This window comes from Trematomus bernacchii, unplaced genomic scaffold, assembly GCF_902827165.1.
Source record: "Trematomus bernacchii unplaced genomic scaffold, fTreBer1.1, whole genome shotgun sequence".
Classification (NCBI taxonomy): domain Eukaryota; kingdom Metazoa; phylum Chordata; class Actinopteri; order Perciformes; family Nototheniidae; genus Trematomus; species Trematomus bernacchii.
In genome coordinates this window covers 21,974,687-22,028,262 of record NW_022988043.1, presented here as the reverse complement: position 1 = coordinate 22,028,262, position 53,576 = coordinate 21,974,687, and the positions used below count along the sequence as shown (strand labels likewise).

At 40.7% G+C, this 53,576-nt stretch overlaps 1 long non-coding RNA gene across 2 annotated transcripts; it reads left to right on the top strand.

The window, feature by feature from the left end:
* The first annotated feature begins 43,043 nt into the window (after positions 1-43,043).
* On the top strand, positions 43,044-51,593 carry LOC117473001. Of its 2 annotated transcripts, none has more exons than XR_004554978.1 (3): positions 43,044-43,101; positions 44,874-44,959; positions 46,233-51,593. It is a non-coding gene; the product is annotated as an uncharacterized LOC117473001 (long non-coding RNA). The 2 variants fall into 2 exon arrangements; XR_004554977.1 differs by lacking the exon at positions 43,044-43,101 and adding an exon at positions 44,398-44,490.
* Positions 51,594-53,576: the final 1,983 nt, after the last annotated feature.

The window sequence follows — 53,576 nt, the reverse complement described above, 5'->3', positions numbered from 1 at the left end:
TGGTAGGCCTTGCCTGGATGACCACATGTCATTTTCTTGAACAGGTTAACATCACATTTGCACATATAATTGAATTAAAATCATTAAACAATTGTAAACCATAACAATGTACGTAACATTGTTGATTGTCAATGAGTATATTAATTGACCATGTGCTATTATACATAAAATATTGTAAAAATGTAGAGGACAATCACCACAGTGTGTTCAAAATGTCTGCCAAAGAGGAACATGGCATCATGTGATGCTGGTGACATGGTATTGGGACAAACAATTTTTGAGTTAAAGGGGGAAGTTCTGTTAGTAACATAGTTGACAGAACTTTTGCGGACATTCATATATTAAGATATTTAAATTATTTAAAGGGGGAAATCAATTAAAAATATGTTATTATTCTTTAGTATTTAGACTTTTGAAATAAATGAATCATTTTTTAAATTTACTTTAATGGTTTTTATTCATTATTTTGAATCCAAGACACCCTCAACTGAAAAACGGACATAGCAAAAACTGACAATTTAAGAACATCATGACACATTTCAAGCTAAATAAAGCATAGGATGCACATAATGTTTGTGTGATATTATAACATGCTTTCCAATAATAGGAAAATAGTTAGAATAATTATAATTATCATCAATGGACATCAATGGACATGGAATGTACCCTAAATTGTAGAATCACTCAGCAGTTACATACACCAAACCTTCCAGTTATATTCCTATCAATATTATGAAGGCTTTTACAGAAGGGTTTGGTCATATATAATTCATAGCCTGAATTATATAACATTTTATACCTAAAAACATGGTGAAAATTGATATTTTAGGGCTGTTGACAGTATTTTCTGATTTATGGAGTGATACAAAGAGATATCCAAAATCCCTTCTGTAAAAGCCTTAGATACTAATATGACTACAAAATGAAACAATAATTTTGATCCTGGCTTTATCCAAAGTTCAGATTTCGGTTCCTGAAATGTGTTAAAATATGCGCATATTTCATGAGATAATGGTTCATTTGGATATTTAAACATGCTATTTCAGAAAACTTGTAATACATATAATATAAAAAACAATTGCCTTATTGTAAGTAATTAACTGGAGAAATATTTAGCTGATATCTTTAAGTTAAAAATACCCTATTCACCTGGGGTGTCTCGCCTTAATTAGATGTTTGATAAGTGCAGATCACATAGTAAAACACGTACACAGATACATTATTTTGTATTTTTATTAAATTCGACAATGTCAATTTCACTTTCCACTATGTCCACCGTTGTTTTTCACAACCAATGGCAGAACTTTATTGAGGCCTGTAATTAGTCAACTACAGGTCTCTTGAGTCAGTCTTTTTCTTCCAAAAAGCTTGTGACAAGATGTTATTGCTCTTGGGGCATTAAAAACAAGATTTTAACTTTAGTTTTTTATATAATATCTGCATTTTCTATTGTGAAAAACTAAGTCTTAGTTATTTAATATATAGCGCCATCTCCTGGTTAAACCCTGAAATTGGAGAATAGTGGGAGGGCCTAACATTCCTGAATACTGGTCTTTGGCAGGCAACTGGCTGGCAACTGGCTGGCAGTCGGCAGGAAGCTGTATGCTGGGGTCCAAAATAAGAGGCTCCATCTGTAGCAGCAAAACTAGGGGCTGAATCTAATCAGCCCCAACTATAAGCTTTATCAAAAAGGAAGGTCTTAAGCGCACTCTTAAAAACGGATAGGGTGTCTGCCGCCCGAACACAAACTGGAAGCTGATTCCACAAAAGTGGAGCTTGATAAGAAAAGGCTTTGGCTCCCATTGTACTTTTAGAGACTCGAGGAACAACCAACAACCCTGCATTCTGCGAACGCAATGCCCTATAACACATTTCAGGAAAGGAAAAACACCAAAAAGCATTAAAGGGTCCCTTTTACTCATTCTGTTATTACCATTTATGACTTATCAAGCAAACATAATCTTAAGATACATGGGTAGTTGTGGCTATCTACCAATCAGTGGTTCCATCCACAGCCCCTGCAGTCAATATGTGAAAGTGTCCTTTGGAGAGCCCTTAACATCAAATTGCTCCTATAGGCAAGTCCACGGTATAGAAGTGGATATATGTTTCTTTGGATGAAATCATCAGCTAAATCAAATGCAATGCAATTATTTCATCAGATTTTGATTCAGATTAATCTCAAACTGTCTACTTTTAAGCAGTCCAAAAACTCCTGAGACTTAACTAGACAAGAAATGTACCACCAGGCCTGGCGATAATAACATTTTTATCTGCTCGATGTTCCTCAAGTCTTTCTGTTATTCAGTGTCTTCTTTATAGGCTGGTTTCTACAAACACTTATCTTGTGCGTGAAAATTAACCTTAACTTGAAAAATACTTAATTAAATTGAAGCGTATTATTTGATCAAATCAAATCAAATCAAGTTTTATTTATGAAGCACATTTAAAAGCGATTTTTGGTTAAGCCAAAGTGCTGTACATGTAATAAAAACACATTACTACAATCACAATAAAAGACAATAAATTACAACAGATATGTATAAAAAATAAAAATAAAACACAAGGAAAAGTCAGGAGTCATACTCCGCTCTAACTAGAAGGCCAGAGAGAAGAAGTGTGTTTTTAGTGTAGATTTAAAAACCCCCAGGGTCTGGGCCGACCTCACATGGAGGGGCAGAGTGTTCCAGAGCCTAGGGCCAGCTGCTGCGAAGGCTCGGTGCCCTGATCTCTATGGTCTCTATGGTCCTCCCAGGTTCCGTGATAATGTCATAATACAGACTTGATATCTTTATCATGTTATCAACTATGATTCGATATGAAATAGTAAGTGTCAAAAAATGCTTTATTCATTATATTTGTAATTAATGCAGATGTGAATATGAATATTAAAGGTCCCATGTCATGGCCATTTCTACTGATCATAATTCCATTGTTGAGGTATACTAGAATATATTTACATTGTTCAATGTTCCAAACTCATTGGTTTCTCATACATCATCTCTGTATAGTATGTGTATTCACTCTCTGTCCTACACGGCTTGTTGGAGCTCCTGCCCCCCCCTCCCTATGAGCCCACTGTGCTCTGATTGGTCAGCTCGCCCACTCTGTTTTGATGAGTCCACCACCGTTACAGCGGAACATCAGTGATTATGTGTTACAATCAGGGTTGGGAGGGTTACTTTGTAAATGTAATCAGTTACTGATTACTGATTACGGCTCTGAAAGTAATCCGAATACAGTTACAGTTACGTGTCTTAACGTAATCAGATTACTTTTAGATTACTTTTGGATTACTTTCTTTTTCCATCACAGATGGGTATGTTTTGGTGTACAGGAGACACAAAAAGCAAAAGGAAACTGAACGTTTTTTTACTGTTTTAATGGCTTATCAAGAGCACAACTGAAACATAACATCTGAAACGATGTAACAATACACTTTTTGGGGATGCAGCTTGGGATGTGAGGAGTGAGGGACACGGCTTAGAACGGGCGTGTCGCCTTCTGTCCTGCCAGTGTTGGCAGGACATGAATTAAAATGTCGAACTCGGACTTCATTTTAAGGACATTTCGGCCAGGGGTGTAGAGCTATATTTGTTTAACCACCGGATTGGCAAAACTTAACTCAGCCTCTGAGAAGAGGAGCGCGCAGTGCCTTTCACGCACCGCCTTCACTGTGCTTACCTTCAGAAAGAATCATTAGAAAGGCTAAAGAGCGACCGCAGGCTGATGTGTTTTAACCACACACACCTCTACCAGAGTTGGGTAATAATATTACTTTTGTCGGTAACGGAGTAGTGTAACGCGTTACTTTTATAATTCAGTAATCACACTACAGTTACTAACATTGCCCCGACACGCGTTACTTCGTTACTTTTTTAAAATCAGTCATAATCACTCACACTGACAGACAAGAGGGGTTTCCGCCGCAGGTTTATATGTACGTAATCTGCGCGACTTGCACGTCCACATCTCCGCGTGCAGTGCTGCATAAACATGGCTGAGTCAGCGATAACTTTCGAGGGGTGGAGGTATGCCCATTATTTTGAGTTCGTCCGAAGAATAGACAGGAATGTGACGGTGAGGTGCAAACTGTGTCCAGGCCAGAAGCTGTTATACACTGCTGTAAACACCACGTCAAACCTCAACAAACACCTGCAAAGAACACATGCTAAGGTGAAGCTAATAGCTAAGGACCCCCGAACCCAGAGTGAGGATGTTGTGAGTGCGCCGCCGCAAGAATTTGGAGGACCGGTAACCAAAGCAGAGATGGACAGGCTTGTAGCATCCTTCATAGTAGAGGTAATGTTGCCCATTTGCACAGTGGAATCACCATCACATCATTCAGAGATATACTGCGCAAAATACAGATAGCAGGAGACAGAGGACAGCCATGGTCAGAGCTATCTGGATCAGTCTTATGCGACAATGGAAACTGAACTAAAGAGAACATTTGAAACTTTAGCAGTCTGCGTGATCTGCCTGCAGGGAGGGGCTGGCCGGCCCTGCGAGTAAAGTAACGAGTAAAGTAACGAGTAAAGTAACGAGTAAAGTAACGAGTAAAGTAACGAGTTACTTTATGTAGAGAGTAACGAAGTAGTGTAATATATTACTTTTTTTTAAAGTAATATGTAATATGTAATATATTACTTTTTTTTAGTAACGACCTCATCTCTGACCTCTACACACACACACACACACGATTTAAACGCAGACTTTTGTTCCTCCATGTTTCGTTGTTATTGTTTCACTGAGCGGACCCGCACATTTTTTTCAAACGCTCCCTTTTTTGGTCCATCTGCGGCGGTAATAGGTTTTTTGCGCTGTGATGATTCGGCTGTACCTTTAGTAATGAATATTAAATGTTGTGAGGAAATCTTTCCACCAATAATTCCAATAAGTAATCCAAAATGTATTCACTTCAGGTTTACGAAAGTAACTGTAATCAGATTACTTGTTTTTCAAATCAACCCAACCCTGGTTACAATTGCGTTTGTTAGCAACCAGAAAATGACACCAGTAATGATAAACAGATGAGAATGATGCGTGGGGTCTGGGTGCCGTGTTGGCGGGACGTTGCGGGGCTCGCTGCTCCGCCCTTTGAGGCTCGAGGAGCGGACAGTGTGAGCTGGATTACTGGTGTCGTTTCCTGGTTGCTGCGTGAGGTCAGCGAGCCTCGGCTGAGAAAAGATAAGGCTGAGTGAGTGTGTGCGGAAATCCGCAGAGCCGCGGCTGAGTGAGTGTGTGTGTGTGTGAGGAGCTCCGCGGATTGGTCCAAAAAAATGGAAAAATAAAAATCTCCAACGAGGCGTTCTGGGGCAGCACAGACAGGTCTTTTCTGTGTTAGAGTTTTACTCGCTACAGGGTGTACTTTGAGGGTTTGTGACTTTGCAGACCGTTTACATGAAGAAAAAGCTACATAACACACAAGGGGACGGGTAATAACCAGAAAAGCGGGACCTTTAAAAAGGAATGAAACCAGCAGTCATCAAGTATAATGCTAAAAAGTCTCTGGTTCCACTGTCTGATACTTTTCTGCTTTTTAAATTCTAAATCTCTTGAATTGATTTATTTTGACCGTATGACAAAAAAAATAAAGACATTTAAAAATGTGTTTATGTTTTTGAACTAATGTTAGGAGTTTGCTCCTACTTTCTGTCATTTTATGGATTAATCAAAGATATAAAAAAGAACAAGTCAATATAAACTGACTTTGCAACTTACAAATGTTCAAAACAGTGATCATCAAGTGTCCGAGGAAGAAACACATTTATCTACATTTTATTTACAACATTTATATATTACTGATGACTGTCTGCAGGGAGGTGGGGGGCTCTGGATCAGTCACGGCTGAGTTCCCTGCGGACGGACAGAGCATTTATTAAAAGAGTACATCATGATTATTGATGCATACACGTGTTCGTCACAGCTGGTAAAGGTGAATCTAATGTTTATTACTTTATATACTGCTGCTGGATGTCTCAACCAATAATTATAACTTAATGTTTTTTTATTAGTTGATTTATATTAGGTTTTAGATAATATTCTCAATCTGTAAAATAACTACAGCTTTCAGACCAAGAAGTATTGGCTTCTAAAAGTAAATGTATCACATTTTGCGTACATAAAAGGAAAATATTAAAGGTAGGGTAGGTAAGAATGGAGAAACCAGCTTGAGTGCGCTAGAATTTGACAGTACGCAGCCGAAAAAGATCTGCCCCTTCCTTCAGACTTCCTTACAGAGCCCCTCCTCCAACACACACGAACGCGCACATGACCAATGAGGGCACAAGATAAGTTTGTGCACAGATGGAAGGCTGACAGGCAGGTAGGCCATCCAGTTATTTTAGCTGGGCCGGTGAAAATAATTGGTCTAGCTTTTTACAGCGCCACGGCTTCCACAGATGACATTTTTTTATGTATTTATTGTCAAAGCATTTAATGTATTCATTGCTATCGGGATGTTAAGAGCATTCCATGGAATATAACAAAAAGTGTTTCTGAAGTGAATGACCTACCCCACCTTTAAGCCAAAGTTCAAGTACCTCAAGATTGTACTTAAAGGGGACCTATCATGCAAAATGCACTTTTGTACGTCTTTTATACATGAATATGTGTCCCCGGTGTTCCAGGGAACTCACCAAGTGTCAGAAAACACAACCCTCTCTATTTTCCTCCATACCCAAATCTCTAAAAAAGGGGCTGCAACGGATCCAACCTGGTCTCACCAGAATGCGTGACTCCACCACGACTCCATAACACCGCAGTGCGTGGTGGAGTCACGAACTTTGCTACATTTACGTGTCTGCACCACGCAAACAACCCCAATGTAAAGTGAATGAGGCTCCTTTGTCGTGGTGCACACACGCATTTCTACAACGTCCAGCATTGAGCTTTTATTCTATAAAACGCTGGGAGTCCCAGCAGCTTCTACTGAAGCCTTCCGAGTAAATCGTCAGAACGCCGACACCTCCTCATCACTCCACCGCTCCCATGTTTTTTTTTGTGTTGCCATAAGTTATTCTCTCTCCGTTGGTGCACGGGGCTAATGCTAATGATGCTAATGCCAGCAAATACAATGGCGGCTTCAAAAGACTTTTCCGAGTTTTACGGGGCGTGGTTTGCAATTCGCCCAGCCAATCAGAAATTGGTACTTTTTTCTCCCCAGGATAGTACCACCTCTCTAGCAGGGACTGAAAAGGGACTAAATTCTCTTTTTGGTGTGAACGCAACATTCCAGGCACTATCGGAACTAAACGGGAAAAGTACGGGTAAAAGTACTCCGGTGTGAAAGCGCCTAATGGTGCTCTAGAGCAGGGGTTCCCAAACTTTTCAGCCCGCGACCCCCAAAATAACTGTGCCAGAGACTGGCGGCCCCCCGCCACGTGAACTGTCAACGGGGGGTTGTTAGTGAATTGTCAACGGGGGGAGACATTCTAAAGATGGCCAGTCCGCCCCTGAAAAATGTCTATGCACACGTTATTATTAATAATAGTAATACAAATAACAGTGTTTCCCATACATCAACATACAAACCCCACAGATCCTCAACTCCGGTGTGTCTCACTCATTAAGGTGCTATTTTGATTCCATAACATGTTTTCTTTCAGGCTTTTGGAAGGAAAATGTGCAAAATACACATTTAGGTGTTTATTTGACTATAGTTAGTCTATTTGCGTCTGTAGATTTCTCATAAATTCACCAAAAGTTAGCATTCTAAGTCTAACGTAACATAAAGTACCGCGACCGCTGTTTGCACCATGTAATCAGAGGTATCGTTCGAAAGCTGCGTCTCTCCTGCACAATCTCATCGGATCCAAATATGGTAATTTCCTTTGTATCAGCAACCAATCGTGAAAGTACAAAGGGGTCTTAAACCAAAAAACTAAATCTCATTGGCTGGTGTCAATTTCTGAAATGTGATTCGTTCAGATGCGTCACGTTGTGTGCTAAAACACTTCTTGGTTTAGCTTTCGCTGGAAATGTAAATCTCAAAATGGCAAAAGAACAGCGAAAAAATGTTTCACAGAGAAGACAACAAGTGTCACTTGCACGAAGCAATGTTAGACAAAAAACAAATGATCCCGAACACGAAATACCTTCACGGAGTGCCTCGAGGCGCAAGCTGTCATCCAAAGAACAGGAGGGTTTAGGTAGTGCCTCACAGCAATCTTTAAAGGTCATTTTCTCAAAATTAGTTTTTTCTCATATTCTGAGTGAGAAATATCCACTTCAGTAGCACTTACATACACCAAACCTTCCAGTTTTATTCCTATCAATATTCTGAAGGTTTTTACTGAAGGGTTTGTTTATATATCATTCATAGCCTGATATTTTATAACATTTGATACCTAAAAACATGGCAAAAATTGATATTTTAGAGCTGTTTATGGAGTGATAAAAAGAGATATCCAAAATCCCTTCTGTAAAAACTTTAGATTCTAATATGACTACAAAATGAAACAAGAATTTCGAACCTGAGTTTATCCAATGTTCAGAATTGTGTTCCTGAAATGTATATAATATGCACATATTTAATGAGATTATGGCTAATTTGCATGGATATGTGCGGTGACCCTACAAATAGAATCAAATGATGTGGGAAACACTGGATAATAATAAAAATAATAATTTTTTTATTTGAATTTTTAATAATTTAAATTTTTAAATTTTGAATCATCTTGCGACCCCCCCTTGGGGTCTCGCGACCCCCACTTTGGGAACCCCTGCTCTAGAGCAGTGGTTCTCAACTGGTCAGGCCTTGGGACCCACTTTGTCAATAAATCGCGACCCAACATTTTGAACCACTCAAATCTCAAAAAATCATGCTGTGATATATATATATATATATATATATATATATACCCTTTTCAGCATACAATATGAATTAAAGTGAAGTAAAGTGCATATATCCCTTATATCCCTTCACAGAACTAAAGTATGCTTTTAAATAAGGTTTAAGGAGATGATGGAATCAAAGCTGAACTGTATAACATAAAAAGGCACACATGCTGAAAACCAAACCCCAGGAGGGGGTCTGGGGGGATTCTCCCCCAGGAAATTTTTAGAAATACTAACATATAAACTACGCATTCTGGTACTCTCTGAGAAGAAAATAAATAAATGTATTACTCACCGACATATTAATAATATTTGATGCCATTGTTTGTTTTTCACTTTGTTCTGACAGCTGAACCTGCTGCTCCACACATAGAGAAGAGTAAAGAGGAGATAGTCTGTGTGAATTACTTTAAATTGTGGGTAAGGGTGAATAGCCCCCATTGTTCTGTGACCTGTCAATCATCAAACCGGTGGTCATATTTCATTGTGTTCATTTTTATCGGAAGTTGTACCCATGGATGTATAAAGAATAGTTCTACTGCAAAGTTATTCTCCGTGGGGACTTCCGGCAACAATCTTGATTCTGATTGGCCAGAAGACTCGAAAAACCATCAGCAAAGATGTTTTATTGAGAAGATGATCACTACGTGACAGACGTTTTCAAAACCGTTTATGGTCTCCGGTACTTCCAGTCCAACGCCACTGCATGCACAGCGTTAAAAAATCGGGCCTTCAAAATAAAAGTTTGACTTTTTTCAATTTATTTTTCTTCGCTCACACATCCGCGACCCACTCGAAACGGGTCCGCGACCCACCAGTTGAGAACCACTGCTCTAGAGGAGATTCAGGTGATAAGGTGGGGTTACCTTGGTTGGTGATTGGCTAATGGTTACACAAGCCAAAAAATCGTTATGACATCATCAAGTGGCCAAAATCTGATCAGCTCATTTTCAGACAGGTTTTTATATAAATGGATCAGGACAAAAAGTGAGCGAATATTTTTTCCTGAAACTCTCAGAATCTCTTTACACAGAGGGGACACATATTTATGTAAAAGACAGAAAAAGTATATTTAGCAAAATAGGTGACCTTAAAATTTGTCTTTGTTTTGGATTGTTGCAATAATAATTGTGGTGACTTTTGCCACTCAATATCCCAGAGGGTTGGCTAAACTGGGTAATCTAGTTGGATGCGTGTAATCTCCTTTTGCAACGACATTATTTGCTTTCAATACCATTTATTTTCCAACAAAAAAGCAGCGTGTGCACGGCTACACGGTCAACAAAAACGTTTTCTCATCCATTATATGCTGGTGCACCATTACGCCATCTAGTGTTCAAAATATAAAAAATAACATTGTAATGGGTGCAACATTATAACTATTTTAAGTATTCATATTTATCCACTCCCATGTTGAAAAGAGTATTGAACTTTTGTAAAATATATGTTTAAGCTACATTTGTGATTAAACACTAATAATCAAATGATGTTAATTACATATTTGACTTGATTGACTGCCCTAGTTTTTATATCTTATAATCACCTGCAGCCAGTGGCGGACTGGCCATCGGGACGTTCGGGACGAATCCCGATGGGCCGGTACTGAAGTGGGCCGGTCGGACAATGTGGGCCGGTCGAATAAGTCACTAGCACCCCCCGTTGACTATTTACTAGCGGTATTTACTAGCGGTATTTACTAGCGGTACTGTGGTGGGCCCGTCGGATAAGTCACTAGCACCCCCCGTTGACTATTTACTAGCGGTATTTACTAGCGGTACCGAAGTGGGCCGGTCGATAGTCCCGGGATAATTTTTAGTCCCAGTCCGCCCCTGCCTGCAGCTTACATAAAAGCTACCTGTAGGAAAATAATGCTTGTAATGCATACTGTCTGCGTGTCTGTCCGTGCAGCATGGCAACATACAGCATATTTAAATCTATTTAAAATTGTCCCATTTCAGAATCGAATATATGAAATTACTAGATCATGATTGCTGATTCATAATGTGTTCATCACAGCTGGTAAAGGTGGAGCTCATTTTCATTTCTACAGCGAATCGGAGGTGAGGCTTAAGGAAAACGCATGTGAGCTTGTCTATGGGCCCCATTGGATCCGTCTATTTTTGTTCTGCTAGGGTCAGGCCATTTTAGCTCCATTCCTAACTCTCATAGAAATAAAAAGGGCCTCGCCTCCGACACTTTATCCTGTTCTCCTTAGGTAACCATGCTGAGCCCCCGTATGTAGGCCCCCAGCTATACCAGGTGAGCAATCCGGTATCCAGAGTTCTGGGTTTGAATGAACAGGAAGTGCGCTGTGTTCACATCACTGATCCACAAGTCATAAAGTAAGAGACACAACCCAGCACAGAGAGATTCAAGTACCTGACGTCAGGGGGATCAGAGGCCGGGGGTCTCTCCTGCACAGGTCTGCTCAGGAGTGGAGCCTTCATTTGGGGGGGCGCTTCTCTGGAGGATCTCCAGCAGACTCTCATACTGAGCCGTGGATGACTTCCCCTAAGAGGACAGACAGCAGCATAAGGAAAGATTTCATTGGATTTCAATACTTCTTATTGAGTTGTAGCAGACATTACATTACATTACGGGTCAGAACTGTGTTTGTACCTTCATAATCTGCCTGAGAACGATGATCGCCTCCTGGCTGATGCCCTCCAGCCTCCTCCTCCGCCTGCTGGCCCCCAGTATTTCGGCCCTCAGTTGTTCTGGGTCTTCTGTTTCCTGCTGAATCGATGTCTGATTACATCTATTAATGAAGGCAGGGATGTGAGCTAAAATTTGACTTTTTATTTTAAATGTTGAAGATTTTGGCATAACCCAGATCTTACATGACAATACAAGGGAATCTTAGGGTTGAAAGTAGAAAAAGAGTAAACTTTCACCTGAGAAGCTTTTCCTCAGCCAGAAAGCTCTCGCTGGCTGTGCTAAGTTGCTTCAGCTCCACCTTCAGCGACTGGCACATCTTCATCAGCGGCTCCACCTCCTTCTGAATAGAATATGTTGATGCATTGTTATTCGATTTGAAAAAGGAGGACAAGGTAAAAAGAGGTGCTTGGCCTGGAAAGCCCCGAATGTTTTTTCTGTAGCCCCGGACAATTCTCCCTCAATAATATAATACATCAACCGTGCTTTACCATGACACTAGAGAGGACGGCAGAATTGTAATTTCCCGTGTTCAGTGAATGCAACAGAGGCAAGACACCAGACCAACCAGAGAGTTGAATGGAAATAAACATGTCTTATTGGCTGACAGGTACCTATCCTGTGAGCTGTGACAATGTTTAAAATAAACTGTCAGTCGGACTCAGAGTTTTTGAAGATGGACATAAGAATATTTTTTCTTAAAAAAGATGACAATTCTCAAGTGGTGGCTCACACAACAACCCCAGAGCCACAGGTAAACAAGGTATGTAAATGTCAGTAAACTTCCAAGTTATGCGAACATGTAAGCAAAGCATAAATTACAGCTACGTTGACGTTACTTTGAATCACGGGGGTAAGCTACACCGTTAGCAAGTAGCTATAGCTAGCCAGAGATATTAAAGTGGACCTATCATGCTATATTTGAACAATATATTGTAGGGCCATACCTATATAAAGTATATAAACATAGTTTTTTTTTCAAAATACCAAACAGATCATGCATTTTAGCCATGCCTCATTTCGCTCTTTCCAGCCCTGTTTTTGCAGGGGCTGATTCTGTGACGTAGCTTTAAAGGTCCCATGTCATGCTTTTCCGGTTATTACCCGTCCCCTTGTGTGTTATAAAGGTTTTTATGCATGTAAACGGTTTGCAGAGTCAAAAACCCTCAAAGTACACCCTGTAGGGAGTAAAACTCTAACACAGACAAGACCTCCCCAAAACACCTCGTTGGAGATTTCTCATGTTCTTCCTGGGCATCGTGACGTCTGGATACCCAGTAGCCACGCCCAGAGCTATGACACGATACGGTCATGCGGTACCCGGAACCAAATGGACCAATCCGTGGAGCCGTTACGTTAAGCCCCCGCTGATTGGTCCAAATTGACCAATCCACGGACTTCCTCACACACACACACACTCAGTGCAGGCAGCTCTGCTGATTTCTCCTCCCTGGTTGCAGGCTGATAACAGACAGTTGGGATTGCGGCGAAATTCTCTCTGCAGACCCATTCTCACAGCGTTTATCAACCTTTTTCTTACTCAATATCAAGCCACACTTATTGTTTTTACTTCGGCTGTGAGTTTGTGTGTGCTCAGGATGAGTTTGGCTGTGTTTCGCTATGTATCCTAAACAAGGAAACAACACCTCCACGGAGCTCAGCGCGATTCACAACGTCCCGACCAATCAGAGCACACTGTGCTCACAGGGAGGGTGGGGGCTGGAGCTATTGGAGCTACAACGAGCCGTTAAAGGCAGAGAGTGAAATTCAGTGAATACACGTAGTTTACAGAGATGCTGTATGAGAAACCAATGTGAGTTTGGAAAATTGCACAATATAAATCTATTCTAGTAGACCTCAACAATGGAATTATGATCAGTGGAAATGGCCATGACATGGGACCTTTAATGCAAATGAGCTGCAGCTGACCACGCCCCCCTGCAGGAGAGGGGAGCGTGCTTTGAGATCAGCTATTGGGCTGTCAGAAGAGGGGGAGAAAAAGAGATCTCCGTCCTCCGTGTTTTATTCTTATATGATTATATAGAGTCATTATTCATTTGTTTTAAAGCTCAATAAATAACGTTCCTAGGCTCCTTCAGCTTCATAAACAGACGCAAATAGCTTTCAACTGATTGCAATGTATTCCCATCTGCGGCGGGATTTGACGCTCATGGAAGCACGGCATTCGTTTGTGTCGGAGGCTGTTAAAGGCAATGTGACCGTCCATTCCCATTGGATAACGGAGAATTGTACACCCCTTACTGTCGATTGATTTGACAGTGATATCTCCACTACTCATCAACTCAAAAACACCAGATTATCCTTGTTAATTAAACGACATTGATAGGTTTTAGTGTGTGTACAATGCTTTTGTCACGTTTTCCCCTTCAATTCTGAGAAACAAGTAGTTTTCTATGAGTTTTGGATGGCCGAAGACATTACATTACCCACAATCCTCTGTAGCAACCATAGACTGTATATTGCAACAGGCAACAGCTTCAGTTCATGTTAATTTACAAACTCTTCAACTACAACCGTAGTTATATTTAAAAACATGTTAGAAGGCCTCACGAAATACTTTAATGTAAATTCAAATGTAAATGTGAAGGAATGTGTGTATATTAACTGTGGGTTTTTCTCTGGAAGTTTTTCCTTGTACGATGTGAGGGTCAAAGGACAGATGATGCAGTTTTTCTCATACTGATATTCCGCTATGCACGCTGGGATTTGGTGTTTATGCGATGTGAAATCCGAAAACATTTAAAAAAATTAAATAATACATTATTCCGAGTGTGCTTGCTTTTCTCTTTGAAAGTCATCACATAACGGCATTGTAATACACGTTTCGGCTGCATTAAATATGACATATCTGCCGTAGTTAACTCTATTTATAGAGCCCTGATGAGAACACTTCTAAACAAACAGGAACTGCCGCCAAAACTGAAAACTTGACGTGGATCTTAAATATATAAGCAATTAAACAACATCTTACATTTCTTTTCACACAATACGTCTCCTTGCAGTATCAACACTAATTCGGCTGACTTTTATATTTGATCCAATTGGTAGATAGGCTGTATTTACGCCATAACGGTGCACAGCTGATAGAAAGGGACACCTACTGGTTAAAGGACGTTATTGCATTTTATAATTTTATTATTAGATATTAATAGGAGGATGTGCAAAACAGACAAACTAATAAGGCTTTATTTAAACATTAAAGAATACTTTAGGTTAAGGTCTTCTTTTGAATAAGAAAAAAGCTTTGGGTGTTGAGAGATGTATCCATAGATCTCTTAATTTTGCTCTCAAAGTGCTCCAGATTGATGCTTTTAACTTCAATATTTAAAAACAAATCTTCCCTCCTCCCCTAGAGGAGGTGAAGTCCGCCCCACTTATAAAAAATAGCAATTTACCCCTGCTTACACCTATATGCCCTGAGCTGATTATCGAGCCTTCATTGTAAGAGTCGCGGGTGTACTGTGTATGTGCGTGTGGGGAGTGTTGCAGTAGAAAATTCCACTGTAGCGCCGCGGCCGCCGTCACTGTGGGCTAATGCCCCGAATGTTTCCAGGTCCAGGCGACGCCCCTGTGTAGTACGCACAAACAGATGATTTGTTGATTCAAATATCAGCTTTACAAGCTTTACAAACCGTGAGTCGTAATAGCGGGAAATTAGTTAGCACTTACAGATCTGTTCGTCCTAAAGGCAACTTTTTTTAAATCCTTTTTCGGTTAGATGCATGAAGTAAGGTCAGTGGTTAACTCAAAGCTTTAAAGATGTTCAAGTTGTCATAAAATACTTAAGTAAAAACCCAACTCCTACATTTCTGAAGCTTCTATTTGTCTTAAAAATTACGGCTGCTAACAAGTGGCTAAGTGAGAGTACTTAACATCATCAGGCCAAACATTGGCCGCCTTTAGCTTAGCGTTGGTGATGCGCAGTCATGCGACTGTTATGTAGTTCCTGGTGTTAAAAGTAAAGACAGGCTCTGACTCTTAGCATTTTACTCCGTTAAAAAAACTAAAAAGTGGTGTTAATGTGTAAAGTCTATTCCGTAACAGAACGTGTTAGGGCCCGTGTTCACATAGCGCCCGTTTCTTTGAGCGGAGACAGCTGTGCTCTAACCTTCCTGTAGTTGAGGTTCTTCTGGTTGACCACGTCATTAATCTTTCTCATAACGTCTGTCTCAAGGCAAAGATGGTCCACTTCTTTTCGCGTTTTGAAATTCTCCTTCCACACAAGATCGCACCTTTTCTGAATGGCGTTGACCTTGTCCCGCAGCTTACTGTGCTCAGCCCTCTCCTTCTGGACGATATTTGCGACCTCAGCATCAACGTCAGAATCTACTCTTCTCCACGCCTCCAGCTCCCTCCTGTCGTTGCAGAAAAAACCTTTAGTGTCTCATTGAGAAAAATGTCCGTGAGAGTTCCTCTGCTCCATTTAATGCTAACTGTCAACAGTCCTACTTTTCTGTGTCCAACTGACAGACAGTACTTTGTGTGAATGAATCATGCCATTGATGTATAACTTGAAGGACATAGTGGTTAAATTGAACCTGATGGATCGAAAAATGTACACATTTGTCCACAACATTTTTAACCTGTGTTTTGAAGTAACTTTACCTTTTCTTCTTGTCCCCTACTTCGACCTTCAGGTTGCTAATTCCAGCTTCCTGTTCTTTCCTCTGAATCTCTAGCTGCTTCTTCAGGGAATCTGACTCGGACACTATCTCTGACACCTCCTGCACCAGCTGCTTCTCCAGCACCTCCAGGTCCTCATGCTTGTCGAAGTCTGCCCCTGAAGGGAGAAGAGGGGAGTGAAGAACGAGAGGACGATGAACAATGGTTGTCATAACTTCACAGGTTAGGGTTGCAAGCTTGGAACTGCATAAATTGGGTATGACTGAAAATGAGATGATCAAATTAGCCCATTTGTATTCTTGTGTAATGAATGTAATCCTCTAGTTATTTTATAGTATTGAGAGCTTTTTCACTGCATACAATGACCTGATCTCTAGTATAATTGCATACTCATTGTTTGTTTGTTTGTAGCCTTTATTTATCCAGGTTAAAAATCCCATTGAGATCAACGATCTCTTTTACAAGGGAGACCTGCGGTACATTGAGTTACACATATAAAAACAAACAGAAAACAAAAAGGACATCACAACATAATTACAGGGGTATACATTAGCATCTATTTACATTTACAGGTATCCAATAACATTTCATCCAGCCGTGCTTTAAAACGATGCAAGGGAATCAAAATGCTGAGTTTCAATATTTTTTGCATAGTGTTCCAAGCTAGAGGAGCAGCGCACATAAAAGCTTTAGCACCTAAAACAGTCCTAGCGCTTGGCACATGTAATAAAAACACATCCTGTGATCTCAGGCAATAGCTACTTGCCACTCTCCGTGAGATCAAGGAGCAGATATAAGAAGGTAGTTTACCCAGCATGGCTTTGTAGATGAACATGTACCAATGACTGAGCCTCCGAACAGTAAGTGAAGGCAGACCTGCCTTGGCATACAGGGCAGGGTTAATTAACCTTAACAGCATCTAACTAGTGTTTGAGGGCATTCAGGGGATATTGAGCTTGTTGACAGTAAGGAGGTTTCTGACCAGTGTCTTTTCAAATGCCAAAGAATGCATCAGGAGTAACCAAGCTGACGGGACCACAGAGAGGGGTGCAGTTATCGGCAGTCCGCCATAAATTAAAATGCAATATGGGAAAATATAATATGGATTTTGGGGGGGGACAATGCTTTAGTCAGTGTTGGTATTGTTGACATGTAAAGCTACAGTAGCTAACTTCGTCAAACAATGATCCAGTCATTCATGTAATGACTTGCTTTAATTCGACTTTAGTCAAATGCAGGGACTAAAACCCTCTGTAGCGTGTGGGTCCATCACCCCTAGTTGATTAGTATAGTATATCTTTTTAAAAGATATTTAGGGGCAACCAGTGCCTTTATTGAAGTGACAGTGTTGAAAGGAGGAGACAGATAACACACAGCAAATGGTCACAGGCCTTCACCTTGACTCTTACATCATTTAAATTCATGGCATTATGAATTAAGTATTGCCACCACAATATTTGATAAGGGGCCTGTGATCGATATGAGGCAATATCAAGCTAAATCTACTTTTTCTTGTCTTTTATACATAAATATGTGTCCCTTCTGTGTGAAGAGATTCTGAAAGTTGCAGGAAAAAAGATTCACTCACTTTTTGTCCTGATCCATTTATATAAAAACCTGTCTGAAAATGAGCTGATCAGATTTTGGCCACTTTGTGATGACATAATGTTTTTTGGGGTTGTGTAACCATTAGCCAATCACCAACCAAGGTAACCCTTTAGTATCTGAGACCTGCTATAATATATTGATGTAAAACAGTATACATGTCTACGTTTTGCACGTCAAAATCTTTTTCTGAAGACACATTCCCTCACCCAGCACCTCTGTGGAGAGTTCCTGGACCTGCTCTTGCATCTCCTGCAGCTCCTGCTGGTGCTTCAGCTTCAGGACCTCCAGATTCACCTCTGCACCCCCCCGCTGACGCTGCACCCGCTGCGCCTTCTCCTCCAGCTCTTTCTCTCCTGCAGCTATGCATCGTTCCACATGCTCAGCGATGTCTTTCGTGTCCTCCTCCATCATGCCGTGGAGACAGTCCAGTCTCTTTTTCTCGTTCTGCAGCTCTTCAAAGTGAAGCTTGCGTCTTATAAAATAAGATTAAAATACAAATCAGTTAAAATATAAATTAAAAAGGTGGGTCTTGAGTTTGCTATGAACACTCTCTGCTGCCTTCAGGTTCTCTTGGAGGCTGTTCCACAGTCGTGGGCAGTAATAATAAATAGACGCCTCACCGTGGGTCTTTGTTTTCACTTTGGGTATGAATAAAAGGCCGGTACCAGAAGACCTGAGGGCTCAAAGGTTAAAAGCAAATCCGATAAAGGACCACTAAGAGCTTTTAAAACCAATACAAGTATTTTAAAATAATTCTGTAGCTCACAGGGAGCCAATCTGCCAATCTGGATCGATGTATGAAAAGATAAGATATACTTTTTTTGTGACAGCATGTAAAAAAGACGTTGCTCATGAATTATAATGACATAAAAATACTATAAAAATACATATACAAACAATAGAAGGATATATATCTATAAAGTATATTTAGAGTTCATTATATATAATACAATCAAACAATATAAAGTTAAGTTAAGTTTTAAACTTAATATTATTACTTCTAACTAACCTAATACAGTTATGTGAAATCATTTAATTAAAGATAACGTTTCAGTTTTTTCTGTGTACATCAAAATATGATTTACAGAAGACCTACAAAAACACCAACATAGTGTTTGATGGTTTTGAATAAAGCTGAAAACACAAGTTGATTAATTCATATGGATTCAATTATGGATATACTGTTTTGATCATCTTTTCAGTACATTTCTAAGCAGTTTTTTTTCATATTCGCTGCACACACGGGTGAATATAATAAAGACCATAAACACATTATAACATTAAGCTAACTCAGTCGTACCTCTTCAACTCTTCCTCCATATGTTTAACTTGTTTCTGCAAAAGCATATTCTGTCCCTCCTCAGAACTAATTCTATCCGCCATAGTTATATTTTTCTCCTTCTTTTATATTTTCTGCCTTTGGTAACAACCGCTTTTTAATCCTTCTTTCAAGTCGTTTTTTTTTTAAAGAGAATTCAAAGAAAAATAAACAATGAGAAACTAACATCACACTGTTGCTAGGAAATGCCGCATTCTGCTCGGAAACTGCTTAGAAGGTTGTACTCTTTTCAAAAATAAACTTACCATCCTAGCATTTCAAAAGTAATTCAACATAATATTAAGAATAATTCCCATTGTCGCAAGTCTTCGGAGACTCCTCTGAAAGTTTTACTCTTTTCAAAAGTAAAGTACGGAAAATCACAAATATGCAGACATAACTCAAATTGGTTTTGAGTGAGTTTCTTGCAACAAAATGACATTTTCTTCTCGCCCTGACTAAATACAAATATAGATTTTCTCTTAGTGTTATCTCAAGCCTCAAGCAGTAAGTGAGATACAAAGTTACATTTTTTATTTTAGCCATGTACTCATGGCAGACAGTTGTCTCGTTGCAGCAGGCTAAACAGCAAGGTTCTTTTTAGTCCACATGGCGCTAATCTTTAGCAAAATGAAATCATTGGACAGTAAGTAAAGTGTTAAACTGGGGCAATCATCATCATTTTATCTGTGGGTTATTTCTAACTGTTGGGTTGTTTTTATCCTATTTGATTAACTATTCCTGTGTTTTGTCATTTAGATCTTAATAAAGCAACTGTGATAAAACAGGGGGGAGACAGATTATATCTGCTTTCATGAAACTAATTTCGCGTTCACGATCAGTTGTATCAGTGAACGGTCGAATGTTGTGTCACGGTAAATGTTGCGGCTACAAGGTATTATGGGGCAGCATTTTCTCCTGTCCTTTCGTAAAGGAAGGTCCAGTGTTTCCTAGGCTAAAGGAGGTTATAAAATAAGTTTCAAAGCTCCTTTCCTATCATCTAGACTAGAGAATTCAAACAGCTCTAATCATGGCTGCCACTGAGGTACTTTCGGGTCATTTAACTCTGTTAGGAACCTTCCTGAGCTAAACTGACAATTTGAACACAACCACTTACTCAGCATTCCTGTGTGAGGATACCTTTAGGTTCAGTAAGTCTTTTGCATAACTGAGGTTTCTCCTCTCACATAACCTGCGAGGTGTCCTGCACGCTACCTCCACCTCCCACAAGTATTCAGCCTGAGGCCGGCACACCGCCTCAGAGTCAGTGTGTTTTTCTTGGCTCTATTTACGTCCTCTGCTTTCACGCAACAGAGTTTAGCCCGGGAGGAAGATGCCTTATGTAATATAATAGGTATAATGTGTTCTTTGCACGAAAAGTGACAGGAATATGCATTAGACATAAGTAGAGAGACACAGCAGCTTGTGGTGAGGGTGTGGAGGTCGAGGAGGCAGATATAATACATTACTATTGTCATATGCTTTCTGGTGTTCTCACTCGACCTTAAACTTAAATCTGGATAAGCGGCCTCGGGCTGCTGCAGGAGGAGCTGAGGGGAGTGGCACGCTTCGAAATAGCTCCCTAAATTATGTTATTAACAATCTCTGTCAAGTGTGTCAGCTGATTGTTTCCCCAGTTGTCATGGCAGTCTGTAATTAAACTTGCCAACACACTAAGTTTTCATTTCTCAACACATCAAATAGCTTCCACCACCCCCTCCTCCTCAGATGGGACTCTGTTACTCGCCTGCAAACATCATACTGTGTGTGTTACTGAGTTTTGGTACTTTTCGTATATTTTGATGCTGATACTTTTACACAAGTAATATTTTGTATGCATGACTTGAAACAGAGTATTTTAATATACTGCCATCACTGGGTACATATGCCTGGTTCAAGCAGGAACAGTGGTGACTACAGGAGTTCAATCCAACACTACAAATGGCTTTATGAGGCTCCTGTTATTCTATCTTTTTCTTAACATCAATACATCCCATGAATAGTTCAAACTGTTTAAGTTTTAATATGACTTCCTGTCTCTGGCTCTATGCTCCAAACCCATTGGTTACTTAAGTGGGAAATATTTCAAATACAGATGTAGAGCTTAATTACAAAAGTAATCAAACAGGATAATTCTGTAACGTTGCTGACACAGTTTTAAAGATGCTGTCATGATCTTGGTTTTTGTGTTTAATGTTCCCTGATTTATTTTCAAATGCATTTTCTCTTTGTGTCCTTGACTTCATGTTTATGTGTTTTTTCCCCACGTTTATAATTGTTTGCCCTGATTTATTCCACCTGTGTGTGATGTACTTGATACCCTTGTGTCTTTACATAACTCTCCAGCTGTCTTGTTATTGTAATTAGTCCTGTCTCTGTCTGTCCAAGTGTTCTTTGTCTGTCCGTTGTCATCATATCCCTATAGATGGGTCCTGCCGTCAAACCTGACGCTCAAAAATGGTCATCATGAATGAAAATGACAATAAATACATTAAAATAAATTAAATTAAATGATAAATGAAGTTGATGTGTTCCGTTTTGTTGTTTCTGATGTAATATCACTTATTTTTTAACTAGATGATAAATAACTTGAAAAAAACTGAATAAAACTTAGAAGTGAGTCACTTGAGATGAATCTGTTATGTGTCTTAACTGATGTTAAGATGCATCAGACCAGTGGATGTGCTGCAGCGTCCAATCAGTGACTGATACACAGTAAGGGGCGGGGCGAGCTGCTGAGTATTTCACCAAAGGGTGGTCTGGTGTTTCCTTGGTTATCGCTCCTCAGAGATCGCTCCTCCGGCCTCAAATTAAAAGAATTCAGTGGAATCTCAGCTTTCATATGATATGTCGTTTGTGCAGATAGCATGAAGTAGAAAAGATCGCTTTTGCCAGTTATGCGCTAAAGTAGCGTTATCCCATTTTTGCTAAGTGCTGATTTAGACGCTTGGTGTTAGACTTGTGTTCCGTTTAGGTAAAAATGGTTAATATCATCTGTTAGCTGAGTTTCTTCCCGTTAAGTGGGTATGACACATTAATAGGTTGTAAAATGTTAAGAAGCCCTGAAACGCTGTTTCTTGCAAGATGTTGCGTCTGCTACCGCCGGCGGGGGCAACCGGGTTTAACAGGCGAGGAGCGAAGAAATTACAAATAAGAGAAATGGGATGCAGCTATAGTCTGCGTCTCCCTTCGGCCTGTGCCAGTTCGTCTAGTATTGTCAAGCCAAGCTTGCCAGCAGTCTCCTGTGATTCAGATATACATTGGTCCAGTTTTTGTATCTAGTATGTAGATCCTCCAAGTGAACGTTTGTGTACTTTACATTTTTTTCTCAACCTCTTGATTAAAAGCCAACAAGGTGAGGTGCCACTTGCTTGTGGAAGCGTACCTTCACATTGTTGGCCATTCCATCGGGAGCAACTCAGAGTTAAGTATCTTGCCCAAGGGAAAAGAGACATGTTGATTGAACCCACAACCTTTCGATTGAAAGGCGACCGCACCACCTCACAGCCACACTCACCCACGCTGAACCCAACATGTGGCATTATCCCTCAACACTGAAATCATCTGATTTCAATCTTAGGAAAACACCAAGAACACAATCCAATTGAAATAAAGGTATCGAATCCTAAAGTGCACTTCTGATGGAGTTCTCCTTGCCAGATCATCAAATACTAAAAGTCTGTATTTACAATGAAATGAAATGACTCTAAAAATCACTATCACCTCTTTCTTGTTGAAATAGAAACTGAGACAATGACATTATTTACTGATATACTACATTACCTCTGAAATGTTGCATTCAAACAGCATCCATATAAGTTGTGTGTATCCACAATTGATCTTCATCTTAGAACATTTGATTATACTAATGTTAAGGAGTGCCTCTTTAACAGATGAGATTATTATTATTATGCTAACCCTAATTGAAATGTCTGAAAAATTGGTTATACCAACAGGAATTGCTCCAAAAACTGAACTGAACCAAACTGTAATTTTTCCTTCACACCCACCCCTCCTTTGAGAACAAAGCAAATGATGAGGGCAAACTCCTGCAGGGTTTTAGCTGCAGTGATCACCGCTGTGGGAATCCCTAACCAGTATGATTAAGATGTTATAATGAAATGTTCGTGCTCCAACGTGCTTCTTTCTTGTGTTTCCTGCTGAGAGACGCCAAACCTTTTCTGTCAGCGCATCGGTATTCTGTTACCATGCCAGTGCAAACAACAGGCAGCAGCTATTGCAGCGTCATGCAACATAAAGAGACCTGACAAACATTTTGGCAGAGGGAAACGCTCCAGGGAAAGTGATGGATTTGAAAAAGCTTAACAACTTATGAAACTATCTGGAAGGTAAGATATTATAAAATGTTGCAACACAGTCCTTTAATCAAGTCTTGTCCCTCAATTTGAGTCCCCAGTCACCACTTTCTGACACACTGGTTGCTTTGACGGATCAATACAGAGACTTCTTACAGTATGTTGCTGCAATTCTTTGCAAAATCTCTACTTTACATAACTGTATTCAGAAGCATAGTACATTTATCAAGTGGAGGCATCATATGTACGTAAAAAAAACTTAAATAATAGGGCCAATGCTTCCGCAAAATTCCTTTCCTCCGTGTCCACCACACCTAAAGCGAACAAGTGCACTGGTCATGGATTAGGTGTGCTGTTGTACCATATCCCGAGCTAGTGATGGTTCTTACTGATGTCCTTTGGTCTCCAGTCAGTGCAATACATGTGCCGATTCCTCCGCTTTTTCTGCCTTTTCACTGCCATGCAACTCATGGTAAAGCTCTGCTCGGAACTACGGGAGGAAGTTGGGTTCAAACTTGGTAATGTGATAAATGTGCGTACTTGTTTTGGGGAACCCTGATTACTTGGCAATGTGTCCAGTTTACTGGATATTCTTCTTAGATGTATGCAAGTGCATGACAAATACTTGAGATGGAGACTCTCACTATTGAATAAAAAGGAAGGAGAAGAAAGCCAGGTTTCCAAAATAAGTTCTGTTGTACGGGAGCAACCAGGTTACTATGTACTGTAAACATGTTCTCTAATAACCAACGCTGGTGTCTCTGAGTAGTTACATCACATACAAAAAGTTTCATTGTCCATGACATAGTGGATCTGTCGTTCCAGAACGCACACTATTTTTCACGGGACAGATTCAACAAGGGTCTGGAAACCCCCAAAAAATGATTTTGGTCACATATTTTTGATTTGCGATTATTCTGTTCCACCACATCTCAAAATTACTCTATTTGATTGGAATCTTGTGATTCTGCAGGCCATTTGAGTACAGGCAATTCATTGGGGCCCAATAATGTGCCAAGACAGTGTTGTGTTGTTGATTTGAGGCAACACAACACCGCGAATTTGGCGTAATTGTTTACGCCAAATTCCGACTGTGCCTTCCAAATGTCGCAGAAATGGAGATTCATCAGACCAGGCTACGCTTTTCCAATCTTCTACTCTTACAGTTTTTGAGAGCCCATGCTTATTGTACGCTCAGTTGATCTTTGTCAGGTGACAGGAGTGCACTGGACATTGCTTATTCTCTGTTTACCCTGGAGATGGTTCATTGTGAAAATCAGTGCACTTACTGAAATACTTAAGAACCTCTTAAGCACGGCGGTCCCCCCATTGGACCCCTCCCACCGTTTTTTTTCGAGATAATGTCTCAGGGCTTCTTAACATTTATGAAACTATTAATGTGTAGCACCAGATTAACGGGAAGAATCTCAGCTAACTGAAGATATGAACCATTTTTACCAAAACAAAACACAAGTCTCATAAGAAGCGTCTAAATGACCCCTGAGCGAAACAATTCTAACGCACTGCGGCACACAATTCAAGATAAAAATACCCTTATTGCTTATCGTAGCTGCACATACAATATAGCCGATTAAAGCTGAGACTCCACTGATTATTTAGGTATAGTATCATCACTGAGCGATCCGAACTTGCGACAGGGGAAGCAAACACAGACATCACAACACGTACCTTTACGGAGCTTTTACGGCAGATCGTCTCAGCTGTCAATTAGGTCAAAAGACGTGTTCAATGGCATTAAAACGAAAAACAAAAAATGCTACAACTGTTGATCCATAGGTTGATAATGTACCTGTGCCTTTTAAAAAATTATTTATAATCCATAATTCCATTTTTTATGTAAAAATCGGAGCGGAAAAGTTAGCTGCTAATGGTAGCCACCAGAGTGTATGCAGCTTCCGGTTTTGGTAACGCGTCACTCTCACTCCTTATTTGTTAACGTTTTGGTGTGTATATAACTTTCCCTCGATTCCATTGGCTCTAGCGGTTATAAAGAGATTTCATTCATCAAAATCGAGCAAGGGGGGCCAGAGATAGGTCAAATCCACCCAAATGACCCCAGAAGTGGGGGTTTTTGGCTAAATCTCTCTAAAAAGGTCACATTTCACTTGTTTTGCATCAATCTTGATACAGGGTACTTATTATATGTTGTACTTTGGATTCCTAAAGCTTTTAGTCTACCTTACCATCATCCAAGGGTAGTTTTCACTATAAGTAAAAAATAATATTTGGACGGACACTATAATTTACAGTTTTTTACTATGTAAAATCTGAATTTTCTTTAAAATAAAAAACATCTATATTGATTCTGACTTTTCTACATCCAACTCACAGGTTTATCATTACTTTGAGAATAAAGATTATTAATTTAACCCTTTTAGAAGGGAAGATATGGTCATTTGTTCTGGGAATGTCATTTTCGAGCCTGAGACCTGAAAAACAGGCTCAGGGCTTAACAGGTTAAGCCCATCTAGCAACAACAACATCCATGTCCTGATCAACCCTCTCTTAAATTACCTTTCTTTCTTTCTTTCTTATTATTATACTTGTTTGAACTTCAGCAGATTGTCTTGACCATGTCTACATGCCTGTTCACACAAAGAACAAAACAGTCCAACTCTAGGTGAATGTAATACATCAAGATGAGCGGTCCAATTAACCCAAATATTAGTTTAAAATGTATTATTATAATTTTCACGTTTTCTTACAATAAGATCTGTAGAATGTACATTTACTGTAAAAAAACTTGGATATGTTATTCAAGCGCATTGTTTGTGATTTAATGTGAAAATTATAATAATAAAACCAAAAGGTAAAAATGTAGGGTTTCCGTTTCAGTGTATTCAGTGTATGGCACACACTTAACAGTCCAGTGAACTTGTACGTGCTTGAGAAAATGCATTGTGTTGGTTATGCGTGCAAGTCTACTGCACAAGATTGTGACATAAGATCAAATTAAAGTCACCATGAAATCTTTTCAGAGTTGTGAAATCCTGTTTCATAGCATTATAGAGCAGTAGAAACTGAGAGGACTCCCTTGTTGCTCAAAATTGACGTTTGTATTATATTTCAAATTTGTACATGTACCTGAGCAACACAGACAATAACAGAAGGCTATTTCTAGTGTGAAGGCCTGCTATCCTGATATAAGTGCCTCATCAGTGTCTGCTCAGAACATAGACGCATAGCTCTCTTTTACTTTACCTTCACGTATAGCGTGTTATGGAAACAAAAGAGTGTCCTCTCTCTGCTGTGAAAATATAATACGCTGACGTACAACAGCTTCGACCTGTGTCAGCAGTGTGTGAACAACACGTCCGTGTTAAAAATAACGTTAAGAATAGAACAACAGAAGCCATTGCGTAAATAAAAAAACATCTATCATGACAATGAATTATGTGTGAAAGAGCTTATAACTTTTTGAATAATTTATGTCCTGGAGAACAAAGGTCTTGGATTATGGTGTCTGGGATCAGCTGAATGTGTTAACAATATCCTCATATTTCTATGACGTGAGTGTGCCTTCTGTATGTCAGTTTAACACTGGTCTGTTTAGCCATGCTGGTGTAACAGGTGTGATCTTGCATTGTGCGTCAAACCGGTGAGGATTCCCAGTTTATTCTGGTTATAGACAAAGTAAAGTGCGGTCACTGAACTGTTTTGGAACATGTTTCTTCAGTGATGACACTAACAATAATAGAAACACTCATGTTACCACAGAAACACACATATTGTAATTTGGTCAAATATAGTGGTGCAAGAACAAGTCACAAAACACGGAACCCGGAAACTCTGGTTCTGGTTCCCTTCTCTTTAAGTTTTTTTTAACTTGTTTTTGGTTAGGTGCCTTAAAAAATGTCCTTGGTTAGTACAGTATAAGCTTAAGAGTTTTTTACGTTTTGTTGTCTACAACATAAAATACGTCAAGTTAATACCCCTCTCGTGAATTTCTGAAGCTCCACCTAGCTTAGCGGTGGGTGATTGGAATGTTAGCATTCCGTTGTTTGGAGAACAGATATAAGGAAATCTAAAATTGCTTGTACTGTACTTGTACATGTCTAAACTCCTCTTCAAACAGGATACATTCATATCATATAATTATGAACAAAAATACTGATCTTCAACATTAATGACCTGTTTTATCTTGAACATCAATGTGCGGTTTTACATCATGGTCCTTTTTATTGCTCCTCATTCTCTGACTTAGGGTGTGGACAAACTTTCACAAGAGAACCTTATTAGGCTCAGGGACAAAGGCAACATTTAAGCAAAGAATGTGTTCCCTTTGGCCAGGGCCTGAACATCCGACACTCCCTCAGTGAATCACAGCCATATTAATTCTGAGTGGATTTAAAAATATGGTGGCTGAAAGAGGGATTAAGGTGTTGAGCTGCATGAGAATCAGAATACAATGAAACAGATTCAGAACACATTTAATCAGCTCTGTGTGTTCACTGAAGTGCTGCATGAACGTCATGGAGACAATCCAACATACAGTTAGTCTGGACCTAACTTTAAATTAGTTGACAGAATAAATCTCTGTGCAACATGGTGATGTTATTTATTTGGTTGACAAACTGTACAAACTGGTTAACAATGAAAGTCACAGTTTAAATGTTTCTGGGACTCTTTAGACATGATCAGCAGTACAAGGACTTTACATTTTTAAGAGGCTGTTAGGGGGTTTCCCTCACCTGTAGTGTGTTGTAAGATAAGATAAGATAAGATAAGATAAGATAAGATGGACCTTTATTAATCCCTGTGGGGAAATTCAGTTGTACAAGCAGCAACAGGGTAAGCGTGAAAAAACAGGACAGCAAAGATTCACACAGATTAATAAAATAAAAAATAAAATCAAGAAGAACAATTTAAATAATAATGATAATAATAATAAAAGACTGTGAAATAGGAGATGAGTAAAAATAAGAGTAAAATAACTGTCAGCATATATACATATTTGGTCATCTAAGTTATGAAGTACGAAATGGGTTCAAGTGACAAGTGAAAAGTGAAAATGGACATCTGTACATATAGTGACATATCTATCTACATATTTGGTCAAATACTAATATATTAACATGGGTTGTGGAAACAGTGTATATTTATGTCCAGTGATTTTATTTTATTTTATTTCTTTTTCATTATTGACCCCTTGTTGTGCAGCCTGATGGCTACAGGCACAAAGGACTGTCCGAGGCGCTTGGTGTTGTGTCGTGGAGGGATGAGTCTGTGGCTGAACGTACTCCTCATCTTCTCTAGCTCTGCATGGAGTGGGTGAGAGGGGTTCTCTAGGATACTGTCGAGCTTCCTCCTCGTCCTCCCCTCTGCCACCTCCTCCAGATTGTCCAGTTGTACTCCCACTACAGAGCTAGCCTGCCTCACGAGCTTGTTCAGCCTGCCAGTGTCCCTAGTGTTTGTGTTTCCACCCCAGCACACCATGGCAAAGAAGAGCCCACTGGCCACCACAGACTGGTAGAACATCTGCAGCAGCCTCGTGCGCACATTGAAGGACCTGAGCCTCCTCAGGAAGAACAGCTTGCTCTGTCCCTTCCTGAAGAGAGCATCAGTGTTGTCTGACCAGTCCAGTTTATTGTTTAAGTGCACTCCCAGGAACTTGTAGCTGTTCACCACCTCCACATCCTTCCCCCTGATGGTGATGGGGGTCAGAGGCCTCTTCCTGCTCCGCCTGAAGTCCACCACCAGCTCCTTAGTCTTGCTGATGTTGAGCTGGAGGTGATTGTTGTCACACCAGCCTACGAAGTTCTCAACCAGGGCCCTGTACTCCTCCTCATTGTCATCTGTGATGCAGCTGACAATAGCCGCGTTCACACCAAGTACTTTCCTGTACTTAGTTCCGGCACTAAGAGCCCTGGCGCTTTTAACCCCAGGGCACTTAGTACAGATCGCGTTCACACCGGAGTACTTTTCCCTGAGGGAAGATTACAAGTACAGTAGGTGGCGGTAAGCACCTTAAAGTTGTTTGCAATCCGCTACAAAACAAGAGAAGAAGAAGAAGAAAAACTTCCCGCGTATACTGTCTGTTGTTTACCTTCCGACCTCAGACATGATGGAGATGGAGTCGACTGAAGTTGTGCTGTTTGTGCTCATGTTATACAGCTTTGTAACTTCGTTAATGCGGCCAGAGCCTGAGCCTATTATGGCGCGTTTCCACTACAGCGCGGAGCACGGTTTAAGAGGGCTGTGACGTCAGCGGCCCGTCTTTGGTTGCGTTTCCACTTGGCCTAGTACCGGCCGGCGGGTCCTAATTCACAGTTTTTCTGGCCTCATAAAATCGTGGTTCTCGGGCCAGAGACAACGAGGCTGAGTCGGGCTGAGTATGCTAAACTAGAGAGAGGATCGCTGGCAAGGGGGCTACAACTACAACAAGATGGACATATTTGACCGTGATTTAATTGTAATACACGTTTCAAAATGATGCCGAAGTAACAACATACTGATACCGGTTAGTAAAAACCATGAATTAATGCTTTGTCAAGTCTGCAGACAGACGGCAGGCGAAAAACCTTTTAAAATGCGTGTTTTCTAAATGGAGATTGGCTAAGCTAACGCAGTATATGCTCCGACCGTCCACACTCACAACAACGGCCTATACAGACATAAATAAAGCAGCGACTGTATTCACCATGACACAGGCAGTCTGTGGTGTGTACTTGTTTAACTTTTGTCGAGTTTCTGAACATATATAAGGAGCTGTGAGCTCTGAGTGCTAACAGCTAACGGCTGTGTTGTGTTTCTGGAGTTCTCACTGAAGATGACGTCACGGCTCCGCCTACACTGTGTTACTATAGTAACTACCCCAGTTCCTAAACTGTAATGGAAGCGCAGCATGAAGTGAGTCGGCCCTGTTAAGGCCAAGCCGTACCGAGCGTGGCCGAGGCCCGCCGTGTAGTGGAACTGCGGCATAAGTGAGCCAGTCCTAACGAGGCCCAGCCATACCGAGCGGGGCAGAGCGAGGCCGTGTAGTGGAAACGCGCCATTAGGCGTCCGACAAAAATCCGGAGCCGCCACACGTCGAATGCTATAATCGCAAAGTTTCTTCAGCATCAAAGGCAGTTCAAAAGCTTTAGGAAAAGGATTGGCCGACGGAAAGCACACGATTGCCATGTTTCACCGTAGGATGGCTGATACAGGATCTGTTTAATCGCCATGTCGGTTTTCTTTATTGCACTCTCAAGACATAACATTAAATAGAAATATTTTAAATGTAACTAAAGTGTCAGTTGTACATGTCAGTAAACATTGTCAATATAAAATAAAGTGTCAGTTGTACTATATAATAACAGTAATAACAATATAAAATAAACTCCCAGGTGTAGGGATAGTCTCAGCAGCAAACCCACCTTTATTATATATCTTCCTGAGACCCACTGCATCCGTCTGCCATAAACACTATGCAAACATACATGTTAGTTTTGGCCCATAGTGGACTCCATGTTGTGTTGTGTGAAATGGGGGGGAATTAAAAGTTTAGGTCAAATAATATTTAAAATTATATAAATTGTCATATTTGTGTATGTGCCCCTGCCATTCCCCCACAAGGTTGCAACATTGATGATAAATGACAAATAAAGCTTTGCCAGTTTATAACCGATGAAACATGATGGTATCAGAATAATCACTTACATGTGATGTATAGGATGCTACACAGGTCACAAAAGATAAAGTGTCAGGAGAAATAAGCTTAATCGCCATGTCGGTTTTCTTTATTGCACTCTCAAGACAACATTAAATAGAACAATTTTAAATGTAAATAAAGTGTCAGTTGTACATGTCAGTAAACATTATATATAAAATAAAGTCATAACAGTAATAACAATATAAAATAAACTGTCCCAGGTGTAGGGATATTCTCAGCAGCATACACACCTTAGTGCAACGTTGTGTGTCAGTATTTACAAAAACTATACCAAATAAACTGTTATTAAATGCAGTTTGTCGCTCATCCTGCCGCTGCGCCGACGCTTCCTCATGGCGCAGCGCCCACACTTCATCCTGGTGCTGCTGGCGCTCCATCTGCTGCTTGAACACTTCTGCCTGGCGCTCCATCGAGGTGAGCATCTTGTCCTCCGTTTCCTGGGCCTTGGTGAACAGCACCATCTGATCTCCACGCAGCGACTCATTCACCACGGCACGCCGGTCCTCCAACGCCTGGGCGGTGTCAAAGAAATTCGCATCCCGTGTCCGCTTTCCTAAGAGGGGAAAATAAGCAATATACAAGATCTGTTTAGTCGCCATGTAGTTTTACAACATACTAGGAATGTGTTTTTTGTATTTTCACAAATAGAATTAAGGTTTCACAAATCTGAAACTGTGTTATAAAGAATGTTTGGCCTCTCTGGGATAATCCAGTCCAAATAAATCGGCTATGCAGCGATTTAAGAGGTTCAAACACGGAGGATTGTTCCTTTTTTAAAAGTTAAACATAAAACAAACAACAAACAACAAAGTTAAGCAAGTTAAACATAAAATATGATGAATATTATGAAATAAACATGATTGTGAACATCAGTTCGATGCGTAACGTTCTTTCAAGACAAAGTTACAGTGTGTGTACCTTTTGCGTTTGGTTGCTGGTAAGGAGGACGACCAAGAACTGTGATCTAGAATGCAAAGCTCGCTTGTTTCCAATCCCGAGAGTTGTCCATCCTCGCTTGAAACAGACGATTAGTGCCATGAGTTAGTGAAGCAAATTACAGAAACACTGCACAGTTATTCACAAGTCAAAACGTTTTCATAGCGGCGGAGAATATCTAGCTAGCTAGATGTAGCTAGCTCGGGGCCGGTGTTAGCCTATTATGGCTAGCATGGCTAGCTTGATCTACTGAGCAAATAAAAGTACATCTGAGACCATTATTGTGCAGATTAAAACCCCAGTGCATGTAGATGATTTTACCTTCGTCGTGGTAGTCATCGTTGGCCACTGAATCCGCCGTTTGTAGTCCTGAGTTTCTTTATATTTAGCCGGCTGTGCACAATTCCCAGGTCGAGTGAAAGCTACCGAACTGGCTTCAGTAGTATTCCCTGGGTCGCCTCCTCGGCGTAGATCTCCAGAAGCGCCGACACCTCCTCATCATTTCTTGATGCTTGCCATAACTGCTTTCAAAAACAAACACAACGCACGGAGCGTTGTGTTTTTGTAGCGAGGAAAAACAATGGCGTCTCCACACAACATTTTCAGAGTTGTACGGGCGTGGTTTGCAATTCGCCCAGCCAATCAGCACTGGGGCACTTTTGGAGCACTTTTCACCCACAGAAAAGTACGCTCTCTGAGCTGGCTCTAAAAATGGGGGTAAAAGTACCCGAGATTAAGTACGATTTTTGGTGTGAACGCGACATAAGGGGTACTCACGGAACTAAAACGCGAAAAGTACGGTGAAAGTACTCCGGTGTGAACGCGGCTATTGGAGGAGTCGTCAGAGAACTTCTGTAGGTGGCATGAGCCGGAGTTGAAGTGGAAGTCGGAGGTGTAGAGGGTGAACAGGAATGGTGACAGCACAGTTCCTTGGGGGGTTGTATTGTATGGGTTTGTGTGCATATAACTCCCCCGCCCCCCCCTCCGTGAAATGCCTCCATTAGACTCCTTTGTTTACTTCTGTCACATAATGGCATCACTATGTAACACCCGCACTTCTATTGGCTAGTGCTCCAACACATTTTACGTGATAGGCTAGGGGCAGGACATGCTAATTATTCTGCGTGGCAGAATCTTAGGCGTTGTGCACACGGGAACGTTTGCGTTTATGCACAGTATGCGCTTTCAAAAAAGTCTTCCGTTCACATGCATTCGTTTCATTTAACGTGTCTGTTCAAACGAGACCGCTGGAAACGCTGTAGTACATATGCCAGGACTGTAAGTGGCGCTGTAACTTCCGCCAAAATACACCAAAAGCAGTGAAGAAGACCCCGGAGCAGCCCCGCAGCAATGTTGCCATGGCTACCCTTCTGTTTATGCCCCGCGGTGGATTTAGCAACATGTAGTAGTTAATGTAATTCTCCATGTCCACTTGTTGCTGATGGTTGTGGTAGAGGAGCTGTAGATTTTGCACTAACATCTGTAGCATGGTCGAGCTGTAGATGTTCTACTAACATCTGTAGCATGGTCAGTAGCAGTAGCACTAGCAGTAGCTACTGACAGTAGCTACTGGCCATGCTACAGCAGTGAGCAGGAGAGGTGGGGCTATCGTTATTTTGTGTGTGGCGATTGCTGGTATTCAGCGGGATATAGTCATTTCCTCAGCATATGGATAAATGCAACGGGGAAGTTAACTGAAAGAAACCGAATCTGTGGATATTGCATCGACCGACCAAGAAGCACGTCTCCGTGGAGAGGACGCGCTCAGAAAGAGAGATATTCTCTACAAACACCGGGTGAGATCGCTCCTCTGGGACACGCCGGTCCTCGTGTTTCCTTTTTTTGTGTGGATTATAGCCTGAATAGGCCTACAAACATTTCTCTTTTTGCCGCCGACGGGCGCAGGATCAATGAACAATAATGGCCTGGATTAGGCAGTAAAGACAATTTTGGTGTATCGCAGAGCGGACTGTTTAATTTTGTTTGTGTTGTTTGGCTGGAAAATTGTCAATATAATGGATCAATGCATGAAATCTGACTCTGTTTATTTTGTTTAAGGAGTATATTGGGCGTTAACTATTCTGGTTTGCCTTTTATAATATTATTTCATTCAAGAACCCCTTGTGCGTTTAATTAACACAGCTATTTTTGATAGTTGATCGTTACAGATGGCTACTGGCCATGCTACAGCAGTGAGCAGGAGAGGTGGGGCTATCATTATTTTTTCAGGAAATATTCGTATAGAAGCGATTACACGGACTCGTTTGACCCCCCAGAGAGTTTCGTTTGCAAATCTATCCACCTTGGGACCCGTTATCGTTTGTGGGGTCCGTTTCTATCGGCCTCGTTATAAATAATAGGGCTATACGCCAGTGGCGTAGCCAGGAATTATTGTGAGGGTGGGCCTGGAGAAATGTAGGTGGGCCAGGGGGAGACTTATTAAGCGTGGGGTCTGAGCTGAAACTTCATTAATGATTTTAATGATTTTTTTAATGCACTAATTGAACATAAGCATAAACTAGCAGTGAAAACAAAAACATAGGCACGGCGGCCTCAGAATGTGTGTACAACTGACATCCACATGACTAGGGATGGGTATCGTTAAGGTTTTAACGGTAGGCCTACTACTACTTTTATCGATACCGCTTATTGATCCGGTGCTTTAACGGTACTTTTATGGTTTTTTTTTTGAGAAAAAAATAAGGTAAACTAACTAACACAAATTGTGAACAAAACTATCATTGCTTTTTATTTTAATTAAATACATATTTCACATCAAAAGAAACAACAATGTTTTAACAAATCGTATTAAATAATCTGATGACAGAACTGTAAACAGAATAGCTGAAACTTTAACAAAATAAATAACTCTAAATTACCTCTAATCATTAGCCCATGTTTGTATAATTGAGTTAACTCTGTGTGTTGCTGCTAGCATACATAACACCTGACGTGGAAAAGTTACTCGTGGATGGGGCTACAGAGCTACTAGAAAGACAGTCGAACCCGGTGCATTTCTCCGTTTGAATGTGGTGCACTTTTACAAGATGTTTAGACAAATTGCTCGTGTTACCGCCCTTACATGCTAAACTCTTATTGCACTTTTGGTAACGAGCATTGTCCACATCGAACAGGTAAAGTTTAACCACACCTCGGAGCGCGTTCTCTCCGCCATCTCCTCCGCGTGTGTGTGTTGCTGCATGTACAGTAGCAGCTGCGTGTGTGTAAACTGCCCCGCCCCCTCGCACACAGACGGGGGAGAGAGATCTCTCGTCTGGATTGGAAAGATCGAAAATACTAAAAATAATCATAGACGCATTTTGCTGTCTTTTTGCATATTAGAAACAGAGTTGGCGACACTAAAACTGCAATATAATGTTTGTGTAGCAATAATACATATTAGATATATTTTTTACATGTCTCAAGTACCGACCGATAACGTCGGAGCTTAATGGTACCACGGTCTTTAATAATTCAGCCCTGGGGCTCGGTACCCATCCCTACACATGACGGGCTCGGCGGCCACAGGTTGTTTATCCTTGACAGTCGCACAGTGGGCACACACTGAGAGTTTTCATATTCAGCAAATGTGTATACGCTTCACTGCAGACCTCAAGAAGAAATAAGACTTTCGTTTACTCACGGCAAAACCTACTTTACTTACTAATTTACTCACGGTAAAAAAATGCACTCCCTATTCCATTGTCATGAAGGTGGAATCTAACTATATCCAGAATAAGTTTGATTGGATCCAGCTAGAAACATGTTTATTTCTGCTGTAAAGTTGGGCATTTTAACATGGGGGTCTATGGGAATTGCTCCTTTCTGCATCCATCCCCTGTTGGCCACTAGAGGAACTGCAGTTTGTGGCACTTCCTTCTGGGCTTCCCGGCTCTGCGCTATAACGCGCTGATTGGCTGTGGGTGGGCCAGACGTGCATGTGGGTGGGCCCAGGCCCACCCGGGCCCACCCACAGCTACGCCACTGCTATACGCACGCAAAACTATGCAGATACAAGCCGTTTTGTCTTGGTGTAAACGGCGCTTTAGTCTTGCTGATGTTGAGCTGGAGGTGATTGTTGTCACACCAGCCTACGAAGTTCTCAACCAGGGCCCTGTACTCCTCCTCATTGTCATCTGTGATGCAGCTGACAATGGAGGAGTCGTCAGAGAACTTCTGTAGGTGGCATGAGCCGGAGTTGAAGTGGAAGTCGGAGGTGTAGAGGGTGAACAGGAATGGTGACAGCACAGTTCCTTGGGGGGTTGTATTGTATGGGTTTGTGTGCATATAACTCCCCCGCCCCCCCCTGCGTGAAATGCCTCCATTAGACTCCTTTGTTTACTTCTGTCACATAATGGCATCACTATGTAACACCCGCACTTCTATTGGCTAGTGCTCCAACACATTTTACGTGATAGGCTAGGGGCAGGACATGCTAATTATTCTGCGTGGCAGAATCTTAGTTGGACCTGATTTAGAGTTTGAGTAAATCCTGTTGTTACAAATGTGACCCAGGTTGACACCTTTTGTCAGTAGTCCCAAATTTGTTGTGTGATCTAATGCACATTTATTTGTATATTGAGGTGTGTTGTGCTGGATGCTCTGAGCAACACAGCCAAGTTCCAGACTTGGTGAAACTTTAATCGGTATATTCATGCTCAGGTACTGAGGTGAAGTGTTTCACCTTAAGTCTAGTGTGTTTATGTGTATTTAGCTGCCTTACATACAGCCTCGGTGACTGTCACTGATATTCCAAAGACATTTCAGTGAATATAATAGTATTCCCTGTATCTTTCTTCCTCTGGTTCCTCTGGTGCACTGCGTTGCTGCACCGAGGTGCATGACGAGCTGCACCTGGAGAAGGAAGGTCTTAAAAGCTCCAGTGCAGCAGCAGAATGGGGACTGCTGTGTTCTGCCTCTCAGCCTAGGATTGATATTTGTATACAGGGCCGCCCTCCCTACACACTAGGGATGTGCATCTCCATCACTGAGGCCACACACAGTCTCTCAGCGGCGCAACTGTGACGGGCTGACGGGGGGGTGCTAGTGGAGCCTCGCATTTCTTTTGGCGATTTTTTCAATCTGACTTCATATTGACAATTAACAACAGAGGGTGCTACATAACACACTGTCAGGAAAAGTCAGGGACTGGGAAACTTGAATATTTTATTGAAAAAAAGTTACATACAATCAAAAAACAGCTGCGGGTAAAATTGACCCGTTGGCGGTTCTAGTGTTAAACTATTATTGGCAGTCATAGTCTGCTGTATACTAAACACCACTCTCACTGACAGAACACCTCACTGAGTGATTTAACTCATATGTCTTACTTTGAGGTTTTTCTTTTTAAGACGCAGACCCCACGTCGTACTAGCCTACTTGTGTACTTTAAAGCGGCACGGCATCGTTTACAATTTGCGAGCGATTTTTCGCCGTCTTTCTTGTAAAATCCGAAGTGTTGCCAAACGTTTGATTTGTAGATATTTTTCGGTGCGCTGTGTTTCTCTTTCTCCTCGACTTCCATGTTTGTTGATAACTGAGACTCTCGGCTTCCGTAGTGGTGAAGCAAATATCAAAGATTGTCTCTGCTGAGTGCTGACAGGATGAGAGGATATATGAGAGGAAGACGCTACAATCGATGCATCGCGAGTTCAACCCAAACTGTAGCACTCTTTCAACCGGTGCACTCACATTTTCAACGTTTACGCCGGTGCACCGATGCGAATCGGTGAATCTTAACATCCCTACTACACGCAGAACACCCACAGTGCGTGGGGCCTCATCTTGCGCAGGGGGCCTCATCTTATGCGCAAATGCAGCGCAATTATGCACGCCACAGTTTACCCACAGCGAGGCTCCTGCGCCCCACCTTCAGCGCTCGCGACACGTGAGTGACGAGTGGTGTACAGATCCGGGGGGCCTCATGACACAATTTTGCGTAGGGCCCCAAGTTGGCCAGGGCAGCCCTGTTTGTAAATTTCACATGTTGATTGTAATAAATCCTATGGATTTGATTATGTTGAAAGTGTCTTTATCTGTTGTATTTGGGTCAATGGTGGACATTTGTTAGCCCAATAGGATGGGGCGTAACGGAATGGGTTGACATCCACAGGGGAACCAGTGTGTCATGAGTGCATGTTGCACGAAGCACCAAATGACTGTATTTCACATGTAATGCTATAATAATAAAGTGCATGTTGCATGCAGGGATGCTTGTGTTGCGTGCAGTGAGAGAGGCAGGCGGGCGATCAAAGCACCTCCAGAACATTCCAGAGAACTTCAGTAAGAGCTTCTGAGGTTGAAGCCTGAGGAGACACAAGGAAAAACAAAACTTAAGTCCACACGCAAGCAGAGGAGCGGGAACAAGGAGAGGTGAGGGAACAAGGAGAGAGGAGAGGAAAAATGGCAGAAGAGAGGAAGCAAGGAAAGTCGAGGAAACAAGGATTCAGACAAATAGATGACGGGTAAAAGGGAGAGATAGAAGAGGAAAGAAGGACATGAGATGAAAAAAGCAGAGGAGAGACAAAAGGGAGAAAGAGGTGATGAAACAAGGAGAGAGGAGAAGAAAAATGTCAGAAGAAAGGAAACAAGAAGAGAAGAAAAGACAATAGGAAAAAGGAGAGAAGAGAAAGGTTGGAGGGGTACAGTAAATTAAGGAAGAGGAGAGGAAGAAAGAGGGAAGAAAAGGAGGGATAGAGAGGAAAAAAAGAGAGCGGAGAGGAAACAAGGAGAGGAGGAAAGACAATAAGGAAACAAGTACAGGTACAGATAGAGAGGGGAGGAAAACAATAGGGAAATAGGAGAGACAAAGACAAGAGGGTGAAACAAGGAACTGAGAAAGGGGGAGAGGGAAGTAAGAGGAGAAAGGAGAGGGAACAGGAGAAAGAGGAGGAATCAAGGAGACAAAGGAATGCAAGAGGAGAGGTAACAAGGCGAGGACAACGGAGTTAAGCAGAAGGAAAATGGAGAGAGAGGAGGAAACAAGGAGACAAGGACATGCAAGATGGAGAGTAGAGGAGAGGGAGCTCCATCCAAATGTAGTCATGTATTTTAAGAGACAGAAATCCTGGAGCCTGGCATGCAGCCACAGAAGGGATTCCCCTGCAGCTGTGAAATGTGATGCAGACAGAAGGGGGGGGGGGGGGTTGCGTGCATCTAAAAATAATTTTAAATTGCAACAAAATGATCTCCAGAAGTGGGCGGGGTTTACCTGGCTCAGTTACGCTGACAACACCTACTCTGCATACAGTATATACTATATATAGAGTCTTTGCTGAATGGTAAACTAGATTGGTGATAAAGGCAGACTTTCAGAGCAGGAAACAGAGAACGGAGAGAGCGCAAAATATAAAAAGGGAAAAAGATAGTGCGAGACAAACTCAATTCTGAAGGACAGCAGCAGAAGATGCTACGTGTTTAAGCTGCACTAAAAGGAGATTTTCAGGTTAAGACAAGGCTGATAGAAAGACTGAAGCAGAGAAGGCTGAGAGTAGGACAGCAGAGGACCACCATGCCTTCCTCTTCCTCCTCCTCCTCCTACCAACAGCTCCCTGGGGCCCTGGGGCCTTTGGAAGCAACCATCTCCTCCATCCCCTCCTTCTCTTGTTCCAGTTCCTCGCTGCACCCCCCTCCTCCACGGGGCCGTCGCCCCCGCAGGGTCCTGTACCCGGCCTCTCGGAGCAGGAAGCCCCCGCAGAGGGAGGCCCCGGACCAGGCACACCGCTGGCTGCTGCTCCTCTCTGCTCTGCTCTTCCTGCAGATCTACTCTGAGGAGACGCTCACCTGCACAGGTATTTATAGGCTCACACCTCATCTGCAAAATACTTATTTCCTTTTTTCCTTTTTTTATTGAGTGATTACAGGACAAGTGAAGACAAGTCAGGGTCACATATACAGTGAGAGAGAGAATTTACAAAGTGAAGCAAATGACAAAATACCAAGCGGGGCATAGACTTATATATTTGTGAATTGTGTGCAAATAAAATAGAAAATAATAATAATAATATAGAAAAATATGTTCATTGACTGTAATAGGGTTTAAAGAAGCCCTATGATGTTTTGTTAACATTGTGACATCACTATAGTATGTACTGTACCTCTATTGGCTAGTGCTCCAAAACATTGTACCTAAAAGGCTAAGGGGCGGGACATCTCCAAGCGGTTGACCAATCACAACAGCACTAACCAATCACAGCAGACTGGGCTCTGGTTTCAGACAGAGGGTGAAAAGAGGTGCTGCAGCACAGGCAGTATGATACAAATAAAGAGCTTTTTGAACATTAAAGCATGGAGACATTTCACAGTTTAACACTAGAACCGCCAGAGGTCGCTGTATACCTAAAACCGCCAACGGGTCAAATTACCCGCTGTTGATTTTCAAGGTACAATGTTCTTTTATTTATCATGTAGAACAGTGAGTTTTGATCGCACAGGGATGATATTTATACCAATATAATCTGTGGACTCTCAGCTTTTCATATGATATCGTTTGTGCAGATAGCATGAAGTATAAAATATCGCTACCAGTGCTGATTTAAACGCTTGGTGTTAGACTTGTGTTTTGTTTAGGTACACATCTCTCTATCTCTCTATCTATCTATAACTATCTATAACTATCTATCTATCTATCTATCTATCTATCTATCTATCTATCTATCTATCTATCTATCTATCTCTCTCTCAATCTAGCTCTCTATCTATAACTATGACGTCAGAGAATTTTCAAATCTGGATCAGTTTTTATCAGATCCGTTGCAGCCCCGTTTTTAGAGATTTGGGTATGGAGGAAAAGAGAGAGGGTTGTGTTTTCTGACACTTGGTGAGTTCACTGACACACCGGGGACACATATTCATGTATACAAGACGTACAAAAGTGCATTTTGCATGATAGGTCCCCTTTAAATGTAAATTAGCCTGGTTTAGTCAAAGAAAAATTCCATTTTTTTAATAGTCACAAATTTGAGATTTGTTTAAGTTAAAAGAATGAAGTCCGACCAGTTTCTTGTCCCTCAAACAATAAAACAGAACATTTTGTTAACTTTTGTATCTGTAAATGCTTAACTTTCTTTGTGTAATTTCAGAGCTCCAGGGCCAGTGTCCAGACACGGCAGTGCCTCAGCCCCAGGAGGGGGAGGGGAGCCTGGGCACAGGGCAGGGATGGGGCGGAGAGGAGCCCTGGAGGGTCCAGATGAGGGGTGGAGTTTCAGAGACTCAGCCGGAGTGTGTGGTGGCGTGAAGGAAGAGCAAGTCATTTTCAATCAGCCCATCTTTTTTTCTCCAAAGACTCTTAATGCACATAGAGCAATGAGAAAAACCAAGAGGCTGACACAGATACTAAAGACAATGTTAGTCAATGATATAAAGATGACATTTCTTCTTCTTAAATAAATGTCAAGGGTTGCAAAAAAAAAGGTTGCAATGGAAGTTACTTCTGACCTTTGACTTTTGCGCATCTGGGGGCCTTAAACCTGCATTCTTAGACATGGCCAGTAGGGGGCGACTCCTCTAGTTGCAGAAAGAAGTCAGGAAATGTCACTATACTTCTCACTTGGTTTATTATCTCAGTATGTATTATACCTAACATGTTTATGGCTGATGGTCCATTTCCTATACACAGTCTATGGTTTCTTGCAATGATGCTGATTTAGAACGAGGCCATGCTCATTTTTTATTAAGTTACTCCCTGGAGAAAACACGTAAAGTGAAGAGTGATGTGTGAATTCTTTGAAAAGACTGAATGTAAAGCTGTTGACATTTTTTTTTCATTGTCTTTATTCGTTTTCCACATTTACAAGCACATTATTCATACTTACTGTACAATCATAATAATAATAAATTATAGAATAAAAAACGGAAATAAGTTGTGAATAAAAAAAACAAGTTTAACTGTGGAAGACAAGTTTGCAGGATGTTTCGTGAATATGAACACGGTTTAATATCTTGAATTTTATTAAATTGTAAAGAATCAAATGAATCAGTCATGAGTAGTTGAAAGTACTGTACTTAAGTACAATTTTGCAGAACTTGTTTGAGTATTTTCCTCTAATTCTTCTTTATTCGTCTACTCTTGTACATTTCAGAGGGAAATACAGTACAGTACAAATTTCGTTAAAAGTCACTATAATGATTAAGATTTTACACACAAGACATATATTATATATAAAATATCAATTGCATATTGCTAAGTTGTAAAAAATGAAACCTCATGACCTAGAGAAAACAGCTTTAACATTAATGCATTAGTAAGGATAATGATATTAAGATGAAAACTCCATTCAACCTGAGGAGAATAAATTCACATCATTTCAATACAAAATAAAAGAAATAGTGCAAATAAAAGTACAACATGATAAAAATAAGGTCCAAACCCAAAACATATACAATGCAACAATCAGTTATTGATGATAACATATACTGTAAACATTATAGAGTAAAAATTATATTTTGTCACTGATTTTTCTGGAGTACTTTTACTACTCTTAATTGTATGGTCCTGATCATACTTACAATTTGAAATTATACTAAAAGGGGCTCTATTATACTCATATTCTTCTACTGTGACATGTCTCCATGCTTTAATGTTCAAAAATATCCCTCTGGAAGGAACACAGGGATTTTAGCCTTTGAAGACCATTTACATGCACACAAACCACACAACACACTACAGGAAAGGTAACAAAAATAAGCATATGGTCCTCTATAGTATTCATACACAGTACTTATGATAGGATTTGTTTATCTCAACTTTTATTTTGGTAGAGAATGTGAAAACTTATCCAGCACTGGTCCTACGGTGGCCGGCAGGTGCAAACGCGGAACAACGGCCAAAAGCGCATACATAAGCAGGAAACAGCTGCAAATAATTAAATAAAAAACATGCAAACCCCGAAAACAAACGCAACAAAAAAACGCTGCAAATACAAAAACAATATGCAAAGTCAAAAACACATACAAACCCAAAAACACACAGTGCTCCAGGCCTCTAGGGGGCGCGCTACGTGGAACAGATTGATGTCTGACCAGACATAGAGAGAACGAACGAGAGTGATGGAAATTGAAGCCGGAGGGAAGGAAGGTGATTGAAGTGGACAAAGTCAATATATAAGAAGGTCAGTTTTGTTTTGTTGTTATACAAAGAGCGTCATATTTACGCAGCTAGCATTAGCGTTAGTGATGGGAATTCCGGCTCTTCTTGGTGAGCCGGATCATTTGGCTCGGCTCACCAAGAAGAGCCGGCTCTTTCGGCTCCCAAACGGCTCTTCAGTTTACCACATATTATACCTTTTATAATTCAATCAAATGTAGCCTTGTTTTGACTAATGATTTATATGTGTACACATATCACTTAAATTATTCAATACATCCTTTGTACTGAAGTATTCAAAAGTAAAAATGACATGTTTAATATCAATTATTTGCTGTGGCCAATTGTTTTCATTGCATTTACAGACCCTTGTATCTCTCTGATACCACCCAATGAATGCACAGACTTGCTTGTCGAACCACGCTACACAAAGCAGATAGCAACACCTATAACAAAACCCGAGGTGACAGGGCTTTCAGTGTTGCAGCTCCTAGACTGTGGAACAGCCTCCCAGTACATATCCGGACTGCTGAGTCTATTGAACTTTTTAAATCTCAGCTAAAAACTCACCTCTTTGCACTGGCTTTTAATACTAGTTGAACATTACATTTTTACATTTGTATGTGTTTTTTTAAAAATATTTTTCTAGTTATTGTGCTTTTTATCATGTTTTTAATTATTGTTTTATTATTGTACTCCCATTGTGTTATTTAATATGTATTGCCTGTACAGCACTTTGGTCAACTGAAGGTTGTTTTAAATGTGCTATATAAATAAATAAAGATTGAGATTGAGATAAAAACTTAAGCATAGACATTTTAAAAAATGGGCTACTCTATCGACATTTTAAAATTATATTTAAAGAAAAGGCCCTGACTAAACAGCAGGGCTCTATTTCAGTATTAACTATAGAAAAAAAGACAGCAACAGCTGACATCAAATCTTTGCCGAGCCCAAGGATAATCATAAATAAATAACATAGTGAAAATAAATATATTGCAATGCTCAGTACAGCAGCATCCAACCGTCTCTAATCATAAAAAAACATAATAAAAATAAATGTATTGCAATGCTCAAAACAGCAGCATCCAACAGTCTCTAATCCTTGGATATTACATGTCACTGCATGCATGCACGGAGCAGCTGTAGCGCGGAGATCATCATATCATTCTGTCTTGTATTACTTAACAACAACAAAATAACAAAAAAAAACGGCTCGTTCGCGGGCGCGAGCCGGCTCCCGTCGTTCACTTAAAAGAGCCGGCTCTTTGAGCCGGCTCGTTCGCGACCGACACATCACTAATTAGCGTGCCTACAGTAACTACTACACCAGCTGAGGAGAGGAGAGCTTCACCTGAAGAGAAGATAAAGTGAGGGAAGAACATTGTTAAAAGAGATGACGAATGGAGTGCAGGTAAATAACACGGGCCATAGTGAGTACCGCGGAAACATTTGAAGAGAGAGAGAGAGACATTCTTAGCAGTTTGTTTATATGTATGTATTTGCGTATAGATGTTGCAACTATACAGAGCTTTAGCAATACTATAAGTAACTATGGTCGGTGGAGAAGTGATAAAATGTGAAGAGGGACAAAGTAATGACAGGAGAGTAGTGTGCATTAGACATGCTCAAGAACAAATATAGAGAAGACATTCAAGGAGAGAGAGAGAGACAAAACACAGATTCAACGGTAAACATGATGCATCTTTCTATTTATTTAGCTAACCACTATTTAGACTGTGTGTTTTTGATTGACTTGATTAAATGGATTTACTACATCAATGTATGTCTTTTCAGGCTGCCATGTTGTGTCCTTTCTGTGGCCAACATCTGGGGACAGTTCAAGTGTTCTGTACAGTTTTTGGCAGAAGTTGAACACAACAGTAAGTTCACTTTTGTATGTATTGTATCTGTTTCAAATGCAAGAAATAAGGATTCAACACACTACTCTGTTTAGAATACTAATTGGCAGATGCATACACTAGTTATCAGCATGAAGGACTCATTTGCGGCTTTCACACCAGCGCTTTTCCCTTTCTAGCTCCTAGCGAGAGCTTTTCTGGTTCAGCTCCGGTTTCCCTTTTCAGCTCCCGCTCTGTTCACACCGCCCAGAGCTGCCGAGAGATTTTCTCCCACAACAACAACGGGCCGGGGACTGCGTCGGGTCGACGATCGTGTTGCTTTTAATCATACGAAGCCAGATTAAATTAAATAACGACTTCTCCAACCTTATACTTTTCTCCAGAGTGCCGTGGTTCATTGTTTATTAATGTGTTTCAGCGGCATTTACCGACCGCTGCAGTGCTGGCCGCTCTTCCACGGGAGTTTATTCTCCCGTTAGCTCCGGGTTAGCTCACACGGCTCTAAAGTATTCACTGTCTTGACTGTCACACAAGCAGCTGATACATATCCCCAGTTCCCCTTAAGTGAATGTGTGTCAGTCTGAATTGACGCTGTTTGGCATCACAACGCTGTTATGAAAGTTTCTCTGGTATAACATGGGTGATGTTAGCATAGCAACCGAAGCTAAACTGACTACATGCTAAGCCGTTTTCTACAGGCACATTTTACCGGCGTATTTTTCATTATGATTCTACTTGTGATAGTCGGACATGACAACCTGTGCAGCCCATGTATTGATTCCATCCGATAGCTGCTATAATAACAAACAAAACGTCTGCCTGCTCTCCACAATGATCAATAACAGCGAACGGATGGTCAAAGTAAGGTTTCCTGCACGCCTCGACGTAAGCGACGCCGCGTCATAGCTCCAAAGCTCTTGCCTCTGGACCGACAACTTTTTGGAGCTGGAAGTGAACCGCATTCCGGAGCTATGACGCGCCGCCGCTGCGGTGTGAACAGGAAAAACCGGCGCTTTTCAGGCTCTAGCTCCCAGCAGGAGCTGGAAAAGCGCCGGTGTGAAAGGGGCAATTGTCTGTTTATGTGAAATATGTAGAAGCCATCATTAAATTGTAGACCAATGCATAATTAAATACACAAAACAGCTTATATTATACATGAATAATTGTGTATTAGTTCTATCTTTATAGAGAAAATTATACATTTAGAATCAGATTTTGAGACAGTGAGCGGCTGGGAAAGTCACACCGCCATGGGGCACACACAGTTGCTATGACAGTTTCTTCGCATTCTCAGGCATTCCATAAGGAGGGTCAGGAACTCACGCTTGGGACCACAAGTGTCCACTCCATCCTCAGTTTGTCCCTCATCCTCAGTGAACTTAACTGACATCTCATGAGAGGGGTCGAATGAGGCACCTTTGAAGCCGCGGATTGCTCCATCTCACACATTGGCTCTATTAATATTGAACCTGCTGCAAGATGTATTTGTTATTTTTGCAGAGAGTTCTGCATCAATGTCCTCCGCAGTCAGGTATTCAATTCAATCTTTATTTCAGACTCAAGGTCCATATCACATACAAAATGACATACAAGATACACATCAATAAATGAGATTAAAAAGCTAAACAAAAAACAAAAAAACAAACAGATAAAAAACATAAAATCAGTCCAGTTACAGCTAGCCACACACAGCCTCACTGTCTGTGGAGGCTATTGCGCCAATGTCTCCAAATTATGGAAGAGAACCAAGTAGAACTCTTCACAGGGTTAATTAAAATCGAGATAACATGATTGTCAGATTCTTCTAGGCGAAACATGAATTTGTAGATTACATTTCTTAAAAGGGCTTGACAGGTAGGTACCCCCAAGTTAACAAACAGCTGGCTGGCACTGTGCCATCTTGGTACCCTCACCAGCAACCGTAAAGCATCATTGTATGCAACTTTTAGTTTTTGCATGCTTCTAGCCTTGTAGTTACTCTACAGGTGAGCCGTGTACAATGGTGTACAGAAAGCTTTAAAAAGTGATACCTTGACATCTACAGAGCACAGTTTGCAGCGTTGTCTATGGATGTCTTTGTCATCTGAGAGATCATCAGAGATATAATGACCAAGGTACTTCATCTCATTGCACACAAGAAGAATGTTGCTACTGAGAATACAATTAGGAAATACAGCCTTTTTATCCTCAATCATGATGCTACTCTTCTTGGCGTTATACTTAATATTAAAATCAATGCCATACTGGGAACAAATCCTCAGAAGCTGTTGTAAGCCTGCACTGTACGGGGAAAAGATGATTAAATCATCTGCATACATAAGGTGGTTGACAACAGTAGCACCGATGACACAGCCAGTTTTACACAGGTTCAGTTTCCTAGACAGATCCTCCATGTACAGATTGAACAACAAAGGAGATCAAATCCCACCTTGCTTGACCCCATTACCAACATACAAATGTTCAGACACAGTATTGCCCCCACTTCACCTGCATAGTCTGATGTGCATACCAGACGGCTAAGATCCTTATTATGTACTTGGGTACCCCTCTCTGGCACATTTTGTCAAATAATTTGAAATGATTCAGTCTATCAAATGCCCTGGAAGCATCAATAAAACACAGAAACATGGTGGAATTATGGCTTCTATATTTTGCTATAATGTCTTTTAAAGCAAAAATACACATATCTGTGCCGTGTTTTCTTTTAAAACCAAACTGGTTGTCAGCTGTGGTAATATACCTTTCCAGCCTATCCAACAGAATTCTCTCCAACACTTTGGAGAGAATGCTATAAGCAATGGGTCTGTAATTATCAATGCCATTAATCTCCCCAGCTTTATCCTTGATGACTGGCACAAGTAGCACAGATAACATGGAAACTGGTAAGACACCATGATTAAGTAAACCAGTAAGACACAGAGCAAGAAGAGGAGCAAGCTTAAGACTGGCATATTTGAAGTGTTCAGCTGAGATGACATCCGGGCCACAAGCTTTGTTATTTTCTAGATTCATTATAGTGTTGTAGACTTCCTCTGATCTAACTGTAACGTTTTCAGTGGCGTCAACCTTTTCAACCACAAATGCATCACTCTTAACACAGTTGAACAACTCATGATAGTGTTGTCGCCACAGTTCTGCGATGTTGCCTGACCCACACACTGGAAGACGGTAAGGGAGTCTTACAGCTGTTTATGACTTTGGCCTCTTTCCAGAAATCATAGCAACTATTGTTGCGCAGCTTTCTGGCAAGTGAGTCAGCCCTCATTGTGTCCTCATTTTCAGTCTCGGCCTTCCTGATTCTGCCCACAATTTAAAAGCATCTCTAGCAGCAGTGTGTAGCTCAGTCACATGTTCATTCCATCCAGGTTTTATACCATGCTCCTTTTTCTTACTGTTGTAAAAACCCTTACTTGAGGCATTTAACACATCAATAATAAGATCATATGTAAAACATAGATCTCTACCATGTTGCTCATTTTTACAGTTGGTGTCACTACAGCATTGCTTCTCTTGGAATTACAACCAAGTCTAATGATTAGTCAGTGAGTGAGGTAAAGTGATTCATATCCTTCTCACTTAACTTTGACCAATCCAGCCTCCCTGTGTGTGTTTTATTGTCATCAACAGATAGCACCGGAATATTTTCAACATTTAGGGTCAATACAAAAGGAATATAATCTGTAGTGGCCAACTCATAACAGATGTCAATGTTGTCCTGAGAAGCGTGTGCATCAGCTGTGCATATACAGTGATCTAGCCATGACACAGTATGCCATGCTTCACTAATATATGTAAAGCTTTTCTCAGGTAGTAGTGATTTACTTGACAGTATGATATTATTATCATTACAAAAATGCAGTAAACATTTGCCAAACAGAGACATCATCCGAAATGTCAGCATTCAAGTCACCCACTACATACACACAGGTTGTGGCATTATCCTTAATGAATGCATTAACAAATGCCATTCTATTGCGATATTCATCTTCATATGATTCATAAGGTGTGTAAATATTTACGATAATAAATGACCTATTTTCATACTTGATCTCTATACCAATGGCCCAGTCGACGTCCAATCTTACCACTGTAACCAAAGGATCATATTTACTGTTCCAGAGAATCGCCACACCACCCGGTATCCTACCATGGGCTATTTTATCACGGAGATCAGTAGTTGACTCTCCAACTCCATGAAAATTAGCATGTAGTGTATTCAGCCTTTCCAGATCTTGCTTGGGTAACCATGTCTCTTGTAAGCACAGAATATCACATTCCTCCAACAGTTTATCAACAACCAGCCGCCTCGCTTATATCCCCAGCACTGTGCCCCACACGTAGGCCACGCGTGTTATATGACACCACCCGCATCCTATTATGTATGTACTACAGTCATTTACATCAGCAGATGCATGATTCCCGTACACGTGTACAGGAGCGACCACATTGTTTGTAGCAGTGCTATCACCCGCAAGTGACCCACTAGCAGGCCGTCTTGGCTCATAATAGCGTCGGACATAGGTGCCAGCTGGCCACAGCTCTGGGTCATACATTTCTGCCACTTCCTTGCATTCGGCAGTGATGTGAAATGAGCTGAACCTACTCTGTGCCGACTCAATCTTCCGACAAGTAACTGCTCGGCCAAGTTTCTCTCTCAGATACTCAGTTAGCATGTTAGCTTCCAGTTGAGTGGCACACTTAGTGGCAAACGCACTCACCATCTTTGTGATCACAACTTGTACGTTAGAACTCACTGGGCCAGTTCCAACTATACCCGTCTTCTTCCTCTCCCGTTTCAGTGGCGCTTGCATTGTATTCTGTGCTGGGAAAGACAAAGTGATGTATTGTAATATTAAATGATGAAGCTAGTAATAAGATTTACAGTATAGAATAGAAAAATGAAGTGGTAATAGTAACAATTAATACCTTTCCTCTGCAGTTTGCTCCATTTTGTCTTCTGGCTCAGACTGGCTATCAATAATGATAGGTGCATAAACATTTGTGTAGTTGCTGCAGTGAGAAGACAGTTGAATAATTACTTTCAAATACATAATATATGCATGACAGTCATATTTACAAAAGGATGTCGATCCTCTTCCTGTTTTTTTTTTAATACATTGGGTTCTAAACTGACAACAGCACTTTTGTCCTACTCCTGCACAATCCTTGTAAACATTTGAAATGGATGCAAGAAACAATATCTGATCTTTGAAACATATTTGTGGGTGTTTTTTGTATCGTCTTCACTAAGATGTAAGATGTTGTGGGTGTCATTTGGAAATGTATAAAAGTATAATTGTTCTGCTTCCTGGCAATGTTACCCACTGTGATTGGAGGCTATACAAACAAACAAAGGTAAAAATAAAGATACACACCAAACAACTGTGTCACGATGCAACTGTCAACATCGTTTACTTATAGAAGTTGTTCTGACCCGGGGCAGACTGGACCTCTTCCTGGACTGGGGTTGGTGCTCCATCCTATCCCAGGAAATAAGTGCAGTTGATCTAATGACAGTGTCATTAGCACACAAAGGTATTTATTGATTTCATGTTCACAAATTCAAACCTACATGGTATAATTACATTTTTAATTAGTCTCACCCGATCAGACGCTGGTTGTGGGTGCCTGAGAGGTCTGATAAAGGTAAACACAAAATATATTCAAACTACAGTTAAAACATTCTGCTTCTTGTGACACAACATAATATGTTGACAATGTTTTATTTTACCCAGGCAAACTGTTGTCCATTCTGGGAGTGCTCACTTTTGGAACATTTGGAATGTCCCACACCTGCATACACACAAATGACTGACTGAAATAAAATAAATTCACTTCAATTAAGAATAAATGCCACGATAAATCCAAACTGACCAAGGTACATTATATTGTTGACCGTCCTTTAACTCTCACATTAGGATTTACATTTGGGCACAATAAACCAACTTCTCTCTGCACCTATAATATATCTATATGATGTCAAGAGTTACATTTAGGTGCACAATGCTGTCTCTTGACTTGTAAGCTCTTTTACCAAACAAGCTAACGCTAGCTGGGTAAATATGACGCTCTTTGAATAAAAACAAAACAAAACGTACCTTCTTACTTTGTCCACTTCGATCAACTTTGTTTCCTCCGGCTTCAATTTCCATCACTCTCGTTCGTTCTCTCTATGTCTGGTCAGACATCAATCTGTTCCACGTAACGCGCCCCCTAGAGGCCTGGAGCACTGTGTGTTTTTGGGTTTGCATGTGTTTTGGGGTTTGTATGTGTTTTTGACTTTGCATATTGTTTTTGTGTTCGCAGCGTTTGTTTTCGGGGTTTGTGTGTTGTATTTAGTTTGCATCATTTCTGTAAATGCAGCGTTTTTTTGTTGTATTTGTTTTCAGGGTTTGTTTGTTTTTCATTTAATTATTTGCAGGTGTTTCCTGCTTATGTATGCGTTTTTGGCCGTTGTTCCGCGTTTGCACCTGCCGGCCACCGTAGGTTTGCAATGTAAACTCTGCAAATTCAAATAATGATCAGTTTTTGGTTCAACCTGCTTTTTGAAACCCAACAGCACCAACTTCTTCATAAACCAAGCAACAGTCTGATGTTTCCTGGGTAGTCCGTGTGTGTGTGTGTGTGTGTGTGTGTGTGTGTGTGTGTGTGTGTGTGTGTGTGTGTGTGTGTGTGTGTGTGTGTGTGTGTGTGTGTGTGTGTGTGTGTGTGTGTGTGTGTGTGTGTGTGTGTGTGTGTGTGGGAGGTTGTGTTTATTTTTGACAGTGACTCAGAGGGCCGAGGTTATCCCTCAGTCAGTGGGGGCGGGCTGTGAGAGCAAACAAATCTCAAACTGTCAGGGTGAATCTTGAACTGGCTGGTATCACTGTGTGAGAAAGTGTGTGTGTCTGTACATGTCTCAATATGTGAATGTGTGTGCAGTACCAGCTGACTAGACTGATGTGGTTTCAATGCCTTTAAAATACTGTTTATATCATGTGTAGTCATATAAAATACTACTTTTAAAAATACTTATTCTTCATTGAAATGCATGTATCATCAAAGAAACAAGATAAGAGCTAGGAAAATACTAAAACACAATAGATAACATTAAATTAAAGGATGTACAATGTCACTGCAACACAGAAAACCTAATTAAAGTATGAAATATTGAAATCGAAAAAGATAATTAATGTTTATTTAAGACATTGATTTAGGTATGAATAAAATACATTTTTTTTCACAATATAGCAAATCCAATAACTTATCTATATGTTATAATTAATTAGATACTTATAATTCTTAACATAATTAAGGCTTATATATTGTATACAGAAAATCAGGAATGTTACAAATTAAGAAAAATAAGTGTAGAGCTGACATTACTTCTGTTAGTGTCAGGTATTAATGTAAAACCTGAAGAATCAAGTCAAAGTTAGCTTAGCTAGCTTAGCTATATACACACCGGTGCACTAGCATTGTTCACTATAGTCACCCGGGTGCAACTAGCATCTGCATAATAAAAATGAAATTTTAAATGATATAAACAACTGAAAATCATAAAGAGATGGAAAGAAGCAACCTGAAGAGCTGTCCACAAAAATGTAATAAATCTATTTATCCATCTTTATAAATTATTACATAATAAATCATCATATATCTAAAAATCTGCATTCATGATTTATTTCACGTAACAAGAAGAACTGTATATCCTTTATAAACACATATATTAAAGAGACATAAGAGATCAATACAATCTGCCTCTAGTCAAAGTGATGTCATTGTGGATATGTCATATTTCTGTCTGTTCAGTCATATAAAGCTGTGAATCTGAGCTCACCGTGTTGTTCATTAGAATCAACCCAAACATCTCGTCACAGCAGAGAAGACAGTGTGATGACGGACGGACAGTTGACAGCAGCCAATCAGAGAACAGTCCCGTCACAGGATTGGCTCGGCTGCTGAAGCAATCACTCTAAAAGGAAACCTCTGCCGCGAAATATGTCTGTTTCAACTGTCTACAATGTATTGCATTGTGCTTCAGATTGCAAACAGAAACCAGCGCAGACCGGCTGAGGTGGTGATTTTCTAGCTGCTGTGGGGAATGCAAGAGTGACTACTGAATCTAAAGGTTTCTTTTAGTTTCGATTACCCACAACCTTATGCAGAGCCTCGTAGTTGTCATTGCCATTTCTGTGTACCACAGCTGTCAATTTCACTGTTAATGTCATAAGCTTCTTTCCCACATGCTTTGCAACATTGAAATGACATAGATAGGTAACTCAAAAAAACTAATGTATTACACATTACTAGTTACTTTTAAAAAGTGCGTTACTTTACTAAATGTATCACTGCTGAAAGTTACTTAGTTACTCTACACATTACATTACGTTTGGACTACTCTGTAAAATTACCTGAAAGATAACTATTACTATACCCAGATCAGCACAAATCCTTAAACTTATAATGACAATACTGAACCCAGACATCTGTTTTCTGCACTTAATTTGAACATCAGGGTTGTTTTCTTTAGCTCAGTTTCCATCTGTAACAATGTAAATCTCCCCTCTGTGGGACGAATAAAGGTTTTCTGATTCTTATCGTGACATGACACTGGTTCAAAAAGTGTTCCTGTTTGATAGCCGCCGCCGGCCCGTTA